The 72,089-nt window shown below is 39.2% G+C and overlaps 1 long non-coding RNA gene across 3 annotated transcripts; it reads left to right on the plus strand.

Annotated features, from left to right (window-relative positions):
- The first annotated feature begins 13,520 nt into the window (after positions 1–13,520).
- On the plus strand, positions 13,521–57,028 carry LOC101130394 (uncharacterized). 3 transcript variants are annotated; one of them, XR_008674484.2, is made up of 6 exons: positions 13,541–13,617; positions 14,325–14,392; positions 18,439–18,776; positions 22,962–23,036; positions 55,702–55,827; positions 56,764–57,028. It is a non-coding gene; the product is annotated as an uncharacterized lncRNA (long non-coding RNA). The 3 variants fall into 3 exon arrangements; XR_010132368.1 differs by lacking the exons at positions 55,702–55,827; positions 56,764–57,028 and adding exons at positions 25,279–25,600; positions 31,373–31,570; XR_008674485.2 differs by lacking the exon at positions 14,325–14,392 and having other exon boundaries at positions 13,521–13,617.
- The last annotated feature ends 15,061 nt before the right edge of the window (positions 57,029–72,089 follow it).

Below are 72,089 nucleotides of genomic sequence, written 5' to 3' on the forward strand. Positions count from 1 at the left end.
CAACTAATAAGGCACAACTAGGACTGGGTTCCAAATCTGTCATCTTTTTCCATCTTCAACATCAATCTATTTTCAAAGCATGGATTCAAAATAAAAATTTTGGTCGTAAACAGTTAAGTTCTATAATTTTCCCAATATACATGAAACAACAGTTTTTGTTGTTGACCAAGCTTAGAAGCAGGTCCTTCAGAAATTAATGGAAAATTCCAGAAAAAAAATGGAATGAAGTTTTCTGAGGTAAAACTTCAAAAAGGTTATCTAGTGCCCTTGGCTCCAAAGCTTTCTGATCATTCTGACGATTAAGCATTAAGTTTTTTTTTTAAATTTTTTTAAATAGAATTTTAAAACAAGTTTTAGAATTACAGGAAAATTTAAAATATAGTACAAAGAGTTCCCATATACCTCTTCACCCAGTTTCCTCCTCTATTGCGATCTTACATTAGTACGGTATATTTGTTACAATGAGTGAACCAATATTGATACATTCTTATTAATTAAAATGCATAGCTTCTTCATACTGCCTTAGGTTTTACCTAATATTAATTTTCTCTTTTTGAAAAAAATAATTTCAACTCTTATTTTAGACTCAGGGGTACATGTTCAGGTTTGTTACCTGGATATATTGTGTGATGCTGAGGTTTGGGATATGACTGATCCGGTTACCCAGGTACTCAGCATGATACCCAAGAGTTAGCTTTTCAACCCTTTCTTCCTTCCTGCCTCCCTTCTTTAGTAGTCCCCAGTGTCTACTGTTGCCATCTTTATGTCCACGAGTACCCTATATTTAGCTCCCCTTTATAAGTGGGCATATATGGTATCTGATTTTCTGTTTCTGTGTTTATTTGCTTAGGATAATAGCCTCCAGCTGCATACATGTTGCTGCAAAGGACATGATTTTGTTGTTTTTTTATGGCCGTGTAGTATTCCATGGTGTACATGTCACATTTTCTTTAACCAGTACACTCTTGATGGGTGCCTGGATTGATTCCATGTCTTTGCTATTGTGAATAGTGCTAAGCATCAAGTCTTGAAGGGTATACTGGAATGCCTCTGTGTACTATTTATTATTGAAAACGTTGGCTGTTTTAATTCTAATTTAGATACACAGCTGTTTGGGGGACATAAAGAAATACATAGTATTATTTGAAGTCTTCATATGTATTTAATGTCTTTAAAGAAAGCTTCTTTAAAGTTGTTAATTCTTGAGGAAAAGAAAAATTCAGGTATGTACAACATACATATAGCTCCTTGTGCTATGTAAAATGTGGGAAAGTAAATTCTAAAACTGTGGATCACAAGCTGTAATTAGCAATCTAGAGTGATGTACTAGCTACGTCTTTTATTTTTGGGGTTCTGATGCTTTGACATTTGGGGCATTGCTGATCCTGGGGTCACTACCCTTCCAAGGGTTTGTCGATTCCAAGAGGCAGTGAACAACTCACCTGTTACACACCTTTCAAATGCAAACCAACCAATTCAGAGCGCCCATCCGACCTACCTCCTTTGTCCGGCTCTCACACTCCAGGCCGCTATCCACCTAATCTCCCCAGGGCCAGGGACCAAACAACTAGGGATAACCCCCTTACCCCAAATCCTGCGGGAATTATTCAATCCTAAGCCTGCTTACCCTTCCTGGCAGTTCCTGCCCATGGGAACCGCAGTCAAGGCTCTCGTCCAGATTTCTCCCATCTCCCTCTGTCTCCTGAGCCACCCAGATCTTTCCCATGTGGCCCTGTCCGTGGTGTGGGGTGGCCCCTTCTCTTGGAAACTGTGCAGAATACACTGTCTTTTCAGTGCCAGTGGTCTCCTGATCTGTTGGCCCCACCTTACCAAAACAACAATAAAACCTGTATTAAAACAAGGGAGATATAAGAGTTTGCATTTCTAACATGTTCCTAGGTGATGGTGATGCTGCTCATCTTGGGGACACACTTTGAGTACAACTTTCCTAAAACACTTGAAGGCAGCCATGTTCATGTCTGTTAGTGGGATAAGGAGGGTGAGGGACAAAGTCTGATGGAGGTGTCCTCTGGGAACCTACAGAAAATAGAGATTTTTGTCAAAGCTCTTTCACCCACTTAATCATTATACTGTTGTGCTTATTAAATCATTTTACCACCTATTTGAGTCCTCCTCTGAAAGCCTTGCTATTCTTCCATCCTAATACTAGGGTCTTTGTTGAATTACTTGTGAGAGAATTCAACAATACAAAAAGGTGGTTAAGAATATTGGTTTTAAGTTTGGCTGTGGTTCTGTCAATGAGTTGTATGACCTTGGGAAATTGTCAATGAGTTGCATGACCTTGGGAAATTCATCTCATATCCCTAGGCCTCAATCTCCTCTTCTGTAACTTGCCAATAACAGTAATACCTATCTTAATCTATTTATGCTGCTCCAACAAAAATACCTTAAATGGGATGCTTTATAAACACAAATTTATTTCTCACAGTTTTAGAGGCTGGGAAGTCCAAGATCAAGGTGCCAGCAGATTCTGTGTGTGGCAAGGGCCCACTTTCTCATAGCCAGCACCTGCTTGCTGTGTCTTCACATGGTGGAAGGGGTGAGTTAGCTCTCTGGGGTTTCTTTTGTAAGGCCACTGATCTCATTCATGAGGACTTGGCCCTCAAGACCTCATCATCTCCCAAAGGTTCTACCTTGGGAGCTAGAATTTCAGCATATGAATTTTGAGGAGGATGCAAAACATTCAGTCTGTTACACTACCTCATAGGGTTAATGTTAGGATTAATTGAGCTAAATGCCAAGAAAATACTTAGGAAGGTCCATGGCACATAATTCGATTTTGAAATGTTAGCTATTGTTATTGAAGTTATTTTGGGTATAAAATGCAGGATTACCATCAATTTCATTGTCTTGCCATTTATATGATATAATTTTATGCCTGGAGTTTTGAATTGAGAACAATGGTATACAATTAAAAGAATCTAAAAATAAGATCTGACTACATTTGTTATTCTACAAAGCAGAAAACCAAAATCCACAGATGAAAGTTTCTGACATTGTTCTCTAAGTGATGAAACTACAAGATCCTGGGATATGATCTTATTCCAGGATTTTATGTCAGAAGAAAGTTGTTTTTTTCCAGGATACACCTCATTTTCAGTCCTGCTGTTGGCAAGCCCAATGATGCAATGATGCACGGTGTAATTTCTCCCAGGGTGGCACATGATCAGAGTAGTGGCTGCAAAAAAACGGCTCATCCAGTCCAACGTGTCTTTTATGTGCCTCACTTTTGAGGCATACCGATTCCCATGGCGGACAAGTTTTACTTGTAAGCACGTGGAGGTAGTCTATCAGGAGGAAGGAAAATCACTATTCTTTTATGCCCATCACCGACATCAGTGACAGATATGCTTGATTATAGTATCCTATTTATTTGTGAGGACCAAAGCAGTAGGAAAAAAGTATTTAAATTTCCAGATACCCAGCTGTGTCAAGATTAAATTTAGTCAGTTTTGCATTTATGTAGCATTTTCAACAATAAAATATAAGGGACATCTGATTTCCTCATAAGCTAAAAGAATTGACACAATTTAGCTCAGGGGAGAAAGATAATACATTTTAGTGGTAAAGAAAGGAAGCTGAAGAGTATTTGAATAACGGGGATTGGGTGTGCTGAACAAGTCACGATAGGATAACTGAGAATGGTGTGGAGGGGATTTTTACACTGAATGGGGGTTAGGGATGTGGGTATAACCAATGTCTCCCAAGGTTGAAGGCAGTGTTTTAAAAACTGTGGCTGATAACACACATATGGGTCACAACTAGAGTTTTTTAGAAAAACAAATAGGATAGAACAAGAAACATCAGAATGCATTACAATTTGTAAAGGTAAGTGTGTGTGTGTGTGTGTGTGTGTGTGTGTGTGTGTGTGTGTGTAATCTGCAAAATACAACCTTTTTTTTCAGTGGGTCATGGCTAAACAAGAGTTTGAAAAATATAGCCTTAATTATTTCTCGAAATGATTTATTTGGGATGCTGACCCAGACCAGAGCTAAATAACATTGAATCCCAATTGTGAGATGCCTTTTTGATCCGTTTTCCATCTCTTTCCTTTCTTCTGATTAGACAGACAATCTCCATTTCCTGCTAATGCATCTCCATCGCCTCTCTAACTCTTGTGAGTCTCCCTTTTAAAGGGAGAGAAGCAGGCCTCAGACTTGGAGTCTAGGGCAGGAAGAGTTTCTGCTTATTTTCTGTTATGTTCTATTGGAGCTTCTCATATACTTCAGTTTCCAAATTTCTATTTCCACTTTGTCCCACGAAGATTTATTGCTTTCTTTTTCAATGACTTGATTTAAGCAAGAAGAAATTGATGTGAAGGAATATTAAAGAGTACAGCTATGGCAAACAATCCTGGCGGTGGTCTGGTACTGGCAGGGGAGGGGAGGCTGTTGGGGCAGGAGTGGGCTCAAGTGTCTTTGGTTGCATCACCTTCCCACAATTCTGGGCAGTCTGATGGCCTTGCCCTTGACAAGCACAACTGGAGGCCTCTTCTTTGAGTAGATCAGACTGATTGCCAAGGGCATTTTCAGACTTCCCTGGTGTCGCAGGTGACAACTGCATTTTCTCTACAAAAATTAAGAAGACACGGGTGAATATATCCCAGGAAGTCCCCAGTGCTGGCCTCTCAATGTGGATATCCAGCTAATGCACTGATATTTTTTACCAGAGACAATGATTGGGTCTTGGAACTATTCATTTTTTCTTAGATTGACCACACCACGCTGATTATATATATATATATATTATATATATATAATATATATAAATTATAGACGTAATGTATATTATATATATAATATATATAATATATGTTTTCTTATGGTTAAGTATTGCTTCAGCAGGAATAGACCACCAATTGGATGGGAAAATCAAACGGGGTGATAATACAGATCCTGCTAGGGACAGATAACTGAGCTCACATGCCCAGGTTCAGCGGCCACCCTGAGATCTGGCTACCTGGCCTTGCCAGGTCTCTATGGAAAATTATTTAGGGCCTTTGTGTGCAGGGGAACCTGAGAAAACTGAGTGCAGTCTGAAGCCTGAAGTGTAACAGGCCCTGCTCTCCTTTGTGTGATGGAAGAGCCTAAAAATAATACAGAGGTAACAAGTGTTAACTCAGGTATTAGTTGTCTTTCCTGGAACAGATAACACCCCTTTTAACACCAAGAGTAAGTAACTCAGAAGGGTAAATTGAGCGTTGCCTTTCTCCTGTCTGAGACTTTTCTGTGTCAACCCAGGGCTAATTTTCTCTTTCCTCCAATTGGCTTGGCACAGTCATTGCTGTGATTTCCTCCCCTGACCTCCAGAGTGAGACCAGGAGAGGTGCCAACATGCCCATCTGTGTGCTTAACGAACTTGCTACTTCATCACTAGAGCCAAAGTGACTACTCGGTCCCTTCCCCTGTGGTCATGGGTAGAGTAGGAGCCATGTTGGTCTCTTGTGTTTCAAGACTTAGCTTCCACCCCAAGCTGTGGTGTTGTCTTTTCCCAAAATCCCTCCTTGAGCAACATAATTTGGGAGGCAATGCTTTGATCCTGATGGAAGACAACTTTGTGAAAGCAGGTTGCAGATTTTGAGGGAAAGGCTCAAATTGCCCTGGGCATGGCTTTGCATGCACTTGCTTGCCAATTTGAGTAGGGAGGAAGTGCAGCCAGAATGAATTGCCTGGGCGATTTATGCCTTTGGCAAGTTGTTCAAGGGCTTGAGAGAAAGAGGAGAGGGGACCAAAGGCTCCCATTACAACTTAAAAATAGCCAGCCTTGGGCTCCTCTTCTTCCTGCTCCAGGCTTCTCTGTTCACAGGGAGAGCTTTGAAAGGGATTCCCCTCCCCCTGCCCCGTCTCCCTCCCCCTCCCTCCCTTCTTCTACTCCATCCATGACGCCAGTTCATTTGAATGGCAAGATTTTTCTGAGCTGGGATAAGCGAGATACAGGAAATCACTATTGAAAGACTTCTTTATTCTTGGTGTCATCATCACCTTAGTATGAGGGACAACCAGAGGGCCCAGTGACGAAAGAGGAGGCCTGGACCAGCGAGGATGTCCAAGGACCCAGAGGTAATAGAAATGAAACTGATTATCCACAGAGGTCAGCGGCCACAGCTGAGGTGGTGAACCTCACTTTCCAGGGTCACGTCAATGGGACTTTACATCAAACCTGAAACTTCAGAGAGTTTTAGATACTTTGTCATATTGCTAATGACAGTCATGATGGGTGGAGGTGGAGGGTGAAAACTACAGCACTCTTCCCCACTCTCCCCATAAATTCTTGATGCTTTGTTCACCTATGTAAACCAGAATTATGTGGTGACCAAATAAGATTTTTTAGACTGAATATTAAGCAAGATCTCCCCTAATTTTGAGTTGATTGCACTCTGTGATCGCTGAGCTCAAACCTGAAGTGATTCTGTTTATACCAAGGCTTGTTCAAGATTTGGTTTCCAAAATGGGTAGGGGAGGCTCCTTTCTTACCTACTGGGCCACTCAAAATGTTTAGATTGCTGAGAATGGAGTAATTGTCCTTTTCTGTTACTGAAACATCTATGCCACATATATTTAGATGAGTGGTTCTTAAGGTGTGATATCCAAATCAGCAACATCAGTATCAGCATTCACCTGGAAACTTATTTGAAGTATAATTTCTAAGGTTCCAACCCACAACTTTCATTTATCCATTTATTTTTTGAGATGGAGTCACTCTGTCACCCAGGCTGGAGTGCAGTGGATCTATCTCAGCTTACGGCAACCTCCACCTGCTGGGTTCAAGCGATTCTCATGCCTCAGCCTCCCGAATAGCTGGGATTACAGAAGTGCGCCACCACACGTGGCTAATTTTTGTATTTTTAGTAGAGATGGGGTTTCACCGTGTTGGCCAGGCTGGTCTCGAATTCCTGATTTCAGGTGATTCGCCCACCACAGGCATGAGCCACCACACGTGGCTCAACCCACAACTTTTGAATCAGAAACTCTGGAGGTAGGCACCAGGAATCTGTATTTTTATTCTTTAACTTTTTATGGAATCTGTATTTTAACAAATCCTCCAGGTGATTCTGATGCAGGCTCAAGATTGAGAACTTCTGATTTAGATAACTCAGAAAACAGACTGTGTTTCCTTATTGTAGACTTGATGATAAAACTATAGAGACTCAATAAATGACTTCTATCAGGCGGCCAAAATACTTATTTTGGAGCTTGAAACTTTTATGAAATGTCGCCAATACAGAAATGACATGGACTTGAATACAATTATGACCAACCACATGGAATCATGCTCATTGTCACAGGATTACTTTAGAATGAATGCATGTGTGTATGTTGCATCTTACTCCCTTCAGTAACATTCATTTACAAATTGGAGAAACATTTCTGACTAGAGAAAAGAACTGGTCTCAGGAGATTAGAAAGTAGCAATTTAGAATTTAGAAAAATTTCTTAAGAACCTTCTAAGAAGAAAAGTGATCATTTTCTGGGACCAGAAAACGGGACCAGAAAACAGGATAATTTTCTGAGACCAGAAAACACTTGCTGTAAGTCCCATTATAGATGGCATCATTTTGTGTCTTTATGTTCTGCAATAAATGACAGCTAAGCTACTAGAATACACTGGGATGAGAAAAATTCTCTTTCTGCTTTGCAAGGTTTCTCATAACCTTAAAATAACATGCATTTTTCCCTCTTGCTCAGGCACCATTCCCCAGTGTTGCACGGCTGCTCTTAGAAGGAAATAGGTTGGATCTGAATGAAAAAAGAAGGGCCAGATTCTAAGTGAAGAGGTAAATTTAAGAGACATGTATTTTTGGAAACATGAGATCTAGGGCACCGATGAGTTTTTGAAATAAATCTTTTGGTAACATAATCAATGTTTTGTGTGTTTTCTTAAAAAATTTGCATAATGGACTCTCCCCATAGGACAGTCCCAGTGTCTCCGAACAGTGATTGTAGTCCTGCATGCTTGGTCATGTGTGGCTTATTAACCTCAAATTTCAAACCCAGAGCCAGAAGTGGCAAACTGTGGAAGGCACCACGTGGCAGAAAGCAAGACCCCAGATAAAATGGGCCATAGCTTTGTACACCAAATGCTGCTCCCACGTAGGGCATCTTTGTGAAAGCAGTCATGTATTTGCAGAGCCAACACCTGCTAACCTTTTCAGAGACTAATAGAAAATGGTTTGTGTGGTCTTGTAAGTCTCATTCTTCCCTCCTAACTCTCCTATCTCAAACAGTTTAATTTCACTAGAAGTACATGTTTTCATGTGGTTTTCAATCACTGTGAAGGAAATAAAAGTTATTTTTGAACTTTTTTGAAGCATAAATAAGGGCCATTTATATCCATTATTCTCAGTGTTAGAAACACACAAAATATTTTAGTTGGCAATATATCTTTTTTTCTTAATAGAATTATGCTGAGGCTAGGACCTCTTTTGAAACCTGTTTATTTTCTATATTATTTCTTTTGCCAGTCAGACTTTCTTAAGAGCAAGGGTTGTTACACTTGGGTTTTCTGTGTTGAGAATTCAATAGGGCTGAATAAATTTGTGGTCTCCTGATTTGCCAGTTCATATCCAGAATTTGACCTTTTTTTTAATCTCCCATGTTACTGAAGCAGATTTACTAATATAATCTGGAATTTTTACTTTCAGGCCTGAAAGAAACCTTAGCTCTAACATTGTAGAACCTTGTGATTTTACAGATGTGGAAACTGAAGTATAAAGATGTTCACTGAAAGTCAGACAGGGACTCATGGGAAAAAATACAGAAGCAGACATGGGACCCCAAATCTCTATCTTGTTCTATTCCCATTATGGCCAATGCTATGAACAGTATTTGACAATCTAGTAGCAAATAAAGTAATGTGCCATTTCCACTTTCTGGTTCATTTATTGAAGTTTTTCTGCCTACGCCTATCAATGCATAAATCATGGAAGGGAGTCCTTAAGACTCCAAAACCCAAGAACACAAGTTTACCATTTTTTGAATTTGTGGATTATTTATTTGACAGTGGCTGGCCTTGAGAAAAATCCTTAGCTGAAAAAGCATTTTTACATTCCTGAGAAAATAACTTTTCCTTTGGTCTAGCATTATTTATCTTTCCTTTTTTATAATAAATTTTATTATGTTTATTTTGAAATGTACTTTTACAAGGAGAGAGAATATTCTTTTAAACCCTCACAATCCACTTCGGATTCAACAATTACGGAGGGCTTGCAACGCTTGTTTAATCTATTCCTTTTCCTCTCTGTTTTTTTCTGAATTATTTAAAAGCAAATTCCAAGTGTCATTTTATTTCACCCCTACATTCCACATTACACATCTCTAAAGAGTTATGGATATTTTGCTGCATAAACCTAATGCTATTATCACACCTAAAAATTATAATTACAAGGTCATCCAACATCCACTCAGTCTTACTATGTCCCCTCATTGCTTCAACAAACATTTTTAGAGTTGCCTTTTCTCCATTGTTAATATGCATGGCTATAGGTTCAGGGTTGTGTCAAACATTGCAAACTTAAAAAGGAAAGAAAGAAAGAAGATGAAGAAGTACACTTATTTAGCGAGCAGGGTTTTCCCAAATTCTCACAGCTCTAATCTGGATACCATTCAGTGTGACAGGCTTCTCACTGGGTTCCCACAGCTGGTTAGTGTTTTGAATTCCAGCCCCATGAACTCATCTCAGGCTACATGGGCTAATGCTCAGCGGCCAACCTAGAGCTCATATCTCTGATGACAGAGGACTGGAGCCAGCACGGGCACTGTCTGCCTCTTTCTAAACGCACTGTCATCTGTGTTATTCTTCCATCTTTGCTAAGAGTGAGTGACTCTAATGCCTCTTGGATGCATTTAAGCCATTACGGAAGCAAAATTAATGCCATTCAAGCATATTTTGTTGAAAGACCAATAAAATAACCTGCGTATTGTGGCTGAGCCCCAGAATCCTCAGTCACACCTCTTCAAATTCACATTTCTGTCTCAAAGTTGAGCTTTAAGAAACACATATGAAGATAAAAGGGAGATAGGAAGTATAAATACATGTTCCATAATTAGATATGTAGTTAGTATAGGCTCTGAATTTTGATTATGACTTGCCTATCTAGCTCTTAACAGACACAGTTTCTTAGAGCAAAGGCAATCTTCTGCTTGGGATAAAGGAAACATTTGTTCTATAAGCTCGTCTATTGGAAAACATTATAGGCCCTTTGTTAGATGCCTAAGGGATAGTATTTTAGGGGCCCCACTTGACCTTGCCAAACATTTACAAGGCTAGACAGCACTTATTGAAAGATGCCTGAAATTTGAATTTAAAAAAATCCTAATGTAAATATTTTCTCTTCTCTGCATTTGCATTTATTTATAACAATGTGAGTGAGAATAGGTTCTGAGAAGGGTTGGGAGAAGAAAGTATCTATGCTGAACATTTTTTTTTTCTTTGAGACAGGGTGTTAATCTGGTTGTCCAAGCTGGAGTGTAGTGGTGCAATCTTGCCTCGCTGCAGCCTCAACCTCCCAGTCGCAGGTGGTCCTACCACCTCAGCCTCCCGAGTAGCAGGGATTACAGGCACGTGCCACAATGCCCAGCTATTTTTTTGTATTTTTAGTAGAGATGGGGTTTTCTATGTTGCCCAGGCTGGTCTTGAACTCCTGGACTCAAGCAATCCACCTGCCTTGGCCTCCCAGAGTGCTGGGATTACAGGCGTGAGCCACCACGTCTGGCCTACGCTGAACGTTTTGGACATGGGAAGTGCATATATTGGAAGAGTAGGTATAAAACACCTGGTGCCTATTCTAGTAGAGCTTTACATTCTTTCTGGGGAGTATGGGCCCTAAATGTACAAACAAACTCATGAGAAATATGATCGCTCATCTTGGAAAGCTGCTGCAAGAATAATCCTAGACAGTATCTATTGGCAGATACTTAAAGGGTGTCTGTGGTGGAAGCTACTTTACAAATGGTTTGACATTTGAACAAAAAAAACTGAATGAGTTAAAGAGCAAAGCATGAGCAGGTTGCAGGAAAAGTCCTCAAGGAGGGCATAAACTGGGCCTAGCAGAGGTAGGTGAAGGTGACATTTGTGACTGGAGCTTGTATGTCGCAGCCAGGTCATGAGGGCGTTGTAGCTCGTAGCAGAGAGCTTGATCTCAGGCCTGGATGGCATGTATACAGCAGGTATATGAACATCTCAACATGGTTGGAATTCTCAGACTTTAGTGGGTACCAGAATCACTTGGAGAACTTGTTACAGCTCAGATTGCTGGCCCTACACCAAAGGTTTCTGACTGAGCAGGCCTGGGGTGGGGCCTCAGATCATACATCTCTAACATGTTCCTGGGAGGATGCCCGTGCTGCTAGCCCAGGGGACTGTACTTTGAGAACTGTTGGTCTAAGGAGCAGCTGCAGGTGGGTGTGGCCTTTGTCCATCCTTTGCCGTTACCACAGAAAAGAGAATTACAGGTAGAACAGTTTAAATGGCAGGTGTGCCAATGTGATTGCCACTTACCTGTCTTTCCTAAGATGTCTTGCTTTTTTCAATCCCTTCTTTAGAATGAACCTGAACCTCTGTTTGACATACACTCCCCAAAAAGTAGAATGAGAAATTCTAAAGGCTATCAAATCAGCTCACCATGTCACTGCCTTCAGATTCACCCTGTCCTTAGCGGGGCTGTAGGCAATGGCAGCTGCAGCACAGGCTGCAAACAAGGGCTGCTCTCAACATTTTTAGGTGGAAGAGGGCCTGTCTTTCCCTGCGCCCCATCCTCCTCTCAATCTGGGGCTTTCTGAAAATGCACTTTATCTTCCCAGACATTTATGCAAAAGTAAAATGAGTTAACAGAGGCCAGTAGCATCGCTAAGCTCCAACCAGGAAGTGTTCAGACGTTAGGAAACACGGGTGAGCAAATGTTTACTGACCGTGTAATTAATACGATGCCTTGCCCTGTCTATTGGTCCTTAGTACCATATTTCCTGTTCAAGGCAGTGGAAAGTGAAAATATTAGTTGCTGTTTGCCAAAGGAACAAGTGTCTTCCAAATGAGCACATGATCTATTAGCAGTCCTGCCGGTTCTTCCCATGGGAACAGGCATTTTACTTTGTTTTACAGCTAATTTCTTTCTTACAGCAGGTTCCCAGACACATCAAATGCCTTGCATTTGAGACTAAAGTCAAGATTTATAGTCCAGGCCCATGTAATTCAACGTCAAACAATTCTGATAACATAAGGGCTGGAAGTCAACCATTTTCTCATGAGTTCTTATAAAAAAAGTCATTTTAGCCAAATTGAGTTTGAAGGGTGGGTGTGTCTCTGTGAGCTAATGGATGCTACCTACCCATGTACCCCTGCAAAGAAGCTGGCTACTTTCTTTTGCTACTGTAGAAATGAAATATGAAAATGGACTAAGTGATTTCTGATTGATATTATTGTTGGCTAACCCAGTGGTAGATTTTGTTGCTTTTTCCTCTGTGGACTTCAGAGGGAGAAAAGAATCCCAAACACTTTCTCCTCTGATGGCGCATTGTATCTTCCCTTTCCGTCCTCTATTTCTTTTCCCTGACCTTTTATTGGCTCATCATCTCTCTGTGACTCACACATCATGAGGCTTCATTTTCCTACTGAAAAACCACCACCTGTGCCAAGAGTAGGTTGGAAAGGAGGGTGTTTCCTTTGGTTTTTGTTTGTAGGTTCATGGGTTTGCAGACTCTTGGAGATGAAAAGATCTTGGGGATCATTTAAAACAAGTCTCTATTTTACAGGTGAAGAGGAAGATGGTTGAGTGGTCTCCCTTAGAATGACACAGCCAGCCAAAAGAAAGAATGAGGGTCTGGTGATCTCTCGCCCCACATATGATATCTTGTGTGTTTAACCAGTTGTGGGACAGGGAGACAGAGACAAGGTCTCGCTTCCTAACCTAGATGCTTTCTAGGTTGTGATATAATTAGCTACTTCTTGACATAGGAAGCTTATTCTTCACATCCTTCATCAGAGATGATTTTCTACCAAGAATGCCTCAAAACTCTTGGGGAGAGAGTTGATGGAGCTCCTAATCTGTGGTGGGTGTAGGGAAAACCTGCCTTGGGGTTTTTGAAGATGAGTAGAAAGTGAAGGAGGAAGCTCAGAATCGCTTTAGGACACCATGGAGGCAGTGGGGGTGGGGTTCTTCACCTTCCACATTGCATAGCATTTGTTCTCTTCTCAAAATGCCCAGATGTGGGGAATAAACAGTAAGCGAACTTAACAAACTATAAGAAACTCTAAGACATGGATTTAATTCCTACAGATTTAGATTTTTTTTCCTCTTTGGCATAAAACAAGCCAAAATGCAATAAATATGTACATGCTGTGAAGAAATTTGGATCCTAGAGGTCTTGCAGTTTAGAGTAGAACAAAGGGAAAGCAGAACTCAGGCCCTGGGGAAGCCATGCGGCCAATCATCCCATTGTGACAGACACAATGGCGGCCTTGATGCTAATGATGATGAAAACAGAGCTTGGAGTAGGAGAGGGGAGGCCAGTTGCCTCTCAAACAGTCATGTGGACCTAGCCTGAGGTAGTAGCCATAGATGTCAGTGGCAAGACAGAAGATTCAGTCTCTAAACAAAACCATGTGAGCATCTTTTCCACATTGTTTATGCTGGCATAAAGCAGTACTGCTCCAAGTGTGGTCCAAGGACCAGTGGCATCAGTATCGCTTGGAGACTTGTTAGGAATGTAGATTCTCAGGGCTAACTTCAGACCTACTGAATCAGAATCTCTTGGGGCTGGAGCCCAGAAATCTGTCTAAACAAGCTCTCATTATTTCTTGCTTATCCTAAAGTCTGAGAAGCATTAGCAAAAAGATCTTGTATTATGGATGCATGAACGCAAGCTTGTGAAGTGGGTGTGCATTTGTTGAAACTATATAGGAGGTCTTGTTGCTTGAGTGTTAAAGTCTGTTATTTTTTTCCTTAGATACTTGGCTATGAAGATAGCTGAAATAATGGAGGGGGATTTTACTTTTCTCCTTTGTTCAGTTGGGAATTGATTGTAGGAATTGTCGGTTAATTCTAGGTAATTGGATTAAATCCAGAAGGCACATGTATGTTTCTCAGCATAAAAAGACTGACTATTGAGGTTTTACACCATCTCTGGATTTAGAAAGTACAATGAGAGAGAGGAAACTTAAAAGTTTCCCCGTTTTGTAGACTAACTGTGGCCTCCTATAGAGAAAAGAGCACCTGCTTTTTCCGCTCCTGAATCAGCTCCTGATTTCAAAACCTGGCTTGGACACTTAAAAATTGTATTTCCCTGGATAAGCCATGTATCCTCTTTCAGATTCCATGTCTTCATCTATAAAAGTGGAAGAATAATGGCAAATGCTATGTGAAGATGAATAACATCAGGTGAGATGGTGTAAACAAAATATCTAAAACCAAGCTCAGCCTGCGGTAATTCTCACATAATGAGGTATTATGATTATGGTGATGATTGCTATGATGAAAATGATATTGATTCTGTTACACAATCCTGATTAAGGTCAGAAGGTACCAGTATTTCCCTTGATCATGTCTTTTAGAGGTATTAAGATAAATGGGATTAAAGTATAACAAATTCAGCAAAGGATACAGATCCTAAGTGTGCAGCACCATGACTTTCACAAAGTGAGAGCAAATTTGTGGTTAAGAAAAGAATGTGGCCAGCTCCAAAGTTCCCAAGCTCAGATTACCAGAGCCACTATTCTGACTCCTAGCACCTAAGACTAGTTACAAATCATAATGTATGTGCTCTTTTGTGTCTGTCTTTTTTGCTGTGTGTGTGTGTGCGCGCGCACGTTTGTAATTCATCCATTTTTGTAGCATTTTACTGTAGATTATTCATTCTCATTGCTAGATGGTATTTTATTATAGGAATACACCACAGATTGTTTATTCCATTCCACAATGTTTTATCCATTGCAGGTGTTTGGGTTGTTTCCAGGTCTGGCTGTTATGATTAATGCTCCATGGACATTTTTGAACATGTCGTTGGTGAGCAAGTGTGCATATATCTGCTAGTTATGTACCTAGGAGTAAAATGGTTGGGTCACAGGATAGGCACTTGCTCAGTTTTAATCAATACTGCCAGTTTACCAGGGTGGTTGCACAGATTTACAGTCTCATCAGCACAGGATGAAGCTTCTATTTGCTCTTATTTCTAACCAACACTTGGCATAGTCTCCTTGTTCTGGTGGCATATGTGGGATTTCACTGGAGTTTGAATTCACATTTTCATGATGAACAATAAAGATGGGCACCTTCTGACTTTGCCATTTAATTTATCTTCTTTTGGGAAGTGCACATTCCGATATTTTGTCCATTTTTTAAAAACTGTGTTATCTTTTTCTTATTGATTTGTAAACTTTTTTTATGTATGCTGAAAATCCATCTTTTGCCAAATATATTAATTTTAAATTCCTTCTCTGACTCCGTGACTTACCTTTTTTCATCTTGGCAAAATTGTCTTGGCTTTTCTTAGAGTTGCCAGAAAAGTACAGGACTGTCCATTACATTTGAATTTCAGCTAAACAAAAAATGGTTATTAGTGTGATTATACCTCAAATATTATATGAGAGATCTTTATGGTAAGAATCATTCATTGTTTATATGAAGTTCAAATGTAACTTGGAGTTCAGTGTTTTTATTTGCCAAATCTGGTAACCCTATGCATAAGGGGTTTTTTTTTCTTTTTTTTTCTTTTCTTTTTTTTGTCCTCTCTCTGAGGACACAAACCTTTTCAAGAGTGGCAACATCAAGCTCTGAGGGAGGACAGGGAGGATACTTACTTAACCAATTAGAACCTCTAAGTTTTGGAGCCCCATCTAACATGCACTAAAGCATTTTGCATCTTGCTTTAAAAATGTCTTAAGCTATATCTTGTGATTAAACTATTCCCAAACAGTTATTACTGGGTAAATAGTCTTACAGGTGTGGCTTTCTTCAACTTTGACTTTTTTTAAAATTCTGAACCATGAGTTTCAGTGTTCAGTGGCAAGTGTAGGTTGAAATGGAAAGTGATTTAGTGCCTCAGCTGTCACCTCTGTTTGTTTCCCTCAGACTTTTAAACTGTTTCCTCAAAGTCAAGTTTTTATTTTCCTCTCCTTTCAAGTCACTAATTCATGTCCACAGAAGGAGTGAGTATCTTGAAAGTACAGTAAAAGCAGCTGTTGCTGTGGCTGCTGTACATGATATAGATGTAGATGATACAGATGTTGAAGATACGGATGATGTAGATGTAGAAAATGTAGATGAAGTAGATTTAGAAGATATAGATGATGTAGATACAGATAATGTAAATGTAGACAATGTAGATTATGTAGATACAGATAATATAGATGATTTAGATATAGATAATGTAGACATAGATAATGTAGATGTTGTAGATAATGTAGATGATACAGGTGTAGATGCTATAGATGATGTATATATAGATAATGTAGATGATGTAGATATAGATTATATAGATGATGCAGATGTAGATAATGTAGATGTAGATAATGTAGATAATATAGATGTTGCAGATGTAGATGATGATGATGCAGAGGATTTAGATGATCAGTAGGGATGATTCTGAGAAAGATGAATACCTGTTTGAAGTATGAAGGACTAAGGATACTAAAATAGGGGACTTAAGAAAGAAGAGAGAAATAGAAGATGGTTCCATTCAATAAACACTACTTGAGCAAAATATTTCAATTCTCTGCCAAGATTAAAAATAATCAGAGAATGAAATAAAATTTAAGTTTAAAGTGAGGAAATGAAACAGAATTGTCAGAAACTGAAAAGAATTTCACAGGTCAAATGGCAAATGTGAAAATATCGAAGTCATGTAACAGGAGGAAAAAGGATGCAAATCCAGCTGAAAGCAGTATCAGCCATCAGAAAATGCTTGGAAAAAAAAAAAGAACTGAACCTGGGGTTCCGTCTCAATTTCTGTATAACTGTTAAGACACTGGCTCTTTAGTTAGCACCCATATCTATTCATTTTCCCAGGTCTCATTTTCCCAAATGTGAAATGAAGGTATTGGTCCTCACAATTCAAAGTGTGGTTCCTGGAAAAGTAGCATTGGCAGTATCAGGGAGCTTGTTAGAAGTGCAGAATCTGGGGGCTGTTTCCAGATCTGTGGAATCAGAATCTCTAGGGACAGGACCTAGAAATCTATATTTTAACAAGCCCTCCAGGTGATTATGCAGTATTCAGATGCTGGGGAAGAATTGGCCTACTCTAGTGCTTTTCAAATTTTAATGTGCATCCGAATCAGTGGGACGTTTTTACACTGAGATGCAAAAGACAAAACTATTTTTGTATCTATTCTATTTGAGTTTGTGTTTATGATTTTAAGATAAGGCTATTCTAGAACAAATCTACATAGAAATTGGCTTTCTGATTATTATCCCCCCCATAGCAGAATGTGTGTAGTGTTTTTTCCCCCAAATCATGAAGTTTGTGTTAGTACATGTGCCAGATGCACCCACTCTGAAGGGGTTGTTAACAGATACACACACACACACACACACACACACACACACACACAGAGTTTCTGAGTGAAAGCAAGGAAGAACAGATTTCTGAGCCAGTAGAGGCCACAAATGTCTTGGCCCAAGTGTAGCTCCCAGGCCTGAGGAATCCCAGATGATACCACAGTTAAATAAGGCAAACCCCAGGCCCTTAGAGTTCAGGCTACGGGAAGTGGCAAGAAGCTCCTGGCAGGCAACCCCCAGGCCTGAAGGTTGACTTGGGAATTTAAGTGCACAAACTGTCCAGAAAATTGTCATGGTAGGGGAAGGCTGGTCTCTTTTCTGTTTGTGTTTATGTATTAAAATTAGGGGATATGTTGTACAGGGCAAAAGAAAAGGGTTGGCTTGATGTTAGGTGAAAAAGATCTGGGTTCCAGGCCTTGTAATGGAGGGAGAGACGTGAATGGAGAAAAAAAAATGGAGCAGAAGCTCATTTTGTCAATATTAATGATGATGATGATGATGATATGTATATTTTGAGCACTTTAAGTGACAGTCACTTTTTCAAAACTTCATGTATATTATTTAGTCCTTGTAGTAGACTTGAGAGCTGGGCTTTCTTATTAAATCCATTTTAGAGATGAGGAAACGAAGGCTATAGGTGGGTTAAGTAATTTACACAAAATCATACATTGATGAAATGCTGAAAGCATGTAACAAGCCAGAGAGTCTAACCCTAAAGCCAGCATACTCTATATTTCTTGATGCCTATTGGATCAAATATGGGTTGGAGTTTTTGTAACTTAGTGTTCGGTAGTAGAAAGAATCTGAAAAGTTGAAATGGAAATATTCTCTCCTAATTTTACCACTGATTAGATGGATGTGGTGGGTTGATGGTAAAATTGGCACCAAATCTTACTTTTCTGTAACCCATTCCTTGTAATGTGATCTTGCAGCAACTCTCAGAAAGAAGAGTCTATGTCCCTGTACACAGAATCTGGCTTGACTTTGTGACTTGCTTTCACCAACCAAATGCAGAAGAAGTGAAGTCTGGTCCTCAGGAGGTTTTGTACTCCTCTGCTGACTCTCCTGGGATGCTAACAAGGCCATGAGTCCTAGTTACGACTAACTTACATGGCCTAGTCACCTCCATTGTCCAAGCCAATAGGTACCCAGCCATCACACCTAGAGTGAGGCCATTCCAATCTCCAGCTGATCTGCTGTGGATGAGCATGGCCAAGATCAACTGAGCTTGGCTCAGATGAGCAAGACTGCCTGGATAACCTACAATCTTGTAAGTAATAATTTTGGTTGTTGTTTTAGGGGAGTAGGTTTGGGGTAGTTTGTTATATAGTAAGGGATAACTGATACATTGCATGATCCAAGGAAAAACCAGTTAAACGGTACAGAATTCTGATAGAACAGCACAGGTGAGACCACCCTCTGAACATTTCATAATTCCTCTGTTCTTGTCTTGGTAGAGTGTGATCCCTTATTCAGCTTTATCAAGAACTTGGAGCCCACTTTCTTATTATTATTATGGATGTTTGTTTGGTGAATACAAGAATTAATTGTCAGGGCCCAGCATAATCTGGGACCCATCATGTGAACATGTTGGCAGACCGCCATGAAGGATCTTGTCCCTACCCCTTACCTTGGCCTCCCATTCATGGTGGGGCTTCCTCCCACCTCTCCTGCTTTGTAAAGAGTATTCAGTAACACAGCAGTGTCTGCATGTGGTTTCCCTCTGTGAAGCTTTAATTAGTGGTGTCTTGAATCTTGATTGCTTCAGGAGTGGTCAATGAGTTTGACTTTCCAAAATAGATACCCAGAGGGTGTGAAACATGCTTACTCATTAGATTCAAGAAAAGCGAAGAAGTCTTTATGTAAACAGCCCGGAAGATAGTGCATTTTTGGAAACTCACTATCACTTTTTTAGGCAGGTAAATGATTGCATGATAATACATAGGTTGCTTTCTACTGAGGGTGAACTTTCTCTAGCCATTAATAATGTTAATTTAAATTCTGGGTGTTAACTATGAGGTAGGTTCCTTTAGTTGCTATGTGAGAGGCTACGGTTTGCTCTGTCTCCTAGAAAGGGAAGAAAAAGGATCCCGGTTGTGTTGGTAACTGCCTCATTGAAACTCTTTGAGTGTGCCACATGTGTGTGGTTTAGCTGGCGACCGTGGTGTCTGTATGTATGTGGTCATAGATTTGTTATAACCTCTTGTCTGCCAAGGCAAGACCACCAGTTCCATTTTAATTCTAAGTTAACCTCAGGCTGGAGCCAATCCATGCTGCTTGAACATAAACGCTGACACTCGATCCACTCATCCTCTTGGCCCCACAATTTGTTGTTTTTCTTTTTCTTTCTTTTTTTTTCCAAGGGAGTTTGAACATTTGTTTGCAATCCAAAACCAACACTTCGTGTACAGGACATAGTGATTACATAATTCTTTATAGGTTCTTATACTTTCCCTGTATTGCAAATCTTGCTGCTCTGTTATAAAACATCTCAAATTAAAGAGCAATTTGTAAAAGACATACTTGGAGCTGGGACATTAAGTTTTACTGTGGTAATCGTTTTGATTCTTTTGAGAGATACAGAATCAATACTTTAAGTAGAATGCTCTCTTTTTAAAGAATGGCTTGAGAGAGGCTGCCTTTCACTGTGTTTTTGAAATGGGTAAGACAGACCTCTACGCCCACATCCTGGCAGTGCAAATGTAGGTGACAAGATGATATTAAGTGAGAAACATTGAATTAACTTTTTTAAAAAAATTTAATTTTTGATGAAAGGAAAGAGGAAATTAGTCTGTTAAGCTTTTCAAACCTGATAGCTAATTGGTTTCATGCCCATGGCTGTGAGAAGATTGTCATCTTTAATTTCTAAATCTGAATTTAAATCTCGTAATTCTTAGGCAGCCCAAGCATTTGTGAACTTAACAAAGAGTTGGGAAATTTTTACCCTAACAATGGTTTGTGGCAAGCTCACATTGTGGCCTATGTCCATTGGTTCAATTACAAAAGTTACTTGATTTAAATATATTTCTATATTTGGAGTTGTAGTTGTTCTCCAAGACTGCCTGCCCTCTTTCCAGAAATTTTGCTCAGTGACTTGTTTTCAGAAGTAACCAGTTAGACACTTTGTGAAATTGCCAAGGGTGTCTCTCTTAGTTACAACCAAGTTTCACAAACACTACATTATCATGAGTTAAAAATAATTTCTTTTGAGCTTATTGAAGAAGACTGCTAACTGCTGAAAATATTGGGAGTGTTATGGGTGACACTAAGAAGAGTGCTGATGTTTTCAGCCAATCACATCCAAGTCCCTGCTTTTTGAGATCTAAATCTAGTCCTTGCAGGAATCCTCTGAAATGGGAGACAGGTGAGATGTCAAGGGCATAATGGTAGAAATACAACATTGAACTCATCAAATGATCTAGTTAAGAGCTCCAATTCCATTAACATGTTTCCAACATTCCAGCAGTTGGGAATATTATTTAACTCTATCTAAGCCTCAGTTTCCTCATCTGTAAAATAGGGATAATAAATATCCATTTGATTAATGGACTGTGGTAAGGATTATATTGATAAGCTATGCCTAGTGTTTCACATGGCACCCTTGCTTACCACCCTACTTGCTGTTTTCCCATCCTCTGCTGCAGAATACAGCCCATACTTCCCAATATGGCATGCTGGGCCTTCTATGGTCTGCCCTTAGCCTACCTTCCAGCTAGGTCTCTCACCAAGCTCTCTACTGCACAGGCTCTAATTCCTGGCCATGCTATACACCACCATGCCTCACGTTCCCTTTGCTAGAAATGCCCCATTCATTTCCATTCACAAGGCAATTTCCACTCTTCCTTTAAGAATCATCTCAAGCATCACTTTCTCTCAGAAGCTTTTTCTCTACTGACGCATCTCTCCTTCATCTCCTCCAGCCTTTATACTGCTAGCCAAATGTCCCTACTTTTGCCTTAGCACTCACCTATTGTGTACAAACATGCTACTACTGCTGCTAGCATTATTCCTCTGACTAATTCACCTCTGCATCTTTCTACTTTGCTTACTTCTTGTGATTCCCAGGCTCATTTAGTTTCTTTCTTTCAATCAGTATAAAAAAATGATTATGTTTGTTTACATTCAGGTTGGTCCAAGAAGACATATGTACATAGAAATCTTTGAACTTTGCTGATAAGAGAAAGCCTAGAATTCCAAGCCAACTCCTTCATTGAATAGATGAGGAACATAAAGCCAAGAGAAAATGATAGGCTTGACAAAGTCAAAATAACCAGACCCAGATTGTCTGACTTCCAGCCCAATGGGCTTCCAGGACAGCAACAGACATTGTGAGGAACACAATGTCTCCTGTGACACAGGACACAATGTCAGAAATCAGCACCCATTTTCCTTCTTTGGTTAACAGTTATTTGGTTTTCTTTTGGGAAGTCATGCTTGCTCAACAATAAGTCCTCTTGGTCCCCCAGAGGGTTACTTCCCCAGCCCTAAGGGTGGACTCACAACCCAGGCCAGCTTAATTAGCATGTCTTATACCCTTGACTATAGCCAATGGGTTTGTCAAAGGCATGAAATTCAGCTTGGCTCAGTAAAACTCAATTCCAGAACTTTTGCTAGAATTGTGGTGAAGACTCCGTGTGATCATTAGTCATAAAGATGGCATGAACCTTGGTTTGTTGGGGGTCACCATGTGGAGGTGCTTAGTTGAGAGTGAAGTTAGCAGAAAGAGAGGAGAGCCCAAGAGAGAAGGAAGTGGAGAGAGAGAAAGGGAGGAAAAGAATAAGGGCAGGGGAGGATGAGAGAGAGCATGAAATCCAGATTTGAGTCACTGGATCCAGCTGTACTTGAAGCCTGCAGGAAGTCCTAGAATTTTTAGACACATGAGCCAGTAATTCTCTGCTTAAATCAATTTGATTGGGTTTTTTATTACTTGTGACTGAAAGAATTCTGAATTATACATGATCTAACTCTCTTCCTTGTTGCACACTTCTAGAGAGATTCTTAATACCTAAATTCTAGAATTTTCAAGCTCAGCTACTCAAATGTCACTACCTCTCTGAGCCCTAGTTTCTTCAGATTTTAATTGAAAACAACTACTTTGTTTTTGGAAATTTAAAATAAGATACACTTGGTTAAGTGCCAGCACAGACTAGGTGGTCAATTAGAGGTGTTTATTATGATGATTATCAATTTGATGTATCACACTTTGAGATTCAGATGCCATAGTGATTCTCTCTGTGTATGGGGGTTGTTTTTAATTTAACATGTATGATTAAAATTTTAAAGTCACTTTTCAGGCGTGTTATCAAGATGTATCCATTAGAACATTAAACATTAATATATTTATGTAGTGCTGCCTACCTGTCAAGCACTCTTCTAAGCATTTTGTAAATATTAACTTATTTAATCCTTTTAAGAAATTGAGGAGGTAATTTCTGGTATTGTTTCCATTTTACAGGTGGAGAAATGGAGGCACTCACGGATCAAGCATTTTCCCAGGGCCACATAGTTAATGCAGCACTTAGAAGACTGGGTATCTTTTTCAATGCCACATAGCAGCACAGCTAGGAGTTGAACCAGGCAGTCTGGTGCTACAGGCCATACATTTTGACATGTGTTTTGTTGCCTCTTGACAAAGTCCATGGACTGTGATCCTGGGACCAACAGCATCAGTATCAACTGGGAACTTCTTAGAAATTCAAATTCTTGGGGCTATTCCCCAAATTTCTGAGTCAGAAGCTCTGGGGATAGGGCCCAGCAAGCTATGTGTTAACAGACTTTTTAGATCAGGGGTTCCCCCCAACTCCCAGGCCAAGAACCAGTACCAGTCTGTGGCCTGTTAGGAACCAGGCTGCACAGCAGGAGGTGAGGGCAGGTGAGCATTACTGCCTGAGCCCTGCTTCCTATCAGATCAGCGGTGTCATGGCATTAGATTCTCACAGGAGCAAGAACCATATTGTGAACTGCACACACAAGGGATCTAGGTTGCGTGCTCCTTATAAGCATCTAATGCCTGATGACCTGAGCTAGAACAATTTCATCCTGAAACCACCTCCCCCTTCCCCCAACCCCGTCCGTGAAAAAATTGTCTTCTATGAAACTGGCCCCTGGTGCCAAAAAGGTTGGGGGTGGCTGTTTCAGATTATTCTTACTCAGGATAAAGTTTGAGGACATCTGCCCTAGCTCCTTAAATTTAAACTATAATTCATAAATTGGGTTCTTACGGTGCATTAGGATAATGCATTGAATAGGTGATTTTTGGATGACTCCTATGTGCTAGCTACCATTGTACTTGTAGGTGTTACCATGCAGAACAAAAGGTAAAGTATTCCTTGGGAAATAAACAGCCAAATAAAGACTTAAATAAACACAAGATCCCAGCTATCACATTCGATAATTTCCAGAAAGAAAAGAAGTGTGATACCAGAGCACATGACAAGAAGTGGGTTTGAGGGTGAGAGGTGGGAATGGTGTCATCAAAGTCTTTCTTAAGTGAGTGATGATGTATAAGAAAAAGTTGGTGGTTCTGGACATTGGCGGCACACTGCAGTCTCTTGGGGAGGCCTAAAATCCTTTAGGCCACATCCCAGACCAATCAAACCGGAGAGTTGGGGTTGGGACGCAGGCATCGGTATTTATTTATTTATTTATTTTTTTGAGATGGAGTCTCACTCTGTCACCAGGTTGGAGTGCAATGGCGCAATCTCTGTTCACTATAACCTCTGCCTCTCAGGTTCAAGCGATTTTCTTGCCTCAGCCTCCCCAGTAGCTGGGACTACAGGCGCCTGCCACCATGCCCAGCTAATTTTTGTATTTTTAGTATAGATGGGGTTTCACCATGTTGGCCAGGATGGTCTTGATCTCTTGACCTCGTGATCCGCCCTCCTCGGCCTCCCAAAGTGCTGGGATTACAGGCGTGAGCCGCTGCACCTGGCCAGCATTTTTTAAAATCACCTCAAGTGATATCAGTTTGCAGCCCAGGTTTAAGACTCCCTGAACTGAAGGCTATAGGGGAGATATGCAGGCCTGATGGAAGAGTGACATGAAAGAAGTTAGTGTCAGAACAAAGTGTTTGATAGCACAAAAAAGACCAAGAAGACAAAAGATTTGTGTATGTATAATGCACTTGTGTAATATAATGTATTTACTACATGAGTGAATAAAACAGATTAGCTTTTAATACATGCTATTAAAAGATAAGCTACTAATACATGCATTTAGAGAAGAAGAAATGTTAGGAAAATACTAGTGGAAAATAGGATGTGAAGAGAGGTGAGTTCCTTCCTGTAGAGGAGTTTCCCACTTATGTAAAAAAACTAATCAACGTTTATGGAGTGACTACTAAGTGCTCTCTAACAGATGCCATGAAGACAATCCTTTTCTACTCTCAGTAGTCTCAGGTCTGCTGAGGTAATGCTTCTAGGAAAAACAGTTTTGATTTCAATATAAAATCGTAACTTGATTATGGTTATATGCCCACCTATAGATGGAAGATGGAAAATCCTTGAAAAATGTACTAGTGAACTGGTTCTGCTGATAACTTATTTTCAATACTACTTAAGTAACTATATAATTAGTGGAAAAAAGGATATTGTCTGAGACTAAAATGTGAAATATTAATTGCATTTTTGGTCCCTATTGATAGCCTTCTCTGCATCTACACTCTTGGTGATTGATACTTTGTGTCTGCTCGTTTGAAGAGATAGAATCTAATTCCCTAGCCTTGTCTCTGGACTGGCCTTATGATTCTCTTTAACCATAGAATGTGGGAGAAGTGATGATGTGCCTATTCTAAGTCTAGGCCTCAAGAAGTCTTGAAAGATTCTGTTCCCTCTCGGTTAGTCCACTGGAGGATGAGAGACCCACGGCCCAATAACCTCCATTGCCTCGGCCAACAGACAGTCAACTTCCAGTCTCACCATTACCTAGACTACCACAGGGACCACAGACACATAACGGTGCCCAGCCAAGACAAGAAGAAACATCCAGCTGAGTCCAGCCTAAATTGCTGATCTGCAGAATTGTAAGCTAGATAAATAGTTGTTGTTTAAAGACACTACGTTTTGGGATGGTTTGGGATACACCACTAGCTAACAGGTAAAATAAGATTTAAGAAACTTTAAAATAATTTAAAATAAAACTTTAATACATTTTATGGGATGATTCAGGAGACTCCTTCTGAACAATAAGCCTTGTGAGGACAATGCTAACTAAAAATACAGTTTCTGAACACAAATTGTACTTTATTGCAGCAGTTAGCCTCTGCTCTTTTATTGTAGTATAATTAGTGTAATATCAAATAAACCTGGTTCAAACCAAGACAGGGAGGTTTCTAAGTACCAATAAGTTGTCTGTCTTGGTAGAAATTTAAAGGAACATGTTGAGTTTATTATTGTGTGGCATGTTATTTATCAGCAGGAGTGATTTTTGACAAAGAGGCCCCAACATAAATTTTCATTCTATTAAAAAATAATCGCAAAGTCCTGCTCCCAATCCAAGGCCACAAATAATTTAATTAAAGCCTATAAAACAGTACACACAAAAAAGTCACTCTGTTTCCTTCACTCCACAACTTGTATGTGTGGCTTACAATGCATTTACTTTATTATCAGTCTTGATAAACTCTGGGGAAGAAAGCCAGGGGTAACCCACCTAATCCTTTCATGAAATGTCTCTCACATGACTTTGAGTTTGTGGGATCTTTTCTCAGGCCCGCATGCCTGAGTGCCTTTTGCTGATGGCCCTTCCCCATGAGTGAGGAAGCTGGGTCACTAGTTGAACACTAGGTTCAAGAGAGCATGAGAATCATGCTTGCAGCTGCAGTTAGCTGAAGGGCTGGTGGAGATCACTGCTCCATGATTCTATATTCTGAGTTCTGCCATTTTAATGATATCTGTACATGTTTTCTATCTTTGAAGATTCTTGGATTTTTACATATCAGAATCCCAAGGCTGAGATATAAAAATTTTAAAAATTAAACTCTTTGATTTTTAAAACCAGTTATTTGCTAAGTTCATGAAATATCCATTTTCAGTAAATGAAGAGTTCTCTGTGTCTGAGAATTGCATTGGTTTTCTGTCTGGGGGTATAGTGGTTCTCCCCCTGTCCACTTCTGCCAGTTCTGCCAGCATTATTCTTTGTTTACCCCACAGTGCAGGCTGAGGGGAACACCTGCTCTGCACTCTGGGTCCAGGAAAATATTTCATAGACTCATGGGAAAGACCATGTCTTATGGCAGAATGGAGGCTAATTTGGAGGTTAGGAAACCTTGCTCTAATTCTTGCTCTGCCACCCTTTACTGAATGATCTTGGATAGCTCACCAATTAGCTTCTGTTTCACCTATAGAAGGAAAATGTGGGAGTTGACAACCTCTTATATTTATAGCTACTTATTATGGCAATAATTGGTCAGCATTGGAAGACATGGCCACTATATCTATGATTTTCACTGATTTTATTTCAAGAGCTAAAATAGCCTAAAGAACCTTAGGACTGCCTCCTGCCCTGGCTTGATTAGCCACCTTTAAGGCTTTGAACTCAAAAGGTCCTTAATGCCTTGGGGTTCATGTCCAAGTGATATTTGCCAATGAATATCAATCCTGAAATAATTTAGAGGTATTTTCATTTAACATGTTTAAAGTGAATTTTTTTTTTTTTGCTTAAAATGGTATGCTTCAATTATGTGGAGTTTTTAATTATAGAGACTTGAAATAATTCATGTGATTCACTAGTCCTGGAACTTCTTATCAAAGGATAGTGGGCCTTTTACCAACTCCATTAGGCTATCTCTACAGAAACACATCCTCATGTGAAGGTTTAGTCAAGGAGTTTTGTTGTTATCCAGAGCATGCTGCCCTTTAAAGAGAAGAAAGCTTTCCTTTTTGGGAAAAGACTTCTCTGATCAATTTTGGCTGAGGCTTAAGCAATGATTTATGGGTTTCAGTTGACCCATTTGTTATTTATCTAGGCAAAATGAGTTTTCTATTGATTGGATGTCTCCCCTGATTATGTTTAATCTTTGGAGTGGGATCTAAGGATGGAAGAAAGAGACATCCATGATAAATGTAGCTTTTTTCCCTAGGAAAACTTGGAAGACATACTATACCACATGGTCCTTTCCTTTTTTGTGGATGGCAAAATGATGCATCACTTCCCGGAGCTTATGATAGAAGATGCTCCTTCGCCAGTGTGAAACACTTAAAAGGACAATGATTTGTTCAGGGAACTAACCCTGTGTGCTGCGTGTCCTTTTGCTCCATTTTACTGATGTGACAATTGGAGCAGAATGTTTATGTGGCAAATTTTCCCAGCGTTTATTTGCACTGCTTACTACATTCACATTCTAGTTTACAAATCTTGACAAAGACAACTGAATAGGTGTTTTGCATGAATGTACTTATTTTGTATTGAAGTATGACACACATGCAGAGAAGTGACATTGTCATAAGCAAATGGCTTGATGGCTTTTACAAACTGAATGTATGTATAACCAACATCGAGAACTAGAAGCAGCTCTTTTTCAGCCCCTCCTTCCTGAAACTTTTCCTCTCCTTCCACCTTGACCAAGTGTAATCTCTCTCCTGACCTCTGGCAGAATAGGTTAGTTTTGCTTATTTTTATTTTTATATGAGGTGAATCTCTAGTGTCTGGGTTCTTTTCCTGAAAGCTGTGTTTATGGAATTCATCCATATCATTGTATGTGGTTATAGATTCTCATTGCTGTGTAGTAGTTCAATGGCATGAATATACACTAATCATTTATCTGTTCCACTGTTGATGTGCAATTGGAGAATTTCCAATTTAGAGCTATTATGAATAAAGCTGCTAGAGCCATTCTAATGCATATCTTCCAGTGAACACATATACACAGTTCTCTTGGGAATATGCCTAAGTGTGGAATTGCTGGGTCGTAGATGTACATTTTTAAAAATCGTAATATTGGAGTTGAGTATGCAGAATTGACTGAATTCTAAAACCAAAAGCTAATTTTTTGAAGTGTGAATTTCTGTTTGGGGAAAGTGAATAATGTGAAGAAACATAACATTTTTATTTATGGAAATAAATTTCATGTCCTCTGAGCTAACATCGCCAGTTCTTACGTCTGAATGGCAGGATGTTGAGTGTGCTGACGCGGTCATTTTCTGTGGGGCTGCTCCCAGCTTAGCATTCTTGCCACATAAACTCTTCTAGCCCAAACCTTGAAATACTGCAGGAAGTGGCATCAGCCCTTTTGTGTTCTTTTCCGGCACCAGGTTGCTCATCTCTCCCTGTGCCCATTTGAGGTAATATACTGACAGTTGTCAAGATGAGTCATGGCTCTTTCTCAGACACACAGGGAGACCAAGTTTGTGACTAATCGACAAATCCTCTGGACACAGGCTGAGCCACCAAGAGCCACCCTCGTCCCGGCAAGTTCAGGCCTGGGCTGCAACCTCTGACAGCCAGAGGGGAAAGCAAACATTGGCAGAACAGTTCTGTTTATTTGCTTCTCTGATTTTGAAGACATGCAGCTTTCTCTCACTCTTCTCCATTTCCTCTAAAAAATTTTATTAATCTTAGCTTATTTATGGCCTTTAGCGTTTGTCTGCCTGTTCATGCATGTGCTCAGAATCTAAGGAGTATGGGTGTGAATAGAGGCCTCAGGGGAGATGTGGGCTCAAGCCGAGTCCAAGTGGCCTTTGAGCATTGCTGTCTTCCTGGCCACCTTTCACTCCCTATGACTCCTCTGACTCCTTTGCACAGATGTCATTGGATTAATATAAAGCAGGACTTGAAAACAATAAAGAGAAATAAAACGTGAACAAGAAGGATAAGATGAGTCTTTAAGTGGTAGGTACTGATTATCTGCATAGATGTTTCAGGTCTCCTGAGATTTTTCTGGAAACCATTTTCCCAACTGTCCCAAGTTAGTTTTCAGACATTACTCTAGAGTTGTGTGTGTATGTGTGTTAGTACAATGTCAGCACTAGGTTTTGCAATCACATATGTGCTGCTAGTTCTGTAGCATCTCCATGGAACTAGCCCTTGCAATTACAACAAAGTCTGATATTGGTTGGCTACAAATAGGTATTGCCTTGTGTATGAGTTGGGTGATATTTTGAATCCCTGGAATTGTCCTCTTCACTTTGAAACATCCACTCACTCAGAAAAAGCCTTGCATCCCTTGCCTGAAGGGTGGAAGAGGTGGGGGTTTAAATTAGTTTCAAGGGACTGGACAATTTCATTCTCACCTACTGAAAGCACCATGTTTGTTGAAGAGAAACTTTCAGAGCAGGCTCAATTAAGCCCAGACAGTTTGATTTAACTTGTTTTTAATTGTAATGGGTTATTTTTTCTGGCATGGAGCCACCCAGAATTTCATCTGTGAGTTCCCCAGATAATCTCCATCTACTTTCACAATTTTCTCAGCAATATTCAGAATTCCCACTACAGTGGGACCTTCTCCCCTCCCCTGTTTTTGTGTTCTTTACATCATTCAAGGGTTTGGAGATTAGAAGGCATCCTCTTGGTGAATTGTGGCTGGGAGAGGGGTTTCTGCAGGAATACTCTTCACAAATCTACAGTCTGTCTTCAGAGGCCAAACTTGTTTCTTGTAGAACTAGAAGTCTCCAACAATGGCAGGCCCCCTTCCTATATTCAGCAATTCCTTCTGTGTCTCAAAATCAGGGAGTTATTGCCTAATCTTTATTACAAAGAAGGGACTGTTACCATCTCGGTTGGAAAGAGGAGGAATGGAGGAGTTAGTGTTAGGGAAACCAGTGCCCATTAACCTACCACGGTGGTTTGTAAAGTGTGGTCCCTGGATCAGCAACATAAGCATCACTTGAGGACCTCTTAGAGAAGCACACTTACTGAACCAGAAATTCTGGGGCTGGGCTTTTAACAGGTTTTAACAAGCCTTCCAGGTAATTCTCAAACAGGCTACAGTTTGGGATCAACTTCTTTCATCAAAGATTGCTTTTGCCAGTCTTAAATAGTAAGACTGTAAAGTTTGGAAGAAGTATCTCTGGGTTTTTTTTTTTTCTTCTTCTTCTTCTTTTTTTCTCCATTTTCTTCTGTTTTTCAGTGGTGGTAACTTGTACTGCAAGACAACAGGTATAAAATAAACCCATGTAAAATATTAGCTGCAATTTCCTTAAGCCTGGGCTCTCTTTTTCCCAGTGGAAGGCTGATAGAAGAGCTACTGCAAAATATATTGAATGTTTATCCCCTCACCTTGTATATATTTGAAAAACGATTAAGTCTCTAATCTTAAGTTTCTGAACTGAATGCCTTCCAGACCAGGCTATCTCTCTGTCTTGATTTTTCTGAATAAAGTTATTAACTGCCTTTTTTGATGTATTCTTTTGCACGGTGGCTTCAAAATAGTGTTTTGGTTTTCTTTCCTTTCCTTTTGTTTTTTTCTGGAAATTTCTCCCAAGGGATTCTTAATTATGGACTTCTGTTGAGTATATATGATAACACAAAACTCTGGTTATGGCTGGAAAGCATAGAATTCAGAAGAAGGCTGTCTTACCACTGCTACACCAACAAGTTGAGATAGGTGTTCCACAGTTTGTCCATTGCAGGATAAACAGAGAATGGAAGGGCTCACTTCCTGAAACCTCAGTTGATGTCTAACATAGTGCGGGAAGGAGAAGTCATGGAGCAACAAATCACCCATTGTTCATTTCCTTGTCAAAGCTCTAGAAAGCTTTGATGACTACCCATTTAATTATGAGATTTAAAATCACCTTATTAAAGTATAATTTATATATGATAAAATATTAGATATTAAATATAGAGTTTGATGAGCTTGATGGATGTATACAACTGTCTCACAAATTACAATAGATAACATTAATTATTGTTATTATTATTATTATTTAGATACAGGTTCTCACTCTGTCACCCAGGCTGGAATACAGTGGTATGACCACAGCTCCTTGTAACCTCAAACTCCTGGGCTCAATCAATCCTCGCACCTCAGCCTCCCAAAGTACTGAGATTACAGGTGTGAGCCACCATGCCCTCCCATAATATATGATATTTTTATCAGCCAGAAACTTCCCGGATGTTCCTTTGTAGCCAGCCCCCCATCCCTGCCCTATGCAGCCACTGATTTGATATCTAGCACTACAGATTAACCCTCCTTCTCCTAGAACTTCATACAAATGGAATCAAACAGTATATACTTTTATGTTTATGTTGACTTCTTTCACTCAACGTAATATAAATATCCAAACTTATGCCCCAGGCTAACATTTTCTTTTCTTTTTTTTCATTTTTAATTAACTTTGAAGTTCCAGAGTACAGATTTACTATGTAGGTAAACCAGTGTCATGGGGGTTTGTCATACAGATTATTTTGTCACCCCAGGGATTAAGCCTAGTATCCACTGGAAACCACAGGACACTTTGAAACTCCTTCAGGACAGAGGTAATTCACCTGCTGTGTTGCATATATCAGTATTTTGCTCTTTTACATTACTCTGTAGTATTCTATTATATGAATATATCCAATTTTCTGTTGACAGATATTTGGGTTGTTTTCAGTTTTTTAGCTTTTATAAATTAGGCTTCTATGAACATTTATGTATAAATCTCTTTATGGACATATGTTTTAATTTCTTTTGAGCAAATGCCTGAGGGTGAAATTGCTTAGCTATGTTTAACTTTGTAGACAACGGCCAGTTGTTTTCCAGAGTTGTTGTTCACCGAAAATCTATGATGGTTTTAGTTGTTCCACCTGCTTGCCAACACACACAGACCATAAGTCTTTAATTTTAGCCACTTAAGTAAGTTTATGTGTCATCTCATTGAGAGATGGTTAATTTAAAAAAACCTCCTATCCTCTTGTGGGTTTCCTTGCTGGTAATTCTAACAAGGGGACCAATCAGCTTAGAGTGTAACGTAGCGATGTATGAAATTGACAGAGATCACTAGGTCATGCACACAGCTGATTAACTATCAACCTGTGATCACAATGGGAACTTGAGGGCATCGCTTGTGCCCTCTTTTTTGGAAATTTAATCTGACTATTTTCTCTTTGAATATTTAAATTTCTTTAAAGAAGTTAACAATTAAAGGAAGGCATTGTGTTAGTTTCCTATGGCTGCTGTAACAAATTACCACACACATGTGGCTTAAAGCAACAGAAATTCCATTTTTAATTTAACCTTCTTTTTAAAAATTATTTATTTCTTTTTTAAACTTTTATCTTAGGTTTGGGGGTGCACATGTGGGTTTGTTACATAGGTAAACTTGTGTCATGGGGGTTTGTTGTATATATTGGTTCGTCACTCAGGTACTAAACCTAGTACCCATCAGTTATTTTTCCTGATCCTCTCCCTCCTCTCACCCTCCACCCTCAAGCAGGCCCCAGTGTGTACTGTTTCCCACTTTGCATCCATGTGTTCTCATCATTCAGCTCCCACTTATAAGTGAGAACATGTGATATTTGGTTTTCTGTTCCTGCATTAGTTTGCTAAGGATGGCTTCTAACTCCATTCATGCTCCTGCAAAGAACATGATTTTATTCTTTTTTTATTACTGCATAGTATTCCATGGTAAAACAACAGAAATGTATTCTGCCGCAATTCTGGAGGCCAGAAGTCCAAAATCAGCTTCTCGGGGTTAAAGTCAAGGTGTGTACAGGGCTGTGTTCACTCCGGAGGCTCTAAGAGAGAAGCCATTCTTTGCCTCTTCCAACTTCTGGTGGCTGCTGGCATTTCTTGGATTGTGGCTGCATCCCACCAAGACGTTCCTCTGTCTTCACATTGTTCCATCTTCTGTGTGTAGTGTCAACTCACCTCTGCCTTTCTCTTATAAGAGCACTTGTACTCATATCTAGGTCCTACCTGGAAAATCCAGGATAATCTCTCTGTGCCCAAATCCTTAATTTAATCACATCCGCAAAGACTCTTTTTCCAAATAAGGTAAGATTTATGGGCTCCAACGGTTAGGACCTGATATCTTGGGAGTGGGGATTTTTCAGCTTTCTACAGGCATTCAGCCTTAAAGATAGTTGTGTCTGAAGTTGAAGTTCTTGTTTCCTTTTGAGGAAGGATGTTTGGAAGAATCTAAAAAAATACATAAATGCACAAATTCCATGAACTATTCCTGCAGGTTCCTATGATCTTCTGGAATCCATCCATAAATACCAGAAATAAAATGCCATAAGGAGGAGAAATAGAGCACAAACCCCAGGTCCACTAAACAGTATTATTTGTTCATAATTCTGTCTTTCCTCTAGCCCTTATCATGGATTTCCTGTAGGTAGAATGTTCTTTCCCCCTGTTGAGTTTAGGTTTGGCCATATGACTTGCAATGGTCAGAATAATTTAAGCAGAAGTGATAGTATGCCAGTTAGCAGCTAGGGCCTGAAATGGTTTTGCAGGTTTCCATCAGTCCTCTTGGAGCTCTGGTCTCTACCATGAGTTACCAGATCTTGCTTCCAGTAGTCGTTGTTCCTTCTGCCTGGATCCTGGAAAAAAGACTTATACCTGACCCAAAGTTGGAAGTCTGGTCTGGCGCAGAGAAGCCCAACTAACTCCTTCTGAAGCAAACTTACCTGCAGATCCATGAGCATGAATTAAATGCCTGTTTTTATAAGCCACTGTGATTTTTGTTTTTTTGTCAGGTAGCATTAACACGGCAAAAGCTGACTGATACATCGTATATGAATCTCTGTCTATCAACTTTTCTATTCTGGAAAGCTGTATTGAGCAGTGCAGAAGGAAACCTCAGACTGTTCATTACTTTCCTTTCCCTAAAATCCTACAGCACCGGTTAAGCAGTCAGCTCCTCATTTGTTTTTTCATACTGCTTTTAGAAAATTAGTCAAAAGGGTTTTCTACACTGAAGGCACTCTAGTCCTAAGGAAAATCCCAAATCATGATATTCTAAGTGGTTCTCAACATCAAATGGCTTATAACTCCGAAAAGGAAAATAAGCAAAACAAGCAGCTATTTTCTCTCACTTAAGAGTGAACCACAATTTCACAATATCACAAAGGAAAGGGAGGAAGTCCGCCATCTTTTTCCTGGAATCTGGGGAAACATTTGTCTTTCCTTGTTCTATTTTTCTGCTAGATGCTGATTTCAAGCCCCTTTCGAAAGGAGGTAGAGGGCAGGTAGGAAGAACTGAGGGCTCAAATCCTGGATTGAACATTGGTAAGATGGGCAACTACCAAACTTCCCTCATGAATTCTATAATATTGACTGCACTTTAGTTTCATCGTTAGGCAAAATTTCATCATGTGCCATGTAAATATTTGCAAAATCTGTGTTGGTTTGTGGTTAATTATGGTATAAACAAAACAAAACCCACAAAAATCAAACAAACATAAAACCCCAGTACACCTCCTCTCCCAATTTCACCTGTTAATCACCATTATTTAATCAATACCAGTTTTCTGTAGGCACTCTTATCAAGTTACAGCCAAAGAGAAATGTTTATTACCACTAAAATTCCATTATGTGAGAATTTTTCTTTAAATAAGATATTTTTTGTTCAATATTAGAAAAGCAAAGATATTGGGAATTTACCATTGTCTCAAATGAATAATCTTCCCTGAGTCCAGTATTATGGTCTCACTACCCCATAAAATTAGCAAATCATGCTTGGGGAAAATATAAAGAACTGTTGATATAAAGGAAGCTCCAAAATTCAGTGGTGCTGGTAGCATTATAGATAGAAAATTGGTGATTTGGGAGGATGACATGCCTTAGACATGACAGCTTGTATGTTCCCCTTTATGAGGTGGGTGGGGAAATAGGGTGTCTATTATGTCAAACTACCCTCACCTGCAACAGCGAAGGTCTGAACTTTGTTCAGTTGGATATATTTAATGCCATTAAAATGTAACAGATACGAAAGTGGTTCTGTCTCATCCATTTAAAGTTTCCAACATAAATTACTACTTTGCATGGTACACTTAAAGCCAGGTCTGTTTTGTGTCAATGCTAAATGAAAATGGAAAAATAAAGCCAGAGAAGAGGCTAAAGTTCACTGATGCAGTAAAAAGTGAAAAGGAAAGCAAAACGACGTTCCATTTTCTGAAAGGCTACCAGCCCTGCCTTTGATGTTGAGATTGTTCAATTACCACGGAACGTGAAAGATGTTCTGTGATCATTAAATTGTCATTTCCCCCCCATCCTGAATATTGTAGTGCATTTCCTGTCTTAGTGAAGCAAGATAAATTAGGTTCAGGCGTTTCCCTGGAAAGGGCACTTCTCATTCCATGTGATGCTGACCTTTTTTCCTTTCTAATGAATACTGTCTTAAAGTCCTTTTTACCAACTGATGTGTCCCTGTCTCAGAATGGTATACCCATTTTTATGCCTTTGTTAGTTTTAATCCCTTCTAAGACATCATCTTTTCTTTAGTATTTAAGTACAGTTAGATGCTATTTCACGCTGCATTTAAAGTGATGGAGACTCTTCGCAGCATATGCTTGTTTCGGATGAGAGGGAATAATCCTAAAACTTCGGTTATTTTAAAGCACCCACTTTGTTGGAAGTACGATCTATAGACAGCAGAAAGAAAAGTGGACTTGGTAATGGTTATTGGTTGGCTCTCAGATTCTTCTTCTTGCCTGTTAAACACATTATGCCAAGAACAAGTCCCAGGACTATTAGCCTTGCTCCAAACATTCCTGTGCACACATGTTAAACACAGGCAAATGAGGCTCAGCGAGGTAGCCCAGTCTGGAGGAGCCAGTTCTGCAGTATGAGGTCCACATGCTAATTCTGTTCCATCTGGTTTCGTCCACCTCTCAAAGTGTATTTTACTTGATTACAAAACAGTCACGGTCAAAATTGTTCGTAGTTATTTCCCACCGAGGTGGTGAATGTCTTGACTGGCTGGATTTTCTGGCTAGATTTCTCCCTTCTCTGTGGATGGTCTCCTGTGACCATATGCACTTTTGAGTTCCACTCAAGAGCCAGAACTAGTCTTGTTCTTGGGGGTTCAGGACCGTGGAAGAAGTAGTGCTAATGCAACCATATTGCTCATTTCTAGAAAGTAAGCTTCTCTATTGTTTTTGAGACTCAGACTAAATCTTTGTTCCATTTTCCATGGGTTTCTCTCTCAGACCCACTTATACTTGAGTCCTTGTCTTAAAAATTGCTTAGAACCAGTGTTTAGTATACCTGGCTGCTATTCCAGAGCCACAATCAGGGCCTGATTCTGCACTCTTGCGCTTCACAATTGCCCGAGAGTGCTGCTATTATTATTATTTGCAATAATTAATAATAATAATAGCAGCTACCTATTAATGGATGAATGCTTACTTCAGGTACCTAATACTAAGCACTTTAAATGTCACAATTCTTTCCAAAGTTGAGACAAACATTTTCTTTTTCTTTTTTGTGACGGAGTTTCGCTCTTGTTGCCCAGGCTGGAGTGCAATGGCACGATCTCAGCTCATCGCAACCTCCGCCTCCCAGGTTCAAGCAATTCTCCTGCCTCAGCCTCCTGAGTAGCTGGGATTACAGGCATGTACCACCACGCCCGGCTAATTTTGTATTTTTAGTAGAGACAGGGTTTCTCCATGTTGAGGCTGGTGTCGAGCTCCCAACCTCAGGTGATCCACCCGCCTTGGCCTCCCAAAGTACTGGTATTACAGGCGTGAGCCACTGCGCCTGGCCCAGATATTTTCATATTAAAGGTTCTGTAGCTGTTTTAACATGCATTAGAAAAGTTTTTATTTTAAAAAGTCATAACTTTATTTTAATTAGACTAGGAAAAAATGTTATGTTTTAAGCCCATGATTTCATGGATATTATTGTTTGTGAGGCAAGGATAAAGGAGAAGAGAAAGTGAATTTAAGGTTGACGCATGACTGTTTTTCTCTTGAAACTCCTGCTGTGGCAGACAGGCCCACAGCTTTCCTGGGGGCACCTCTTCTTTCTCCCCAGTTTTCAGTGGTTGGTAATTTCTGAGTTTCCTCAATATCTTCTGTTGGCTTCTCCACCATCTGTTGACAAAAGCTCTGTAAGAAATTCCCTTATTGTAAATATGTAAAGTGATTTCTGTTTTCTTGCCTGACACAAGTTGGTAGGTTGACCATATCTTTATGAAAGGGTAACAAAACTGAGGTTTGATGAAGCTTAGCAACTTGCTCAGGATCTTACACCAAATAAGTGATGGAACTAGAATTAAAATCTAGTTCTTTTTGACTCAAGAGCCTATCTTCTTGATTCCTGCTCTTCTGCATACCTTAATTGACTTCACAGACTTGCCTGATTTTAGTCGTTTGCATAAATGGCCAATATGACCTAAAATGTACCTCTCCCTGAACAATATTTCTTCACTGGCAAGCAGAGCTGCTCCCCAGGAACCTGGTCTCTGCTCAGCTTGCCCCAACTGGATCAACTAACCATTTCATCTGGCTGGTGCTTAGGCAATTGTTCAATTATTCAGAAGATTCTTACAATTTTAGACCTGGAGGGATCCTGCAATGATCTTGACTGCATCTTGCAGAATACCAGCAGAAAAGAGATGGCAGAGTCAAATCAGGATAATTCAAGGAGCAGGTGGCAGACTGTATTTAGCAAAGACGGCCACACTATGTGTATTTCAACATCCTATGCTCCCATTATGATGTGGTTTGCATTTCCCCATCAACAGGAAGGTTCTGTATTCTCTCCCACGAACCTCGGTGAATTAAGTGCCTTGATGAATAGAACGCAGAAGTTAAGCTCCATCAATTCAGAGGTGATGACATAAAAGCCAGTGTGACGTTCTCTCTCTCTCTCTCCCCCCGCCACCCCCCCGTCTCTCTCTTTTGGTACATGTGATTGCTTTGGGGAAAGCCAGGTACCACACTCAAAAAACCCCACAGAGAAATCCCTATGGAGAGAAACTGAGGCCGCAATCAATAGCCAGCACCTACTTGCCCATGTGAGTGAGTGAACTGCCATGGAAGTGCATCCTACATCCAAATGACTGAAGCCCCAGCCAACATAGACCTGCAACCACATGAGAGACCCTAAGCAAAAATTTCCTAGCCAAATATTTCCTAAATTCTTGATCATCAGGAACTGTGAGAACTAACACATAATTATTATTATAAGCCACTATATTTCAGGATGAGTTGTTATGCTGTGATAGATAACTAAACAGAGGATTTAATAAAGGGATTATATAAAGGGCTGACAATGCCGACAAGGGGTGGTACAGTATCTTGGAGCTTCTAGTAACCAGTCTGCTGTCACTCCTAGACCTTAGAAGCACAAGGCTGTGGAGACAGGTTCACCTGAGAGAAGCAGTGACCTCTGGTCAAGGGTTGCAGCCAGCCCAAGGTGGTCCCCCAGGTAAACAACTGGGAGAATAAATGCCTCAACCTCACTACCCTCTTCCTTCAGGTCTTTGGTTGAGGGGCTTCACCTTGGCCATTGGCCAGATCCAACTATCAGAGGATGATTAGACTTTATTAAGTAGAGCCACTGGGAGAGTTGATAGGTTCAACAGGAAATACATGCAAGGAAGAAGCAGGCTTTCAACAAGATATGCCTTCTGGTAACTCTCATATTATCTCTAGCTTCAGTCTCACTAGACAACCCAGTGCTGTCATTCTGTAATCCTACCTGCACTGGTCAGCCAGGGCACTGCCAGCTGTCACATTCAACATCTCTTTTCTGTGAACTGTCAACAGAGAGAATTATATTAGTTAGAGAACTCTAATCCATTAAAAGATGCCAGAGAGGACTTTATTAGCCAAGATGTAAAACATCCAATGAACTAAAGGATGAATTTCAGTTTCTCCCTCTTCAGGTTCTATATTGACAAATCCTTCCTGTGACCTTTCATCCTTCTTCTCTAGCTACTTTTCTCGTTCACTCTTTCTTCTACCAATAATCTGTATTGGTCATCTCCATTTTCTCACCATACCCTCACTCTTTAAACGCCTAATGAACATGATGTTCCAGCAAGTCAAACTTCATGAATCACTGCACTTTTAATCCCCTGATATATCTAAATCTATCCGAATTCCTCTCCATCTTCTTTTCACTCACTGTCTGGATAATAAATGAGAGCCATCAGTAAATTTACTAACTTGGTTCTATGTTCTTTTAAAAACATGGTTAGAACTTAGGGCTTTGATTCTGAGTAAGTTGATATGAAATCTCATTAGGAGACATAATACTAAGTAATGCATGGGGTTGGGCAAAATTTTGATCTCATAGAAACCCTCTTTCTCCTTAAATGACAATCACCATCTTTTATTCATTATTTAGTATCCCAAAGCAAATACAAAATTTAATCAATGACCAGATATCTCCCCTATTTTAAGTGTTCTTTTACTCTCTTCAGAATACATCTTATTTAGAAAAAATCTTATACATTATTAATCATGTTGGCCAAAGAGAAGCCTGTTTATATATTTGCAACAGATGCCATAGATGTTAATAGACATTCATCTGCATTTATGATACAAGAAGAAGGCTATGGCTCAAAGATATAGGTACATAGAAGTTTAACTACGGGTATGCCACTAGTCAGTGGCAGAGATGTAATGACTTTCTTGCCTCGCCAAGATTTCCAGTTCAATGTTATTTCACATTAGACTGTTTTTTTTTGTCCTAAAAATTGTGTGGTTTTCTAGACCGATAAAACAAACAACTGTTTTGATAAACTTAAACATGCTTCAAAGAAAAATTGTTTTCCTATAGGGGACACAGCGTTTGGCACACAGTAGGTATTCACTAGTTATTTGGAGAATGAATCAAGTGACAGGAACCTTCCAGATAAATTCAATCAGTTCTGCTTCCTTTTTCTTCAAGTCTTCATTGTGCAATGTTATCCTCAATTCAACCCTAAATCTATTTTCCCAGAAGCAGTGAGTGGTTTTCTACAAGTATGCTATTTCTGGGATCTTGTTTGGCTCCAGTATCTTTTTTTTTTTTTTTTAAGAGTCTTGACTTTCCAGATTTGAGGAGCAGCTGCTTTTTTGAATAATATACAGGACTACACATGCTTTTTCTGCCTGTTTCTTTCCTCTGAACCCCGGAGGGATTGACATCAAGGATTGTGATGAACGATATTTGAGTATTTCCCTTGCCCTTCTCCACACTTTTGTACTACGAGCATCTTTCTTTAGAAACATTCATCTCCATCTATGTCTTAGTTTCTCATGTGTTTTTCTTTGCAATGAGAATCTCCTTAGAAACCCCCCTTTCTACTCCTTTGCCCTATTTCCTGTTATTTCATCATTGAACATGATTCCCTTCTCTTCTGCCCATTTCAATATATTGATCGTTATTTTTCCCTCCTATGTAAGAAAATGAAATTTGTTGATAGTCCACTATAAGCCAAGTAGTGCTGTAGGCTTTTCCATGTATTATCTCTATTAATTCATGCAGTCTTCTGAGTTCAGCAACATTATTTCTGTTTTTCACAGGGGAAATTAGAGGTGCACTGTTGTCAAGTAATTGCCCAGATCTACACATTGTAGCAGGCTTATCCAATTCTTGATTTCCTCCCACATCTATGTCTAGTGATATTGAAGGCATGCAATGTTTTGTTTGCCACTTTGGAATTGACAGTACCATCACTGTTTTCATTCATCTAATTGGGAAGTAGGTCAGTTAGAAAGTGGAGCTAGAAATGCTGAAGGGAGAAGGAGAAATAGAAAAGAGAACAAAAGGTCAAATTTTTAATCGTTCCTTTAACCTCAAGACAATTCTCCATAGAGTGTCTCTCAACTTCCAGTGAGTAAGTTCAAAGACTTTACTACTCTCTTCTTTACCCAACCCACCACTTCTCACTCCCAGTAGGTGACCTCACCCCATATTCTCCTACCAAAATAGAGTGATATTAGGCATCTTCCTGACTCTCAGCAAAAGATCAGTGTATATTTTCCCTTCTTTGGACAAATAAGGCTCTCTATTTATCTGGCCATACAATCATTTCCTTTCCTTCCCAGTTAAACTGCTTGCCAAAGAGCCTCAATTCCTTCTTCCTCATCTTGTGGGCACTTCTCACCACCCCCTATCCTAAGGTCTGACTTGGCTCTGCCTCTCCACTGCTGCTAAACTTATCATAATAACAGTTATCCCCAGCTTCTGTATGGCCCCTTTCATCTTTCTGTAGCACTTGACATTATTTAACATTCCATCTTTGTAACTCTTTAATTTCTAGGTCTCCCTGGCATTTGCAACACCTGGTTCTTCTCTCAGATTTTAGTATGGGCTTATTATCTGCACTAGACCCTTATTAGTTGAATCTCTCCAAAGTTCTGGTCTTCAACCTCTTTCCCTAGTAGAACTCACTGTCATGGTTCAACCACCACCTCAAAATAATAACTGACCCCTCTTTTGTACTTTAGGTTTATATATGGTAATAATTATTTGACATTTCCTCTTGAACACTCAACACATCCCTCAATTCTCTGTCTTCCCCCAACCCATTACAGACCTTTCTTTTGGTAATCTCTTTTTCAGTTAATGGTATCACTGTTTATCCAGTTACAGAAACCAAACACCAAGGTGCTACTTGTAAATCTCTGTCCTTCTTATCGATTCCATCACATCTTGTCAAATCAGTCTCCTAGTCCTCACTAGTCTGTCTTCAAATACTACTTGAACCTGCCCCTTCTACTCCATTTCACACCATTTCTCACCAGTAGCATAACAAAAGCCATCAAGCTTATCTTTCTGCCTCCATTTCCCCTTTCTGTTATATCTCTTCTTGCCAGAGTAAACTATATGAAAAGTAAAAAGTGGGCATGTCTCCTGCTTATCATTCTTCAGTGGCTTCAACTCATAGACATCTAAAATTGCAGATGCATAGCACACTCTAAAAGGGTTCCCCTGGCCTGGCCCTGACCACCTTTCCAGCAGCATTGACCATATGCTCTCCAAAGCCTCCTCGCTCCTTCCTTTCTCACCCTTGAAGCTGTTGTGCAAACTCTTCCTTTGGTGGAAAGGACCTTTTTTCGTTTTCTTTTTTCTCTCCTTTCACCTGCCCAAGTCATCTCTATTTTTGAAGAGTCAACTCAGGAGTAATTTCCTCCATGAAGTTCCTCCCAAATCCCCAATCAAGGCTGGGAGTGTCTATCAGTATACCTGGCCCTAAGGAGGAGCTCAATAAATGTGTGCTGAACTCTTCTCAAGCTTCTGACCGCACCACACCTCTTTATTCTTACTTTAATCTCCTAATGATACAGGACATAGAAAGAAATTATTTAGGGAGATAGTGAGGGTAAGAGAGTTCTTGGTAAGGTTTCCCTTTTAACAAAAAGCAGCCCCAAATTATTTCTTTTTTAGCAAAGAGCTGCCTGTAAAATCGAGCTACAGAAATAGATAAGCAAGCTGGAAGCTTGCACAGGTGAATGCCAGCAGCTGTGCCAATAACTACCTGAGAGCTAGGCACATTCAACATAGAGGCTACATTTTCCCTTTTCTTTGTCAACCACGTGTACGGTAAAGGAACAGGCAATGTGGTGCCGGCCAGGTAAAGAACCCATCTGCATTATAAAATATTAGGGTGGGGCTGCCAGCTTCTTCAGGCACTATGTAAACGGCACACCTGGTCCAACCAATCTTTGGGTCTTATGTAAATCAGACACTGCCTCTTCAAGCTCATCTATAAAACCCCATGCATTTCACCACAAAATCAGAAGATCCACTCGGGAGCCCCTCTTTCTCTGCAAGAGAGAGAGCTATTCTCTTTTTCTCTTTCTTTTGCCTATTAAATCCCTGCTCTTAAAGTCACTTCTTGTGTGTCTGCATCCTCCATTTCCCTGGCATGGGACAACAAACCTCAGGTATTAATCCCAAACAACGATGCCGGTATACTAATTTAAAGAGAATATGAAAATTTTAAGATAAGAATTTCTTCATCTCCCCTGATATCAATCAATTCTTTCTTCATCTGCCTACATCATCTCCTTCTTCCCTTCTGTTATACTAAAGTTACCTCAAAGAGAAACTAAGTAACTTGAACAATTGTAGCAGCTGCATTAATAACCACATAAATATCAAACATTAGAAGGAAAGGGAGAGGTAGGAGGCATTGTTAATGACCTGAAGTACCATGTTTAAATTAGAGAGTTAATTGATGGCATAAAGAAATAGAATAAGCATAATTTTTAGATAGTTATGTGGGGGATCTTTAGAAGAATCAGAATTAGAAATGAAGATATACCTTTGGGGAATGGTAGATGAGATATGAAAGGGAGATTGGATAATTTCTCTAATGGTGTATTTATTCCCATTATAAGTGTTACTTTGCTGCCAAGGCTGTGTAATCTAAGATAGGCAACTTAAAAAAAAGAGTATTAATACTTATCTGTAAGGGATGTTATAATTCAATGAGTTAATAAATATCTCAAGGTGCTTTCTAACTTTTAGAGTGCAGTTCAACTTTTATTAAGTGAGAGTTTTGGATGCTCTCATGTAAAATAATAATGTGAATTGCTTTCCTGGACACTATCTACTTTGGAATCAATTTCTCTTTCTAATGTTTGTCAGTATGTGAATGGCCAGGACAAATTGGTTTTCCTTAATCCACACAACATGTCATCAACAAAGTAAAATCGACTAAAAGTAAAGTCATCAATTACATTCACCATTGGTGCAGAAAAGATAGTTTATTTAAAAGTTATTTGGTAGACTTTTTACAAGGTTTCTACTTTTTATAAGAGACTATGGAAGTCTGAGGAATGCTTCAAGAAAAGAGAGAGCTTCTCCCCTGAAGGGGCTCAATACACTGACAATTGACTGTCTCTGTGAAAAGCATTTGAAATGAATCCAGGGATGTGACTGAAAAATTTTAGTACCCAAATACTTACTAATGAAATATTGTCTTCATATTTAGTCAGGAGATACTGATGTCACAGTACAGAATGTTGTGAGAGTTTTCTTTAAATTTAATTTTAATTGATTTTTATAAGCATGACTTGATGTCTCCAAAAAAGAAAAGGAAATGTATTAAGTCCCCAAAACATTTTAGTTCAGTATTGCATAAACTTGTCTCTGTTTTTCAAGAATAGTCAGAGTTTATAAGTGTTTCTCAAGAAACCTCAGGTAAATTGGTGCTGATTGCAAATTGTCTTCGTTTCTCTCGACCACAGAGAAATATTTTGTGATAGTTTTAATAAACTATTTCGTTATTTGGTAATGGTTTCAGTCTCATCACAGAAATAAAATTACATGTCTTTTTTAGCATGTATCTTACGGTTTGATGGTTTACTCTTGTTTTGTGGGGCTCTGACATTCATATCTGCTACACATGGCCCTTTAACAACGACCCTCTCTTTCTTTTTCTAGAAGTATGACAAATTCTGCACCAGTAATACTGTTTCATCATCAAATAAAATAAACAAGTTATAGGAATGTACTCTGGCTTTTTGCTTCTTAATTACTCTAATTTGGGCCCCAGCTGGGGCCCATCTCTGACAATCTTCACTCCATCAGATAAAGGGGAATTGTTTAAAATTGTGCTGGGTTTGTTATAAGCAATGGACGAACTTCTAAAAGGATTATCTCCAAGTTGATATCTGATAAAAGCAAAATATTAAGGCTGAATCGAAATGAAAAATGTTTTGAGACTTCTCCCTGTTCAAATGGTCTTAATTCATTATCATGGTAGAGCTGAAGACGTCTTCTATTTAATAGCTTCATTTAGTTGTTATGAACATTTTGTAAACGCATTTTTCCAGATATCTCTTATATTGAAGATGTACTGAGTGCCTAAAATCAGGAATTTTTGAAACAATTCAAGAGATAGGGTTAAAAAGTTCATTTCAGTGAAATAGTGAAATAAAGGGCGAAGAAGACAGAAAGAAAGATACAGATGAAGAAGAGGAGAAAAAAAGGAAAGGGTACAAGATAAAGTATGAAGCATAAGTGAAAGTGTATCCATGGGTTTTGTGTGCAAGGTCCTTCTTATTTCTCCCCATGTGATTATACCCAAGTATTCTGCCGAAAAATTCAGTTTAGAGAAGAGATGGAGGATACAAGTACTCACTTAGGAGGCACAAAGACATATATATATATATATATGTATATATATATATATGTATATGTATACACAAACACCCAGAAACAGAAAGCAAAGCCTGCTCATTAGAGAAAATGTAGAAAACTTTGAAAAGTAGAAAGAAGACAAATAACTGGAGAGAGACAAAATCTGCCCAGCCTCAACAGAAATTCTGTTTTCTTTTTTCTTTTTCTTTTTTTTGTCTGTGAATGTTAACTGTTTTATTTTTTTGAGATTTGAATTCTATTGGATTTATTATTTTTAAACTTTAAAAATGATAACTTTAAAACTATCAATTAAAATAATTGTTAGTTTACTTGATTATATTATAGACACAGAAAAGTGCATAAATTGTTAAGTGTAGAGCTTGATAAATTTCCATAAATTGAAAGCTCAGTCATGATAGCAACTATTTTGCAACCCATTTACTTTTTGAAGACAATTAGGCCACTTGTTCCAGGACCCTTGCCTTAGTCTTCCAGCAGAGGTATTTCTTCCTCCCTTGTGACAAAATTAGCCAGACTCCTTAATGGAATCTGAGGATAGGGAGGGGTTCAGTCACAGAAGCAATATGGTAACCAGCCCGATACAGGTATGCATGACAGTAAAGGAGAGTGTTGAGGAAAACAATCGTAAACATTTAAAGACACTTCTGGGGGATGAGAGCTCCAGGTGCAGCTGGAAGAGGTGAACACTGGTAGCTTCACAAGGGCAGTGGCAATGACAGCCCCAGCACTGGCAGCCCAGTAGGAGCTTTGGGCAATAGCCCAGAGCAGAAGCAGCAGCCTGAGAGCTGGATGTAGGAATGTGCACAGAGGCCTGACTACAAGGGGCATCCCAAAAAGAGGGGAAATGGGTGATCAGAGCAGAACAAGCTGGCAGCAACCTCGGCAGGGGCAGGAGTGGAAACGTGGCAAGTCTGAGAATGGACTGAGAGACAAGAGGGAACCGCAGTAGGACAGGGGGTAGGGGAAGATACATTTAAGGAAATCAAAAGAGGGCTCAACAGCAGCAAGAACATGGATATCAAATACTTGGAGGAGAATAAGAGGGGATAAAAAGATAATGCAGATTAACTAAATCCTCCTTCTTTATATCTGAGCATGATATGTGGTATGTAAAGCTAATGCATAAAGAAATAGAAAAGATTTAGAATGCAATTAGAAATATAGAGTAGAAATAGGAATAGAGAAGAGAAATAGATGATAGGATAGAAATAGAAATACAGATTAGAAAGTTGATATAAAAAGAAATGAAAAAATAGAAAAAACATTGAGTAGGAATAGAAATATAGAATAAAAATAGAAGTAAACAGAAAAAGAAAACCGAGAAAACTACATACTAACATCACTGAGGAACATAGACGCAAAAATCCTCAACAAAATACTAGCAAACTGAATCTAATGGCACATCAAAAAGAAAATTCACCATGATCAAGTGGATTTCATCCCAGGGATACAAGGATGATTCAACATGCACAAGTCAATAAATGTAATTCAGTCAGGCTCGGTGGCTCACGCCTGTAATCCCAGCACTTTGAGAGGCCGAGATGGGCCTATCACGAGGTCAGGAGATCAAGACCATCCTGGCTAACACGGTGAAACCCCATCTCTACTAAAAAAAAAATACAAAAAATTAGCCGGGCATGGTGGCGGGTACCTGTAGTCCCAGCTACTCGGGAGGCTGAGGCAGGAGAATGGCATGAACCCGGGAGGCGGAGCTTGCAGTGAGCAGAGATTGCGCCACTGCACTCCAGCCTGGACCACAGAGCAAGACTCCATCTCAAAAAAAAAAAAAAAGTGATTCACCACATAAACAAAATTAAAAACAAAAACCATATGATCATCTCAATAGATGCAGAAAAGACGTTTGATAAAATCCACAATCATTTTATGATAAAAACCCTCAACAAACTAGGCATAGAAGGAACATACCTCAAAATAATAAAAGCCATACCTGACAAACCCACAGCCAGTATCATACTGATGGGGAAAAGTTAAATGCATTCCTGCTAAGAACTGAAACACGACAAGGTTGCTCACTTTCACCACTTCTATTCAACATAGTACTGTAAATCCTGGCCAGAGCAATCAAGAAAGAGAAAGAAATAAGGGGCATCCAAACTGGGAAAGAGGAAGTCAAACTATCTCTGTTTGCTGATGATTCGATCTTATACTTAGAAAACCCTGGAGTCTCCTCTAAAAGATGACTAGACTTAATAAATGAATTCAGTAAAGTCTCAGGTTACAAAATCAATGTACACAAATCAGTAGCACTGCTGTACACCAATAATGACCAAGCTGAGAATCATATTAAGAACTCAATCCCATTTACAATAGCTGCAAAAAAATAGCATACATAGGAATATACTTAACCAAAGAGATGAAAGATCTCTAAAAGGAGAATTATAAAACACTGAGGAAATAAATTATACATGACATAATTGGAAAGGCATCCCATGCTCATGAATTAGAAGACTCGATATTGTGGAAAATGACCATACTGTTCAAAGCACTCTACAGAGTCAATGCAATTCATATTAAAATACCAATGTCACTTTTTTTCACAGAATTAAAATAAACAATCCTAAAATTCGTACAGAATCAATAAAAGAGCCTGAATAACCAAGACAATCTTAAGCAAACAAAACAAAATGAAACAAAAAATTCTGGAGGTGTCACATTACCCAACTTTAAATTAAACAAGGCTGTAGTAACCAAAACAGCATAGTACTGGTATAAAAGTAGATTCATAGACCAATGGAACAGAAGAGAGAATCTAGAAATAAAGCCAAATACTTACAACTAACTGATCTTCAGCAAAGCAGATGAAAATATACACTGGCAGAAAGGACATCCCATTCATCAAATGATGCTGGGGAAATTGGATAGCTGCATGTAGAAGAATGAATCTTGATCCCTTTCTGTCACCATATACAAATATTAACTGAAGATGAATTAAAGTTCTAAATTTAAGACCTGAAACAATAAAAATTATAGAAGCAAACCTAGACCAAGGGAAATAACTTGTGACTAAGCCCCAAAAGCAGATGCAACAAAAACTAAAGATAAATAAATGAGACCTAATTAAACTAAAGAATTTCTGCACAGCAAAAAAAATATAACTATATAATACATAATTATATATTATATAATATATTATATTATATATAATATAATATTAAATATATAATATATAATATAATACATAATATATAATATATATAATTTTATATATTATATAAATTATATAATATATAATTATATATTATATTTATAAATACATATATAAAATAGAGTGAACAACCTACAGAAAGGGAGAAAATAATTTGTAAGCTATACATCCAACAAATGACTGGTATTTAGAATCTACAAAGAACTCAAATCAGCAAGAAAAAAAACCAAAATAATTTCATTAAAAAGTTGACAAACAACATGAACAGACGTTTCTCAAAAAAAGATGTAAAAATGGCCAACAAACATATGAAAGATTGTTTAACATCTCTAATCAACATGGAAATGCAGTTTAAAACCACAATGAGATACTAACTTCTCCAGCTAGAATGGCCATTATTAAAAAGCGAAAAAACAATAGATGTTGAGATGGATGTGGTGAAAACGAACTGCTTATGCATTGCTGGTGTAACCTCTATGGAAAACAGTATGGAGATTTCTCAGAGAATTAAAAGTGGATCTACTATTCAATTTAGTAAACCCACTACCGAAAGGAAAAAAAGTCAGTATATCAAAAGGACATCTATGTTTATTGCAGCACAATTTACAATTGCAAAGATATGAAATAAGCTTGAGTGCCCATCACCTCATGAGTGGATAAAGAAAATATGGTGTGTATATACTGTGGAATACTACTCAGGCACAGAAAAATGAAACAGTGTCTTTTGCAGCAACATCAATGGAACTGGAATCCAGTTATTCTAAGTGAAGTAACTAACTAAACTCAGGAATGGAAAACCAAATATTGCATTTTTTAATTTATAAGTGGGAACTAAGCTATGGGCATGCACAGGCATACAGAGTGGTATAATGGACATTGGTGACTCAGAAGGTAGGAAGATGGATGGAGGATGAGGTATGAAAAATTACCATTTGGGTATAATGTACACAGTCGGGTGATGGGTGCACTAAAACCCCAGACTTCACCACTGTACAATCCATCCATGTAAACAAAAACAACTTGCACTCCTAAAGCTATTGAAATTTTAAAAAAGGTAACATAGATGTGAATTAGAAACAATTAAATGTAAATATAATTATGTTGACTTATGTGGGGAATATTTAGAAGAATAACAAATAATAAAAAGTACATTTTTTTGGTCACATACGTCTTTTCTTTCATTATGAATAACACATAATTTCAGTTCTGATATCCTCTTTGATTAGAAGGCTGATTTAAAACCAATTTTAAAGTAGTTTCCTTGAAAAAGCTTATGTTGATCATGAATCTATAATTTTATTGCCATGTGGCCAAATAATATGTTCTGTATGAATTTTAACTTTTAGGAGTTTACTAATTTTTATTTGAAATATACAAACACCATTTTTTTATCTCACTATTGAGTAATGCCTTAGCTAGATATAGGAATCTTATTGAAAATGACTTTTCCTGAATAATTTAATGATAGTGTTTCATTATTTTCTAAGCAGTTAACTGAGCTGTTAAGAAGTTGCAATTAGTGACTTTGTCATTCTTTTAAAAGTAATCTGTAGTTATTCTGGCAGCTTTAAGTTTACTCTTTTTTTTTTTTGCAATTTCATCAAGCTATGTGCATATATGGATTTATTTTATTTTATTAATCCTGTTCAACACTTATTATGCTATTGTTTGTTTTTGGAGACAGGGTCTCCCTCTGTCACCCAGACTGGAGTGCAGTGGCACAGTCTTGGCTCACTGCAACCTCCACCTCCCAGGTTCAAGTGATTCTCTCACCTCAGCCTCCTGAGTAGCTGGGACTACAGGCATGTGCCACCATGCCCGGCTAACTTTTGTATTTTTTTGTAGAGAAAGGGTTTCACCATGTTGGCCAAGTTGGTCTCGAACTCCTGACCTCAAGTGATCTGCCTGCCTCGGCCTCCAGAAGTGCTGGGATTACAGGCATGAGCCACCACACCTGGTGTGGTTTAATGTAATTAAACCGATGAGGTTTAATGTAATTCTCCAGTCTTGAAATTTCTCTCTGATTACCTGTTTGAATATTGACTCTGCTTTTTCCTCTCTAGGCTCCTTCTGGAACTACTATTAGATACTGATGAAGCTACTCAATCTATCTCCTATGTATCTTTATTATTATTATTATCGAAATATAATTAACATAACATAAAACACATCCTACTGAAGTGTTTTTCTACAGTGGTTTAATTCAATTGTTTTTAGTATATTCCCAAGGTTGTCCAACTACCATGATTGTCTAATTTCAGAACATTTTCATCATCCGGAAGAAAATCTTGTACCTATTAGCCATATTACCTCATTCCCCACTTCCCGAGCCCCTGGCAACCATTAATTTACTTTCTACATCTATGGATTTGTCTATTACAGACAATTCATATAAGTGAAATCATATGATATGTGACCTTTTGTGTATAGCATCTTTTACTTAGCATCATGTTTTCAAGGTCCATCCATGTGGTAGCATAAATCAATAATTCATTACTTTTTCTGGTTGAATAATATTCTATTGTATGGATATACCACATTTGTTTATTTGTTTATCAGTTGATGAACATTTGAGTTGTTTACACTTTTTGGCTGTTATAAATAATGCTTCCATGAACAGTCACTTATAACTTTTTGGGTGAATATGTTTTCAATTCTCTTGGGTACATACGTAGGAGTAGAATTGTTGGATTGTATGGAAAACTTATGTTTAACTTATTTTATTTTACTTATTTATTTTTATTTATTTAATTTATTTTTGAGACAGAGTCTTGCTTTGTCGCCCAGGCTGGAGTGCAGTGTCATGATCTCAGCTCACTGGAACCTCTGCCTCCTCCCTAGTTCAAGCGATTCTCCTTCCTCAGCCTCCTGAGTAGCTGGGACTCCTGGCGTGCGCTACCACACCTGGATAATTTTTGTATTTTTAGTAGAGATGGCTTTTCGCCATGTTGGCCAAGCGGGTCCCAAACTCCTGACCTCAGGTCATTCACCTGCCTCAGCCTCCTAAAATGCTGGGATTGTCTACTTGAGCCACCGCACCTGGCTAAAAATTTATGTTTAACTTTTTAAGATTTTCCGAAGTGGCCACGCTATTTTACATTCCCACCAACCGTGGATAAGGATTCCAATTTTTCTACAGCCCAGATAATTCTGGTTATTTTCTGTATCTTTGATTATAGCTATCCTAGTAGGTATAAACATGTATCATATTGTGGTTTTGATTTGCATTCCCCTAATGACTAATGATGTTGAGAATCTTTTCATGTGCTTATATTATATCTTCACTGGAGAAATGTCTATTCAAGTCTTTTGCCCATTTAAAATAGGGTTGTATTTTATTGTTGATTTGAAATAATAACTAAACCATTCTTTATGCCAGATATTTTTATTCTGGACACCGGACTTTTATCAGATATAAAATTTGGAAACATTTTCTGCCATTCTGTGAGTTTTATTTTCACCTTATGAATGATGTCTTTTGAAGCACAAATGTTTTTAATTTTGATGAAGTCCAATTTATTTATTTTGTTTTGGTTGCTTATGCTTTTGGTGTCATATCCAAGAAATCATTGTCTAACACAAGGTCATAAATCCTGGCACCAATGTTTCCTTCTGAGAGTTTTATAGTTTTAGATCTTACATTTAGATTTTTGATCTAAAAAATTTTGATTTTGATTTTTGTTTTGAATAAATTTTTGTATATGGTATGTGGAAGGAGTCCAATTTCATTCTTGTTGAGGTGTATATCTAGTAGCCTCTACACCATTTGCTTGGAAAAGACTACTCCTTTCCCCTATTGAATTGTCTTGGCACCCTTACTGAAAATCAGTTGACCACATAAATGTATGTGGGGTGGTGGCTGTTTTTCTCAGTCAATCTTTCTTCTCCAGCGGCCTTAAATATAACCCCGACTCATACAGTGGCCCCAGCTCTTGTCTCTGGTTGTGCAAAGGCCACATGTTCTTGCAGGAGTTGAATTTAGGCTACCAGCACCTCTGTCCAGCACAAAGCTCAAAAGGCAGCACTACCACCTCTTACTTTGTTCTCTCTTCTTTCACTTACTTTCTGTTTTAATATTAACATCTACTTTGTTAGGTGATTTTTTTTGAGTAATTAAAATATTATCTATCTATCTTCTACCCAATATTTTTGTGTATGTATGGGGGGGGGTGTTTTTGTGTGCTTCCTTTTATGTTTTGACAAAAAATAAATAATACATACAATTCTTAGGTTCTGTGTCAGGTATCTACCATTATGTAATGCTATGAAACGACCACAAATTATCAGCTGCATGCAACAATAAGCACTTACTACTCACAGTCCAGGGATGGTTGGTTGGAAATTTCTACTGCTTTTGGCTAGGATCGTCTGATGGTCTGGGAGCTGGGTGGCTCTTGGCTGATCTAGGCTGGCCTCAGCTAGGATAACAAGGACATTCAACTTCTAGTCAGGTAGATTAGGAATTTCCTCATGGGATTGCAGAGACCAAAAAAAGGCAGAAGCACATTTTCAGTTCTCTGATACTCCTGCTAATATTGTTTGGGTTAAAATAAGTTGCATATCTGTGCTCAGAGTCAGGGGGTTGGAAGGTTATGCTGCTCATGTTGAGACAGCACTGAAAAGTGACATGGAAAAGAGCAAGGACATGTGTAGGTGTGTGAAGAATTGGAGCCGTGTTTTGCAACCATTCGACCACAAGGGTTTAAAAAATATATATTCTATTACTCCATAAGAAAAAAAGAGGACGAGGGAGAGAAACATGAGGAGGATAGAAGTCACTGGTGAGAAATGAAGAAAATTAGGATTACATGATATTAATAATTGTTGAAGCCATCTAATGGGCACATTGAAATTTCACTATCCTGTGCTCTATACTTTCATGTGTTTGAAAATTTTTCACTATATAACAATAAAATGATATATAGTCTATGTTTGTTGGCTATAAAAGTCTTTATTCAGATATATTATGTCAAAGCTGTTATTTATTCAAATCTTTTATATTTCTAGTTATATTTTTCTACTTTTTAAAAAATTTTTTTAGGGCCGGGCGCGGTGGCTCACGCCTGTAATCCCAGCACTTTGGGAGGCCGAGGTGGGCGGATCACGAGGTCAGGAGATCGAGACCACGGTGAAACCCCATCTCTACTAAAAATACAAAAAATTAGCCGGGCTCAGTGGCGGGCGCCTGTAGTCCCAGCTACTCGGGAGGCTGAGGCAGGAGAATGGCGTGAACCCGGGAGGCGGAGCTTGCAGTGAGCCGAGATTGCACCACTGCACTCCAGCCTGGGCGACAGAGCGAGACTCCGTCTCAAAAAAAAAAAAAAAAAAATTCTTTTTAGGTAACTGTACTAAACTCTTCCACCATAATTGTGATCTCATCTTGAGATTTGCCAAAAAACATTTATAGCATGTCTGAGAAGTCCAGAGGAAGTATATATCTCCTCTTTGCTCCAACCTTCTTGTAGCAGGGTATGTGTTGAATCAGTCTGTCCTGAAATGTGTGAGTGTTTTAAAAAACTGAATACTATTGGTCATTTTTGTTTGGAGATTTCTAAGGCAAGAAGTTTATCTAAGTATCCTAAACCAGCTGGGCATTGGGGGCCAGTGATAGGACTAGGAAAGAGATACTCATGTCCATTTCAAAAAGTTTTGCCGTACGGAAGAGGCTTCTGTTAGCTTCTGTGACCTCTGGTGAGTTGATGCTGGCATTAGCCACTGGGCTGTCTTGCTGATAAATTGGCTAAATCATTAGACATATTCCCAGAAGGGAGTATATGGTGAATGGCTCATATGGGCCCCCGGGAAGGTGGCTGCGCCTCTGAGGGTCCTTTGTGCTAAGGGCGCAGAAAAGGACCTCGCTCATGTGCTGGATAAACATATTTGTCACTGTTTTCATTATTTCCCTATGTATAGTTTTTAATTTTTCATTACAAAGTCATTTATTTAAAATAGTATGTATGCACTGGCAACGAATAATTTTCCCTTGGACACAGTCCTGTGGCAAGGATCCAATGTGATAACATATCAAGTTAACAGAATATTTTCAAAATACTCAAATTTGGTCTCATAAATTACTGAAAATATTCATATTCAGTATCATTGTTGTTGAATTAGATGTAGAAATAGGTGACAGTGGCCTTTTCCTATGCCCTGAAACCTTCTTTTGCCTTATTGCCACCTTTTGATGCGATGCTGAACAGGTTGACCTCTGAATCTTGAAGAGCCCTTTGTTTTCCCTCCTGATATCATGTTGGAATTTGGGAGAACAGTGGGTCTTTTGGTTCACTGCATTCCACTGGGACCCTTCCAACTCCAGCTCATTAGAAACACCCCCGAGCCTGAGGACTAACTATGATGTCATATGTCATAGCAATGAAGTAATTATGGCCGGCCAAGGCAAAGAACAATTTTATTTTTGCTGCTTTGAGAATTTTCTCATATTGCTTCAAATGTAACTCCCACCTTTCAAGTAAAAATTATTATAAGTAGATTCCCAGGGTCAAAAGAACAAGTGGAAACTTGTTGGATGGGGTCAACCTGGAAACTGCTGAGATATTTGTATACATATTCCCTTTATCTTGCTTTGGCTCAGTTTTCTTTGTTCCTTTCAGGTGTGCCTAATATTATACTCTGTGTTTTGAAAGGCTTTGAGGGAAAAGGCTGCAAGGAGTCCTGTGGGAGGCCCTGGGGTCTTATTAGTTGAAGGAAACAAATCATCATACCTTTAATACTGGCTCCAATTGGCCCCTTTCATGAGTAGTCTTGGAGAGATAATTGCTAATCTGGAATGGACATACTCCTGTAAGTTTATATCAAATATATTTTTTCCATTAAATAATATTTTTCTGTATTCCAATTCTGAGGAAAGTAAGTTAATTTAATTTTTCTTTTTCCTCTGATATACTTTTTAATGAATAGATTGAAAATTAAGGAGTGCCACTATATACACACTACTCACTTTAGATACAATGCTTTGAAAATTAATGAGTGCCATTTTATACACACTGCTCACTTTAGATACAATGCTTTATATATCTTAACTCATCTCTCAAACAGTGATCTTGGTTGGCATTTTTCAAACTGTGATGAAGACACTTTTTATAGCCCTGTTCAGAATACAGAAGGAGACCTACTCTTCTCTGATCACAATCTAAATGCTACAGACAGAGGACATGTGGAAAGGTAAAGAAAGTTCCAACATTCAGTAGGGAGAATATCGTCACAAGCCTTCCCTCTTTATCTCCTTTTTAACTCTCTTTTCAGATTAGGTTTGTGAGGAGATGATTTATAAAAGGTAATTTGTTGATCTTTTTTCCCCGGAGAAAACATATATGGTTTTCATCTTAGTCTCTGCAGGGTATGTGACCCACAATATATTCAGAAACCTCCGAAAACAGTACTGCTATTTACTATTATAAATGCATAAAAATAAAAAAAACTATACATGGAAAATTAATAAAAGAAAGATATGAATCTTTTCTTTCATGTCTTTAACATGGCAGTACATAAGTATACAATAGAAGTGATATTTTCATTCTCAGTCACCCAGTTTTATATTTCAGAATAAATTTTGACTTCCTTCTCCTTTTTCCTTTTTCTTTTCTTTCTTTTCTTTTCTTTTCTTTTCTCTTTTCTTTTCTTTTCTTTTCTTTTCTTTTCTTTTCTTTTCTTTTCTTTTTGATGGAGTCTTGCTTTGTTGCCCAGGCTGGAGTGCAGTGCACGATCTCTGTTCACTGTACCCTCTGCCTCCCAGGTTCAAGCAATTCTGTCTCAGCATCCCGAGTAGCTGGGATTACAGGCACCTTCCACCACGCCCAGTTAATTTTTGTATTTTTAGTAGAGATGGGCTTTCACCATATTGGTCAGGCTGGTCTTGAACTCCTGACCTCAGGTGATCCGCCCTCCTCAGCCTCCCAAAGTGCTGGGATTACAGGCGTGAGCCACCGTGCCCAGCCCTTTCTCCTTTTTCTTATACTCATACTCAAGCAAATGTTATTTTCTTCCAGAGGTAGTGTATTAATCTGATTTTGCTACGATAATACGGTGTAACAAACAACCTCAGATTCTCAGTGGCTTCCATGAACAAACATCAGTAACATATATATGTCTTGCTTATAGATCTGTCATGGATTAAATATAAACAAAAATGAAGCAAGAAACAAAACTAGTCTTTCAATGAAAAGCTGAAGATGCTGAAGAAGAAATGCAAAATCATTTCACAAGAAAAACAAAATCAGACCAGGATCACTTGGCGTACCATCCTAGCAAAATATATCTTCTTGGAGTTGCCCTGACAATGCTCCTCAAAAACTACTTTCTTCATCTTCTTGCGGGTTAAATACTGGGATTAAATCCTAGCATAAAAATTACATCTAAAATGAAACACAGCTCTTCACCATTGTTGACCTCTTTAACACCTTAATGTCTACTCAATCTGTTGTTCCTTTTAACTTCACTAGTGTATTTTCCACAACCAAAATTTTGGAATGATCTTGAGCTCCTTCATGATTTTCTTTCCTTTAAGTCAACAATATCTAGAATTACCTGTACTGTCTTTCACACATAATTTCCTTCCCTGACCTGTTTTCAGAACAATCACAAGTCACTTTTTCTTCCCCTGCCTAGTTCAATTCAAGACAGGGTACTTTTCCTTTTTTTTTCTTTTTTTAATTCTCATTTACCACTCACTTTAGACTCTTTCCTAGACTAATGACATTGTTTCCTAATTGATCTCTTTGTTTGTAGTCTTTCCTAACATTTACTCTGTTATATCCATGATGCAAAATTTCCCACAGGAGTCAGATTTCTTGATTTTTATTTCAAGGTTCTTAAAACTATGGCTCCACCTGAAGTTCAGAGACATTTAATAACTGATTGGGCACAAAATTATAAATGGTCTCTGTCATACGCTGGGTCACAATCTAAACGGAGAACCAAACACGTTTTTAAAAATTCTGAGAGAATGCAGAATGCTTGTTATGTTCTGGAGAAAGTACTGGCTAAGACATGGATAGGCATCTTTTTTTAATTTTAATGTTTATATTTTTATTTTTATAGTTAAGAATTTTTTAATATGTTCAAAAATGTGACTAGCCTATCAAAGTTATGGTTGCTTAGCATGGTATAGAGAAAAGCTTAAGTAAGAATATGGAATCTCTCTTCTCCCTTTCCTGCTCCAGCAAAAAAAAAAAAAAAAAAAAAAAAGAAGTAATGGGAATCAGTAAAAAAATGTTAAATTAATAAATTAATACAGGCTGACTATCTGAAATCGTTGGGACTAGAAATGTTTCAGATTTTGAATTTTTTCAAATTTTGTAGTATTTGTAAATACATGATGAGATATGTTGGGGATGAGATTCAAGTCTAAATACAAAATTTGTTTATATTTCATATACAAGTTATTCCCAGTGCCTGAAGGAAATTTTATACAATATTTTAAATGTGTTTGTGCACCAAACAAAGTTTTGGCTGTGACCCATCACATGAGGTCAGTGTGGAATTTTCCACTTGAGGCCAGTGTGGAATTTTCCACTTATGGGGGCATGTTGGTGCTCAAAAAGTTACAGATTTTGGAACATTTTGAATTTTGAATTTCTGGATTAGGGATGCTCAACCTGTAATAATAGGGATAAACAAATATGCAAAAATTGAGAAGGTTATGGGGAAAATGATTGAAATTTGGCAATTAGTTTAATAATGGCTGTGTAGGAGAAGGAATGGAAAAACAGAATATGTCTGCTTAGTGTTACTATAATGAAATACCTGAGATTGGGTAATTCATAAAGAAAAAAGGTTTATTTAGCTCACAATTCTGCAGGCTGGGAAGTATGAGAAGCATGGTGGTGGCATCTGTTTGGCTTCCGATGAGGGTCTTGCTTGGCAACACACACAAGTTAAAACATGGCAGAGAAGGCCAAAGGGGGAAAAACATGTGTGAAGAGGCAAAACCCATGGGGCCTTCTCATTTTATAAACAACCATTCTCGCAGAAACATTCCTGAGAGAGTTAATCCAGTCTTATAAGAGCAAAACCTCACCATAAGAATGGTGCCAAGCCATTCATGAGGGCAAAGTCACCTTATGACCCAAACACCTCCTATTGGGCCCCACCTCTCAATACCAACACATTGGAGATCAAATTTCAACATGAGTCTTGGTGGGGACAAACAAACCATTTTCAAATCATAGCAGGAGATAAATCTTGAAAAATAAATTTGGATATACTTTGGGTTGAGGTGGGGTATTTTGAAAATCAGACTGATTTTAGTCTGTTTTCATCTCAGTGGAGAGAAGTCACAAGCTCAAGGCCAAAGGGAATAAATGTATCAGTTAGTTTTTGCTGCTCAACTAACAGCCCAAAATAAATGAGTGGCTTAAAACAAGAATCGGTTATCAGGCTCCTGATTCTGAGTGCTAACCATTTGGGCTGGGCTCTGCTGGGTGGCTTTTCTGGTCTTCTGGTCTTGGCTCAGTTTGTTCATCTATCTGTGGTCAGCTGCTAGGTTGGCTGGGGGTAGGATGGTCTAGAATGGCATCAGCTAGTAAAACGTTTCTCTATGCTCTGTAGTTTTGTATCTTTCAGTAGGTAGTATGGGTTATTCACTTGGAGATTTAAGGATTTCAAAAGAGAGTGGAAGTGAGCAAGGTCTTTTAATGTCCAGAGTTAGAACCCACTCACTGACATTTTTGCCATACTTAATTTTTTGGGCAAAGCAAGTCACAAGGCCAGTGAATATTCAATGGATGGCAAAAGAGGCTTTCTCTCTTAATGGAGGAGCTACAAAGTTATAGTTTAAAGGATGTGGACATAAGGAAGAGCAAAGAATTATGTTCAAATGCAACACACAATTAGTTTTACGCTTTAGGATGATTCCTTCGTTACAAACCATTAAATGCTGAACAGACTATAGAATTAATCAAGATCAAATGAGAGTAAAGACTATAAGATTAATTGGAATCAAGTCACAGTTGAGACAGGATGACCATTGAAAAGGCTGATATAACAGGCCAGAGAAAAATAATGTGAGAGTGAAGCACAGCAGTTGGGGTATAAAGGATGCTTGAGGTATTTTAAAAGGAGAACCCCAGGAGTTGGCTCTGGTGGCATTTTTAAAGGGTCTATGGTGTGGTGAAGGGTGAAGATAGAAGTCGTACTCCTGGGAAACCAGTGGGATGGTGGTGCCGTTAGTCAGGATGAGGGACATAAAGAAAGCAGGCTTGGTGGGGATTGGTGGTCCGTGGAAGAGTTGTGATGCTAACTGGTCATCTATTTGGCTGTGTCTAGAAAGAAATTTGAAATTTAGATGTGGAGCTCAGTCGTGAAATAGAGAATAGAGCTGTAAATTTTGAAGTCTTTCACATATTGGTAAGAACTTGCAGGCAGGAGAGTGCATATGGTGACATCCCCTGTACCCTTAGCCAAGCTGTGCTTTGTACGCAGTAGATGCAAAACCAATCATTTTCTAGCCAGTAGCAAAAACTGTGCAGTCTATTTACCATCTTCAACACCCAGGGTGAGGCTGTTTTATTTCTTGATGAGCTGATTGTAATATAAGAAATTATGGTAAAAGTCAACCAGGAGCAGAGGTTAATATTGGAAAAAAGATTTTTTTTTTTTTGAGCATCAACTATGCATAGGCTTCTGAGCTAGGCAGTTTTCCTGTGATACCTCATGAATCCTAACAGTAGTCCTCTGAGTTGGGTGCCTTTATCCCACCTCACAGACTCACAGAGAGAGGGCGCTAGGTTTTGAGGTTATCAGTACTTCTGAGGGTTTTCCAGGTCGACATACACATGGAACATGATCCTAGTTCTCCTGAAGGAGGCTACCACTGGCCTGAGGCTGTGGGTCCCAAGACACACCAATTTGTTCTTATGGCTGGGGGCATCAGTGTATTGGCACAGCTGGAACTGATATGTGGCACAGTGGGCCTCAGCTCGCCAGCTGGGAAACTGGGTTAAATAAACTGCCCAGAATAATAGATCTAATAAGCAGTAAAACTTTGACAAGAATTCAATTCTGCTTGATTCCAAAGTTTAGATTATTTCCACTACTTCATGTGGTGACTCTATCTGGGTGTTCGAGTATAGATTATGGGAATGGTTTATCATTGGAAAGATATACTGTCACCATAGCTAAGATACATGATACCTTTTGTTTTGTAATTCCTAAAATTGGTTCAATAATATGGGATAAGCAAACACTGGTGATGCTTCCCTTTCTTGTAATTTAAAAAGATATTCTAAAGTGATATTAACTAAGACCACAACATAGTGAGGAAATGAGCTATGAATTTTCAAAATCCAGTATATGGGTTACAGATACATTTCAACACTCAACATATGTATTTTGATGTTTTGTTTCATTTGATTTCTGAAATATGCATTCCATTTCAAAGTGTCTATTAGTTTAACTGTAATAACCAAGCTTTGGCTTAAAGAAATGAAGAGACTTATATTAACTATTACACAACTAGAGATTTTTGATAGCTCCAAACCCCTGGGTGACAGATTTTTCTGATCTCCAAGGCCAGCTTGTATTGATAAGCTACCTGACACACAGTCTGAGTCTGTACTGGCACAGAAGGTGAATGGCCACCCAGGAGCCACATATTTCTATCTCTGCTCTTAACACTGGTTACATTCCACTGTACCCTTGCAGACTTGAGGAGAAGTCATACTCCCTCCTTTGTAAGTACTTTACACTTCAGTAGAACATAGAAGAATGAAATTGGAAACCTCTGGCATAGAGATATTGCTTTACTTTTTCCTATCTTTGTGATTTGGAGCAAGTGGTATGACTTCTCTGACTTTCATGTAAAATGGGAGTAAAAATATCCACCTCATAGAGTTTCTGTGAGAATTAAATAAAGGTAATGATTATACAGCATTTAACTTAGCTCTTGGCTTATAGATACAATCATGTGGTAGCAGAAGTGATGTAGTGATGGAGGTGATAATGCGAGAGCTGGCGACAATAGTGGAGGAGGTGATAAGAGACAGGAATGTGGTTCTGATGCTGGTGAATGGTTGGGTTAGTAGTAGGAGTGATGATGAGGAGTTGGTACAAGACATAGTGGTGGGGGTAGTGGTATTGGTAGCAGAAGTGAAAGTGTTGCTAGAGTTGGTGGAGGTGATGATAGAGATAATAGCAAGGTGGTGATGATGATGGTAGAGGTGGTAGTGGTGGAGATAGTGAAATTGGTTTTGGAGAAAATGATGGAAGTGAAAGAAGTGACAACAATGGTGGACCTGTGGAAGTGGAGATGGTAGTGAGTGGTACTGGTTGACATGAAGTGGAGATGGCAATGAGTGGTACTGGTTGACATAAAGGGGAGATGGAGGTGGTGATGATAGTGGTAGAGATGATGGTGGAAGTACAATGGAGGTAGAGATTATGGTGGAAATAGTGGTGGAGGAGGTGCTAGAGTGACTGCTGATAATAGTAGAGATGGAAGTAAAGGTGGTGGAGGTGATGGCAGTGGTGGTGGGGGTGAAGGCAGTGGTTGGTGGTGGTTGTGGTGGTGAAGACAGAGGTGGTAGAGATAGTGGAGGTGGTGGTGATGGAAGTGGTGACAGTGAAGATGGAGGTAGTGGTGGTCAGGGAGGTGAGGGAGGGGGTAGAGAAAGTGGACTTGGCAAATCAGTGTGACAATGTCCATAGGGAGCAGAGAAACTGGAACCCATGGTAAATCTTCTACCCTAAGAATCTGAAAATGAAAAGTGAAGAATGTCTGTTCTCAGGACAGTTTTGGTATAATCAAAGGGGCTTCAGTTGACACTGGGTTAACAAATGATATCCTTTCCCTGTGTAGTATTAAAAATCGATATCATCTGAGATTCAAATCTAAATTCCTATATGGTCCTTTTACTTCTGTGGCCTGTTGCCACCCTCTCCATTCAAGTTTCCTTCCTTCAAAGACACTGTTGGTTGAATAACTTTTTGCATGTTCATGAACTCACACTTGTAGGTCGTGATGGACTGAAATTCCACTATAGACACGTGTCTGCTTCTCTGTCTCTTTGATGCATGGATTCCTGTGGTGAGATGATTGATTAACTGTGCAAATACAATCCTTTTCTGGACCTTCCATCGTCTCTCTGATGTGCCAGTTTGAGGCAGTGAAGCTGTGGAGAGTCCAGCGTGTCTGTCATGAGCCTTCCCTATATATTAGCACACGGGAAACCTTGCCTTATGACTCGAGGTCTTTGCCTCTCAGTCCTCATATTTAGTTGCTCTATTTTGTTCTTGAAACTGTTGCCTCCTTGGCCGCCTGAGGCACTGATCTCTAGGTCAGTGATAAATTCCACCCAGTTAAGCCACATGACTAATTTCCTCCACCACTTTCAAAACAGTTTCTGCGGCTGTGCCTCCCCACCATGGGCTATGTTGCTGGCATGAGAAGAGCCCACTTCTTGCTGGCATCCTACTTTCTTTACCAGTTCAGAAGGCCATGGCCCCACAGCTTGGCACCACAGCTAGCATGAATTCCAGGGACTTGTCAGGCTTGCCATCGTTTCATACAAGCCTGGTGTTTGTGCTTGCCTTCCCCCTTGGCAGGTCTGAGAATTTCCACCCTTGTCGATCCATCTCGCATGGCCACAGAACAGACAGAGACCTGTGGTGTCTCTTTAGTGTGTGGGTGACGCTGGAAAACATTCCTGGTACCAAACTGTGGTAAGTGTGCCCTGCCAGGACTTAGGACTTTTGGGAAGGGACTGTTTGTCCCAATTAAAAGTGTTTTATTGTTAAGAAATGAGCTTCTTGCTGAAGGTCTTCTTTCAACAACCCAACTTTGTTAAGTGAATGCTCATGGCACTCACTAATCTTCCGTCTCTGACAACCTCCTGGCCAATGAGATTACCAGTTCAAACTATGGAAGCAAAATGCATTTTATTTATTATAATTCTGAGATGTTTTCAATAATGCAAATAGCAGCGACTTTGCAAAGTGGGTCTCATGACCTTCCAGAGGCCTGGGCTAGTCAGCAGCCTGCCAATGCAAACACATGCTGTTCTGAAGCCTTCTTGAGGGCATCCTCTGCCACGGATGGAGCCTCCTCCACTGTCATGTTTGGCCTTCTGAGAAGACAGACCAAAGCACTCTAGACCAAGGCAAGCACCTGTTTGTATTAATAGTGCCTAAGATGATTTGCCTCTTCCATGCTTTGACTATTTCTGTCCTCCCCTTGGGAATAATTGTAGCAACTAAAATGTATTCAGCATTTATCATTTGCCAGGCACTGTGCAAAATGCTTTTCCCAGATGATCACATTTAGCACTCAAACCATGGCATGAGGTAAGTACTCTTCTTATTATTCCTGTTTTATAGATGAGAAACTGAGGCACAGAGAAGTTAAGTGACTTTCCCGAGGTCACACAGCTGGCAAGAGATGAATTTGGGATTTGAATTGACTTAGCCTCTACACCAGACCCATCGTCTGGGGTTGGTGACAAAACATGATAATATGAGCAAACAATGCTAACTGCAAGTGAAGCTTTGATGATATAAATGGAAGGAGGTCTCTTGGCCTTTCAGCTAAAAACACTTTTGAGAAATGAAAAGGAGATGCCCTCTGTCTTAACTTTAAGAGAGTTTGTGAAGATCGTTTTTGTCTGACATTATCACAACTCTAGCCCTGCAGGCAGCCCCCATGACTCTCCTTTCTGCTCAAAGGCAGTGCCTTTTTGGTTGCCTGATTCTGCTGTGCTCATCCTTCTCTTAAAGATGTACAGCTTGTTTCTATGAACCTTTTCTTTCTTTTTTCCTTTATGACTTGTACAGATAGACTTGCCCAGTTTGGAAGAGTATCGGAGAAGTCAGTTTCTTGAATCGCTTCAGAGATACCTGTTGGCTAAATCCAAGAGAAAGGAGTTATTGCTGAAATCCTGAGTTCAAGATGGCTGTATGCAAGCTGATTTGTGTGTACACACAAATGGGTGTGAGTACATTAAGGAGGCAATGTCAGGAAGTTACATATTGTGTTCTCAACCAAGCAAAGGGAAGAGAAGGCAAAGTTGGTGCAAAACAGACAGGAATTTCTGCTTCTAACTTTTGGCTGAATAGATCTGAAACAGAAACTTTCCATTGCTATCCAGGGAATGTATCTGAAATCGATTAGCATTTCTGGCACAACCTATGTCAAACTGAGCAACTGCATTCAGTTTGGAGATCTTTTAGATCTTGCAACAGGATACCTGGGAAACAACTGAGAGAACACTGATGCTTTTTAGAGACATTATCGGGCTCTCTCTGGATGCCGAAATCACCTCTAGTATTCATGAGAAAAAGAGCGCAGCACTGTCGTTGGTCCAGATTGCCTTACAGAAGAGTATTATTCTTCCTTCCATAGGTGTCCCCAAGACACTCACACGCAGAACTTCACCATTTGAGCTACAGAGAAGAACTTTGAAGTTGGGTGACCTCAATAGGCTTGTGTGAACCGGGAAAAGATGGAGCTATTCTTAAGAAAGAACATCAAAAGTTTGTGAAAATCAAGATACAAAGGAGTCAACTGAGAACTAGGTTTTACAATGATTGAAAACTATAGTGAGTCTCTGTAGATGGTGGCTAGAGAGAGTGTGCTGTTTGAAACAGCTGTTATCTTGTTTGTTTTCAAAATAGGTTAAGAGAAGGAGGGAGGGAGGAAGAGAGAGAGAGGGAAAGAGAAAGAAAAAATAAGAAGAAAGAAAGAGAGAAAGGAAGGAAAGAAGCAAGGAAGGAAGAAAGGAAGGAAGGAAGGGAGGAAGGGAGGGACAGAGGGAGGGAGGGAGGGAGGGAGGGGAGAAAACTCTCAGAGTTCAGCCTGGACTGGATGTCTGTAACACGTGGCTCTGGGAGGAAGCTATAGTGTGGAGGTATCAATTTGATATAAATGAGGCTCCATTTGGATAGCTTCAGTTCTCATGATAGTGGCTATCTTTACTTTCTTACCCTTGAAAGGCGAGGAAAGGAAGGGATTTGCTCCCATGCTGTTTCCAAAGTCTCAGGACTTTCAAGGCCATCTCTCTCATTAGGGAAATGTAAGTCTGTGATTGACAAGGACCTTAGAGTCATTTAGCTCCATCTGTTCCTCCACACAGGGACACTGGTGTTTTAAGTGAGATCTATAGAAGATCCAAGTGGAAGCTTTAGCTAATCACCTGGCATTTCTGAACCTCTGCCACATGGATATGGAAGGCAGTTTTGCATAGTGCTTTTTCCCCAATGCTCATATCACACCTTCTAAATGACAGCTTTGCTTATTGCCAGTCTGAGGTTGTGGCTATAATGAAATAAGAAACACTAGCTTTCTGTTTTACAATTCTCCACAGTGTCTAACATCCACAATTGCTTTTACCAGAACCTTGCACATAGTAGGTGCTCAATAAATATTGCTTGGTTGGCCATTAATTGGAGAACACAGATAACTGATCTGCTAGATTTCCGGTCATACTTTTGGGACTTTTGTGATGTTCATAGAGTCTATAAATTCGAAGGCTCCAGTAGATTGTGACATAATGTGCTGGAAAAGTAGCTATTATTTTGGTGAAAAAAAAAATCCCCAAAAAAGGTTTTAGGTTTTGGAGTTGGAAGCAAAGAATGACATAGAAAAGACTTCGTGAAACTTCCATGTAGAACTCAGGTAAAGTTTGAGTTTTTCCTGTCTGTGACCTGCTAAAAACAATTCAGGTGAGAAAACAGGTGTCTTTATATCAGGGAAAAGGCAGTAAAGCATGTATGTCTTCAGTTCTTACTGGAGATGAGCCTTCATGCTTTGATGGAAGTGTTAATAGATAAAACTGGCCTTTGCCCAGACCCTTGCTACTAAAATGTCAGAGAGTGAAATTTAAATGTATTTGGTGAAAATCAAACTTGTTATCACTTACTGTTCTGACAGGCAGTAATGAAGGGGAGAGGTGATTAGATTTGACAGTCTAAAGGAAAGGGGGCCCTAATGAAGGCCTATAGGATTATTTTTTCTTTCTTAGAGATTAGTGTCACTGGTACTCATTCTTTATGCATGGGAGACTGAGCAAATGACAGAAGTGCATGAAGGGTACAGTCTTAAAAGTGAGGCTGGACTCACCTCAGGGAGGGTGACAAGATAAGCACTGAGAGGGTATGGCAAAAAGAAAGTGCTTTTGAATTTACTATTTTTGTTTATTCCTGGGGAGGTTCATTCCCATGGGCAGCCTATAAACCTATTTCCAGTGGCTTGCAAATACTTTTCTCATTTAAGTAGAAACTTGAATTGTCAAATTAGAGTTGAAAACGTTGTAGATCCCCTGAAATTCTGAAGAAGCTTGATTAGATCAGTCAACTTTTCCAATGAGAAGCTAAAATAGGCCCTAAATAAGCAGCCATATGGACCAAAATTGTATATCCTTCAGTCAACTATTGTTAGAAATTTTTCTTTAAATCCATGATTTCTCAAGTTTATTAGCTGTCTTTAGCAGTGTTGTTTTAAAATAGTTTATTCAATTTTCTTTCAGTAGAAATAAACATTTATTCCTTAGAGTCATAATGATTATTCAACCTGTATTCCCTTGGCAGTTCCAATTTTAACTATTGTGTTATGGTTTTCCCACTGACCATAAAAATGTCCCAGATAACCTAATATTTTCTCATTCATGCTGTCTCCCATGTGTGGAAGAGTCTGAACCTCACATCTGGAAGTAGCAGGGCAGTAATTTCCCAGACCACATGTCTCATTAGGGGGCAGGAGACTGAAAGACATGGGTACCATTCGTAGACCGGGGAGACAGAAAAAAGGTGAGTGTGTAGTGAAAAACTGAGCAAATGATAATGATAGGCTGAGCTGAAAATTTGTAAAAGCCCTAGGGCTGAAGGGCTCTTCAATCGTTATGTGTTCCCTGCTGTGTGAAGCTGGAGGGTGTGTGCACACAGGAAACCTGCTTCCATTCAAGACTCATTCTCAGATGCCACAGATGCAATTTTCAAAGTGATGGGTACACCAATCACCAAATTACTTAACAAGTATTTACTGAATATCTGCTAAATATTAGCCACTCTTCAAGGCACTTGGGGATACAGGAACAAAGCAGAAAAGCCCCCTTGTCATGGAGTTTATCTTCTGGTTGAGTGAAACACTCTATAAGTCAATTTTAAAAGTACATGTAATGTGTCATATGCTGATGAGTATAATGAAAAAACTAAATCAGGATAAGGGGCTGAAGACTGAGGAAAGAGATATTTTAGATAGGATGTTCAGGAAAGGCTTTTTCTAATGAGGTGACATTTGAGCTGAGACTTAATGTAGTGAAGGAGGAAATGATGTGCATCTGTGGGAGAAGAGGAAAAGGAAGAACCAAAGATCTAAGGTGGGTATGTTGACATGTTCCAGAAACAGGAAAGACTTTACTGTGGCTGGACGGGATTAAGAAAGGAGAAGACCATTAGAGGTTAAGATCCACGAGGTCATGGGATTCACTCATGTGGAACCTCCTAGGATTCTTTGGTAAATGTCATGGGAAGTCACTAGGCCAACAGGATGATCAGAACTGGTATTTATCAAGGAGAAGGCTCCAGGGGAAGGAATCCCAAGCTCACAACTAGACTGCATAGGCTTACGGTGCCTATTACACATTCAACTGAAGCATTGGAGAGGCAATTTGTTATGGAAGGTTGTTGTTTAGGATAGAGATATGGGCTGGAAACAAACATATGTGAGTCAGCAGTGTGAAAATAGTGACTAAAACAAAGAGATTGGATACAATTAATTAAACAATGAGGTAATTAAATAGAGATGTTTACCAGTTCTTGATAAGAGCTCTGGGCTAATAATCTATGTATGGATTGATACAGCTTTATATCATTGGGCTCAGTCGTTTAAAATGAGGAAGGTCACCACCCTCATACCTTGAGTAAGATCCAGCTCCCTTTATACTCTTACTACCTCCTTTCTAAGGAGGAGGAGGAGTAAAGTTGATTTTTCATATCCCCAGATATTGATTGGAACACTTATCACTATATGGCAAAGTCATTGCGCTTTAAAAGGCATGCACTCGTAGTTCAATCCTATGAATGGATTTAGAAAGATGGTTTTACTCCTTGGACTTGACAGGCCATTCTTCCACTTTCTCTATGCTCTTTTCCCATGTGGCAGCCTGGCCTACAGAGAGTGACTTAAACTTCAGAAGGGTGGTCTAGACCAGTCTGGTGATGTTTTATTTTCCAGCATTCCACCCTGGGTGGTGCGAGCGTTCAGCTCCTTTTGTCCCACAGCTGGTTGGCTAACTGTCTTGGTGCTTCTTTTGAAAAAATAATCATTTCTGGATTTAAGGAAATAGAATGGGAACACTCATATTGGCCAAGAATCCAGATCCTTCAATTCATTTTCCCAGCAGAGAACTGTGCATTGGGCAGCACTGGCAGCATGCTCATAGCACTTTTACCCATTTTAGTAATTGTCCATGTGTGTTGCTCCCTGGGTGAACCTCAGAGAGGAGGAGAGATGATGAGTAGGCTTTAGGTACCAAAACCTGAACAGAATCCTTCTTTTAAAGACGATGCTAGTAAACATGTGGTTTCCTGAATATGATGAAACACATTAAAGCAATGCAGGCTTTGTAGATGGTTTTGACTCCTCCTCCCTGACTAGACTAGTTCCTTCGGGGCAGGGATTATGTTTTGTTCACAGATGTATTCCCAATGACTAACATGATTCTTAGTCCATGGGAAGCACTCAATAAGGCTTGTTGGATGAGGAAAGGAGATAGTGACCCTGGCATTATCTATTTTCTTGGAAAGGGGAAAAATATCATATTCTTACGAGGAGCCATTTCTTTCTCCTTTTTATTATGGCAGGAGAATTCACCTCTCCACCAATGATCCTTTTATTTCCAACTCTCTGGAGTTAACACCTGGGGGTCTGAAGGTCATTTGCTGCCTCACCTGAATTTGGAAATGTCTCATCATGCATCCTTCCAGCTCTTCTTGAAATTCTTAGATTATAGAACAGACTGTGATCTGATATTGAAAGATGATGACCCTCTACTTCACTACACAAACCACCTGCAGCCTTCAGTTTGGTCAACTCACTGCCCCAGGGACACTGGTGGATTCTGACTGCATGTGTACTTGATTGCATGCTTCTTTGGGCTAGGTGAATTGGAGGTTCTTCTTCTCTTAGATTTTACCCCTTCTCTGTGGTCTGAAATCTCTAGCTCACAACTTTCTTAGAACACTTGCGGAGGTTGGAATCTGTCTCACTTTCTTGGCAGAAACTAATTGCCTCCTTGTAATGTTAGTATACTTTAGTGCAGAGCTTCTCAAGCTCAGTGTTGACCAGAATCACCTGGAAAGCTTGTTAAATATTTTTGGGCCCCACTCCCATAATTTTTGATATAGTAGGTATCGAGTGGAGTCTAAACATTTGCATTTTTAACATGTTCTTAGGTGATGCTGACGCTGCTGATCCTGGGACCACGCTTTGAAAACCACTGGGTGGCTCTCAATCCTGGCAGCTCACTGGACTCACTGGAGGAATCTTTTAAGGGCTGTAATGCCTTCACCTCAATCCAGACCAATTTAATTAGAAACTCTGGGTGTGGGACACAAGCATTGGTAGGTGTAAAATAAACCATCATTTGCTTCTCCTGGAATTACCACAGGTCTATAATAAAGAGACTTCTGCCTTATTGGCAGTATTAGGGACAAATACGTGTCTGAGATGGTGCCTTTTTAAAAATGCCAATGGACCTTATTTCTTTAGGACAGTGGTTCTCAAAGCATGATACCTGAACTAGCATCTTCATCACACATGGGCCTCATGCCAGACAGATCTACTGAACCAGTGACTTGCGTTTGGAACCCAGAAATCTATTTTACAAGCTTTTCAAGTGATTCTGATGCCCACTCGGTCCTGAGAACCACTATTCAATATAAAGTGGATAGATGGCTTGATAGTTAAATCAGTCATTCTCAAATATAGCTGTGCAGTAGAATTGCCTGGGGAACTGTTAAATATATACAGGCTCCCCAACCTCAGATATTCTGATTTGATTGTACTGGGTGGGCATTTGTACTTTTCAAAGCACTGCAATTGATTTTATGGTACAGCCAGGGTTGTGCAATGACTGAGATAAATACTGTTTTGTAACCAATTAACCTAACCACTTACAATGGCTGCGGCTCTATTTCTACATGAATGAATAGATCTTCTGGCTGACCAGATTTGTTATAAAGGAACATGTCAGTTAAAGTTAACATCACCAAGTCCTGTAGAGGACTTGGAGTAAAGTATGTATGAAGAATACTGCTTGGAAAGTATAGTGGTAAACACTACCTGTTGACTATGGCTACAAGTAACATGATAGAGTACTTGAGGATTTGAAGTGTAGAAGAAAAGGAGGGTGTGGTAGATTAATTGAAAAAATGGCCACAGTTATTCACCTCCTTGTATCCACACTTCTTTGCAAGGTGATTCTGATACTTTTTCCATGAAAAGGTCAAAATTATTTTCCAATCCTTAAATCTGGGCTGGCTATATCAATAGCACGTGGCAGAAGTAACATTGTGCCAGTTCTTGGGCCAGGCTTCCAGAAACTTCATCCACATCCACGTTCTCTATTGGCAACCCATTGCTGTTTTGAGAACTAGCTCAAGCTAGACTCCTGGAATATGAGAGACCAACATGGAGGAGAGGTAAGTCCCAGCTGAGGGGACTTAGTCAGTCAGTTTTGGGTACTTTGATCACAAGCAACAGAAAGAGAAACTCCAACTGTCTTAAATCCCGGCTGAAGGACTTAGCTCTAGATTTGCATTACTTGGCATTCTAGATTTGCAACCCAAATCAATCCAACAGCTAACATGGGCACATGAGGGAGCCTACCTGAAATCCAAGGAACCAACCAGTTGGGTGTAGCCCAAATTGCTGACCAACAGAACCATGAGGTAATAGATGTTGTTTTAAGTCACTAAATTCTGCATAGCTCATAAGGTAGAAAGCCTAACTGATACAGATGATATAAAATTAATCTACGTATTCTTAACCTGAACTGGTGAGAGTTAACATAAGACTTAGTGGTTTACTAAAAACTGGATGTAGGAAGAAGAGAGTGTAAGTGTACAGTGCCTGAAATCAGACAGCATTAACTCCTTTGACAACTTAACATATCAAAATCAAAGGCTTTTTAAAAATACATGTAATCAACTAAAATTTTTCATGAAAATTATTTTTGTCAGCAAATGAGGGAAAGTTTTGTGATTCACAAGGAGGGGGACCTGGGTCACATTGGTAACAGAAAACTTGTAGCACTGAACAGGAGAGCAGAGACCATAGCATTAATTTAGTAAATTTCAGTGCTATGTAAAAGGAGATGATAACCTGCTTAAAGGGGCTATAATATTTGTTTGGAATGAATATCAAATGAAAGAGTTGCATAAATCTGTCTGGTCTTTTAAGCTTCTCTCTGACTATAGGAAATGCCTTCCTGTGTATG

Source organism: Gorilla gorilla, chromosome 21, assembly GCF_029281585.2.
Source record: "Gorilla gorilla gorilla isolate KB3781 chromosome 21, NHGRI_mGorGor1-v2.1_pri, whole genome shotgun sequence".
NCBI lineage: Eukaryota > Metazoa > Chordata > Mammalia > Primates > Hominidae > Gorilla > Gorilla gorilla.